The following is a 72,089-nucleotide window of genomic DNA, read 5'->3' as shown; positions in this document are numbered from 1 at the left end:
TGGAGAAGGAAATGGCAACCCACTCCAGTGTTCTTGCCTGGAGAATCCCAGGGAAAGAGGAGCCTGGTGGGCTGCCTTCTATGGGGTTGCACAGAGTTGGACACGACTGAAGCGATGCAGCAGCAGCAGCAGCAGCAGTCCCTGTGTTGATATTAATATTTATAATAAATTATTAATGGATGCAGTAGAGAACCAAAAGGACTACAGTTACAGCAGTAGTAATAAATTACCCCCAAATTATAATCCATTAATTCTCCCATTTAAAATGATTTTCTATCTATAAATTATTGAGGTCTCTTAACTCATTTTCCTTACTAGGTAGCTCAATTTTGAAATGAAATATAGAAAACAATGGTGTGGTAAACTCTGGAAATTACCTTCCTTTTGATATGCCTCATTAGTAAATGTGCAAATATTAGGATTTTTTTTTCCCCAGTGGGGCTGTTAGTACATATTACAGCTCACAGTGGGGTGATTGCTACCGACTGAAGAATGTACACATTGAACTGTAATTGTCAAACAAGTGAGTGGAGATGAAGAAAGTAACGCCAGGAAGGCACAGGCATTTATTGTTCTAGAAGGAAAACCTTGCTGTGTCTCTCATCTACAGTCTAATATTCAGATTTATTGAGACTCTTACTTTTCTTACACTCCATTAAAAATTTTGGATTATTTAGTGCTTTTTGCCCTTGAGTTGTATATCTCATGTATTTTTGGATATTAAGCCCTTATCAAATATATGATTTGGAAATATCTTCTGTCAATCTGTAAATTGCCATTTGATTTTCTTGATGTTCCTTTCTTTGGTGTTTGATTGATTTCATTTGTTTGTTTTGACAGTTGTTGCCTTTGCTTTTGGTGTGAAACCCAAAACCTCATTGCAAAGACTGATGCCAAGAAGATTACCTCAATGTCTTCTTCTAGGGGTTTAATCACTTCAAGTCTTATGTTCAACTTTTTAATCCCTTTTTAGTTGATTTTTTTGTATGGTAAAAGACAGGGGTACAGTTTCATTTTTTCATAGGACTCTCCAGTTTTCCCAGGGACATTTTGAAAAGTGTCCTTTCCTCACTGGATATTCTTGGCTCCTTTTTCATAAGCTAACCAACAATATATGGGTGTGCATTTCTTTCTGGCTTCGTTGTTGTACTCTATTGATCTATGTGTCTGTTTTCGAGCCAGAAGCAAATCATTCTGTTTTGATTACTATAGCTTTCTAATATATTGGAAATCAGCAACCATGGTCTCAAATTTTGTTCTTCTTTCTCGAGACCCCTTTGACTCTTTGGTATTTTGAGATTTAATAAAGCCGAATAGACCATGAAGAAATGGAAAAAGTACACAAAAGAACTATACCAAAAAAAAAAAAAATGTTAATGACCCAGATAATCACAATGGTGTAGTTTCTAACTCTGAGCCAGACATTCTAGAATGCGAAGTCAAGTGGGTCTTAAGAAGCACTGCTGCCCATAAAGCTATTGGAGGTGATAGAATTCCAGCAAAGCTAGTTAAAATCCTCAAAGATGATGCTATTAAGGTGCCCCACTCAATGTGTCAGAAAATTTGGAAAAGCCATCTGTGGCCAGAGGACAGGAAGAGGTCAATCCTCATCCCAATTCCCAAGAAGGGCAGTACTAAAGAATGTTCAAGCCACTGAACAGGTGCAGTCATCTCCCATGCTAATAAAGTTATGCTCAAAATCCTCCAGGTAGGGCTTCAGCATTATGTGAACCCAGAATTTCCAGATGTTCAAGCTGTGTTTAGAAAAGTCAGAGAAACCAGAGATCAAATTGGCAACATTTGTTGGAACACAGAGAAAGCAAGGCAATTCCAGAAAAATATCTGCTTCATTGACTGCTTCACCAGACTGTGTGGATCACGACAAAGTGGAAAATTCTTAAGGAGATGGGCATACCTGACCAACCTTACCCATCTTATGAGAAACCTGTATGCAGTTCAAAAAGCAGCAGTTAGAAGCAGAGAAGGAACAATAAACTGGTTCAAAAATAGTGAAGGAGTCCTTCAAGGCTAAATATGGTCACCCTGCTGATTTAACATATATGCAGAGCATGTCATGTGAATTGCTGGACTGGATGAGTCCTAAAAGCAGGAATCAAGATTTCTGGAAGAAATATCCACAACCTCAGATATGTGAGTGATACAATTCTAATGTCAGAAAGTGAAGAGGAACTGAAGAGCCTCCGATGAGGGTGACGGAGGAGAATGAAAAAGTCAGCTTAAAACTCAATATCAAAAAGCTAAAATCATGCAATTGGTCCCATCAGTTTAGTTCAGTTCAGTCCCTCAGTCATGTCCAACTCTTTCCGACGCCATGAATTGCCACATGCTAGGCCTCCCTGTCCATCACCAACTCCCAGAGTTCACTCAAACTCACGTCCATCGAGTCAGTGATGCCATCCAGCCATCTCATCCTCTGTCATCCCCTTCTCCTCCTGACCCCTCCCAGCATCAGAGTCTTCCAATGAGTCAACTCTTCGCATGAGGTGGCCAAAGTATTGGAGTTTCAGCTTTAGCATCAGTCCTTCCAAAGAACACCCAGGACTGATCTCCTTCGAATGGACTGGTTGGATCTCCTTGCAGTCCTAGGTACTCGCAAGAGTCTTCTCCAACACCAGAGTTCAAAAGCATCATTCTTCAGCACTCAGCTTTCTTCACAGGCCAACACTCACATCCATACATGACCACAGCAAGAACCACAGCCTTGACTAGATGAATCTTTGTTGGCAAAGTAATGTCTGTGCTTTTTAATATGCTGTCTAGCTTGGTCATAACTTTCCTTCCAAGGAGTAAGCATCTTTTAATTTCATGGGTGCAATCACCATCTGCAGTGATTTTGGAGCCCCCCCCCCAAAATAAAGTCTGTCACTGTTTCCACTATTTCTGCTTCTATTTGCCATGAAGTGATGGGAACAGATGCCATGATCTTAGTTTTCTGAATGTTGAGCTTTAAACCAACTTTTTCACTCTCCTCTTTTACTTTCATCAAGAGGCTCTTTAGTTCTTCACTTCCTGCCATAAGGGTGGTGTCATCTGCATACATGTGGTTATCGATATTACTCCTGGCAATCTTGATTCCAGCTTGTGTTTCATCCAGCCCAGCATTTCTCATGATGTACTCTACATATAAGTTAAATAAGTAAGGTGACAATATCAACCATGACGTACTCCTTTTCCTATTTGGAACACATATGTGCTCCATGAGAAAAGAATCTAAATAAGAGTGTTTATACGTATATGTATACCTTTTTCACTGTTCAACAAAAACGGACATCTATAGCATTGCAATTCAGTTATACTGCACTAAAAATAAAAAATGAATTAAAATAAATCAAAGATCTGGAAAAAAACATATGCATATGTATAACAGATATCAGTGAACTTGGAGTCCTAGCTTATTATGGAACAACAAAATGGTCTTGGGAGATCCCCAAACTTGTAATTGCTATCTGAAGTGAGTAAAGTCTTGAGGACTTTCCACACTGAAATTTGTATCTGTCAAAGGCCCTTTTCTTCATATGCATAGTCGTGATGTTTCCATGTTGGTCAACAGGTACTTTGTCTAAGATCTCAGTAATTAACTCATATTTCAAATAGGACATGTATTAGAGGGGCGGGGGGATTGCTCAATAACTGATATCCAAGGAAGAACCTGAAAACACTTTTATATTGTTGTGAAATCCATCCAGGAGTTTGCCATCTCAGACCCTCCACCTGGGACGGCTGGTCGTGATTCAGCTTCCTTAGTCCTTGGCTTCCTATCAGCACCACAGAGCATTCAGTATGGATGAGGCATTGGGTTACCTTAAACAAGTCAGTCTTCTCACTGGGTGCCATGGTCTAAATGCTTGTGGTCTCCCAAAATTCATATGTTGAAAACCTAATCCCCACAGTAACGATTTTAGGAAGTGGGACCATTGGAGAATGATTAGGTCATGAGGCAGAGCCCACATGAATGGGATTAGGGCTCTGGTGAAAGAGGCCTGAAACAGTTGCTCATCCCTTCTATTTAGGGATATGTCCTGAAAGGGGCCCTCACTCACGCAACCATGCTGGCACCCTGATCTTGGTCTTCTACCCTCCAGGACTGTGACAAATAACGTGGTTTATAAACCACCCAGCCTCTGGTATTCTGTAACAGCAGCCTGCGTGCACTAAAACACTGACTGTGATTAAATGGGGGAAAAATGTGTCAATCTTGTTTTCCCTTCCAAGGTCATAAATGTGGAACAGGTAGCATAGATATTCAATTTCGGAGGCACATGGTGACATATTCCATAGAATTGTACATTTTCTTTCAAATTGTACTTCTTTGACATGCTCAGCTGAGAACATATTTTCTTAGAGGTAATTGACATTTAAACCAATAGATTATGGATTTATGCGATCAGGTGAGGATGTTAAGAGCAAAGATAGAGATTTCCCAAAATAAAAGTAATTCAGCCTGAAGACAGCACGTTACTGGTACCCCAATCACCAGACCATCAGCCTAAAGATGAATCAACTGGACGCTAAGGCCCGTCACGGGGCTCTCATCAGAATCCTAACTCAAATGCTCTTTGACTTGGAAAACTTATCTTTAATTCTCTAGTGCTTGGTTTTCTCAACTGGAAAAGGAAAATTAAAGTAGGAAATCCTTTACATTTTCAAAGAGTATGCAAATCTCTGTATAAAACATGATTCCAAACTGAGGTTTTATTCCTTTTCCCTAAAAGAAAATTATTGCTTGGTTGTGCAGCTTCCCTGTTTGGATCTCTTACACTTCTCATTATCTGCTCTGTCCCACAGTGTATTTCTCTAGCTTAGCTTTCAGAAAATACCTTGATAGAAATAATTACTTGACTGTTATGGAATATTACTTTTATCTTTGATCTTCCTCTGAAAAGCTGGAGTTGTAGTTAAGCACACTAGTGAGAGAAACTATTTCTAAATGTCAGGTTGTCAATGTAGGAAGTTTACTGTGCGTAGTTGCTCAGTCATGTCAAACACTTTACAAGCCCCTGGATGGATGACCCCTTGGACTGCAGCGCGCCAGGCTCTGCTGTCCATGGGGATTCTCTAGGCAAGAATACTGGACTGACTTGACATGCCCTCTTCCAGGGATCTTCCTGACCAGGGATGGAACCCAGGTCTCTTGTATGCAGGGCACTCTCTTTACTGTCTGAGTTGCCAGCTCCTAATAAATGGGTCTTGACTATACAGAAGACGCATGATTCGTCTGCCTTTGTCTCCTGCAACAGTGGTTTTTTTCCAGCTAACATATCAGTCCCGTTTCTATTTACCTGAATGCTATCTAGAATGCAAGTTCTCTAAAAAAAAAAAATCAACACAAAAGGAACTTACATCTGGAATAGCAGTTAAGATTTTGTCCAGTTGTCATTTTGTCCAAAATACCAGAGGCTGGGTATTTGCTTTTAATTATAATATTTACCTTAAAAAGAACAAATGGCTGGCCAGTTTCTGCCATGTTTGATATGCAATAAATAGTAACTTCAGGGCAGTTGGCGTAACTCTGTAGACCCAATGGAACTGAATTAAAAGATTGGGAATTGTTGTTTTTCATACAATTAACTATAATATAGGTCAGAATGTGGTCAGTGAGACAAAAATTGTGAGGATGGTATTAGGAAGCCATAAGAAGGAAGATGGTACTTCGTCTGGGAAAAGTAGGTAACAATCATCAAGGAGGTAAATTTCTTTTGTACCTTCCAAGAGAGACTAGGTGTTTTTGTCCAATGTAAGAATATTTGATTTGTAGGCTTGCCTTAAAGTATTGTTATCTGTCATCATCAGCGAGCACAGCTAAGAAATTGAACTCCAATGGTAGCCCACTCCAGTACTCTTCCCTGGAAAATCCCATGGGTGGAGAAGCCTGGTAGGCTGCAGTCCATTGGGTTGCTAAGAGTTGGACTAGACTGACCGACTTCACTTTCACTTTTCACTTTCATGCATTGGAGAAGGAAATGGCAACCCACTCCAGTGTTCTTGCCTGGAGAGTCCCAGGGATGGGAGAGCCTGTTGGGCTGCCGTCTATGGGTTGCACAGAGTTAGACTGAAGTGACTTAGCAGTGAAGTTGAGAATCCTATGGCAAATAGTAGACACAAGCGGCAGGTTCAGAGCACTATCTCTAGTTCTGTCCTATTCAGCCTTTTAGTCCGTGACTGGATTATCACATTATCTTAGGACATGAGCTGCCAGGGCTAGTGTATATGGAATAATATACTTCAAATCTAGTGGTTTCTATCTAATAAGGTGATGATTAAAAACAAATGCATCCACAGTTTTGTGAAAGTAAAAGTCACACAGTCATGCCAAATCTTTGTGGCCCCATGGACTATACAGTCCATGGAATTCTCCAGGCCAGAAAACTAGAGTGGGTAGTCTTTCCCTTCTCCAGGGACTCTTCCTAACCCAGGGATGAAACCCAGACCTCCCACATTGCAGGCAGATATTTCACCAGCTGAGCCACAAGGGAAGCCCCCACAGTTCTAGTTCTGTAATTATGTTCAAATAATCATGATATAAGGGTTTGGGTGGGGAGAGAAGTCCTCCATGGTTTTAGTTCACTGTATGCTGTGAGAGCAGCATTAATAATTCATTAGAATTTTACTCTGCATGAATGAAAGTGTTTCATTGAATGAACACATAAGGAAAGCCTGCTGGATGCAACTATGGACAGCAGTGAAGAGCACACTTATGGACTTTGTGAATTAGGACTTAAATTTTAATAGAAAAACAGAAAGAGGTAAATTTCAAAGGGAAATATTGCACCACAATTTGGGCACGTGTCGAGAGGGAAAAGCACAGAATGCCATATGTCCACATCTGAGCTGTGTCAGAGTCACGAAAGGCTGCTTTGGGAGTGGCTTTTACTGAGATCTGAAAGATGTCAGGGAAGTCATGAGGAAAAGAGCGACAGTCTTCCAGGGAGAAGGAATGGCATTTATAAAGAGCTTTATCCATATGTGAGAATATAGAGTGAGAAGATCAGACATGCCAGGATTGAACCTTCAAGGAATTCAATTTATTTGGTAAAACTTATGCAAACTGGACAGTGAATACAACGTGGAATATGATCAGATCTGTGAAAGAGATAAGAATCAAGTTTGGCAGCGCATAGGAGATATTTCCATTTGCCGGGTAATTCGGTAAAGATTCACTTAAACCTAGGAAATCTGGTTTCTATTGCTACTTTTGCATCGATTTTTATGTTTTGATAAGTGACTTAATCATTCTTGGATTTCCTTATACATCCCTAATATGAGAGGATTTGCTAGATAATTTCTAAGGTTTCTTCCTTTTCTGAATATCCAGTGAATCCCATTGGTTATTATCTGGAATAAAAAAACCCTTTTACATACTAAGAGTAATGGCTGAAATATCTATAATATGATATAAAAAGTATTGAAATTCTTGTTTTTTTTTCTTTTTTCAGTTTTTTAAAATATGATTTCCAGATAAAATGGCAAGATATTTAAAGTATATTCTATAATTTAAATAGGTATACATGATTAATGGATTTCCTCATTGATTAAATTAACATATCTATTAATATCACCACACATATTTACCTTTCAAGATCTTTTTGGTGAGAACCTTCAAGTTTAACTCTCTTACATGTATGCTAACTGACTTCAGTCATGTCCAACTCTGTGTGACCCCATGCACTATATAGCCTGCCAGGCTCCTCTGTCCATGGGGATTCTCCAGGAAAGAATACTAGAGTGGGTGGCTATGCCCTCCTCCAGGGGATCTTCCTGACCCAAGATTCAACCCATGTCTCTTATGCATCCTGCACTGGCAGGAGGGGTCTTTACCACTAACACCACCTGGGAAAACCTACAAATGTCAGTAACACATTACAAACCATAGTCACCAGGTTACACATTAGATCCTGAGACCTTATTCATCATCTTATAGCTTAAAGTTTGTACACTTTGACCAAAGTCATTCTTAAATCACTGATTTCTCAGCACTTATTTTTACACAACCTGTGACATGTTCTTGTATTTATGATTTTGGAGTCAGGAGAAAAGATGTCCCCTCCTGTTGTAAGCAGTTTAGCATTAGATCTATGAGGGACCATCTTTATCTAGCAGCTCCATAGCCATCCCTATCATTGTCAGAAATCAAGATGATTTACACAGGTAAGGAAAATAAAGAAAAGTGGATTTCTTGGTGGCTCAGATGGTAGAGAGTCTGCCTGCAATGTGGGAGACCTGGGTTGCACCCCTGGGGCAGGAAAGATCCATGCAGAAGGGAATGGTTACCCACTCTAGCATTCTTGTCTAAAGAAACCTTTGGACAGAGAAGCCTTGTAAGCTACAGTCCCTGGGGATCACAGAATGTCAGACATGCCTGAGCGACTAACATACAAGAAAATTTAAGGATTTGGAAGCCGTATCAGAACTAAGGATAATTTAAAAGGAAAAGCAAAACTCTTTGAGACAGGCAAGAACATGGATGCACGAACAATTATTGGCCAACAGAGCAAAGGAAGAGAATGGATATTGCAGTCTCTAAAGAGTCTTGTACATAGCTGCAGCTAAAAGCAAGGGCCTCTGACCAGAGCTTTGGACTTCAGTGGAGAAACTTGGCCACTTCCCAGCAAGAAAGTAGTCAGAGGATAGAGTCAATCCACTGATCTCTTTCTCCACTGACTCACCAATCTCTTTTATCCACCCCTGGCCAAATTCAATTAGAAGTCAGATGCAAAGAGTGCTAGAGGGATAAAGTCTGGTCTTCTCAGCCTCCAAAGGTTCATAACATAACAGAAAATGATCAACAGAGTTCCCGAGGGGCATATAAAGAATATCAAATACAACCACTCTTTCTATATAGTAGCTATGTTTTCTTTCTCTTATGATTCTAGTTGCAGTTAATTTTGCTAGACATTTAGGTTGCCTGGGTAGGATTAACTTTAATGGGAGAAGTCAGCTTCTGATTTGACCTAGACTTGAGTATTTGTCACTGTATTTCTGGTATCAAAATATTATTACTGGAACCCTAACTGACTGTATCTTGATTCACTTAAACCCTTTGAAGAGATAGGTAATGTGACCAGACTTCGGAAGGGACCAGAAACTATCAAGAGATGTTTTTATGCATTGTTGACTTCCTTTTGTTGATTTGTGTGTGTGAGAGTGAAAGCTTTTAATTCCAAATTTGTGAGAGACGTTAGTCTGAAATTTATTTTTGTACTGCCTTTGTCTCATTTTGATATAGATAAATATTGGCCCCACTCATTAGTTGGGAATGGTTTCTCCCTCTTTCATTTTCTTGAAGAGATTATATCAAATTGATATTAATTTTTAAAATATTTATTAGAATTCTCTGGTCAAACTATCTTGAATTGATTATTTCTTTTCCAAAAGTTTTATGTCACAATTTCAATCTCATTAAAGTTTATAGGAGTATTCAGATGATATATCTATTTTTGGTTCAAGTATTTTGAGGTTATGTTGTTTGGTGTATACATATTTAGGATTATTATGAATTCCTGCTGAATTGATTCTTTTTCACTTATGTAAACTCCTTGTATTCCTTTGTTCTTAGATACTTTCTTTACTCTGAAGTCTACTTTATCAAATATTAACATCAGTTTGTATCCTTTCCAAATATCCATGTGATTATTGAGTTTCTTGGGCTTTCCTGATGCCTCAGACAGCAAGGAATCCACGTGCCTTGTGAAGACCCGGATCAATCCCTGAGTTGGGAAGATCCTCTGGAGGAGGACATGGGAATCTGTATGCTTGCCTGGAGAAATCCATGGACAGAGGAACCTGGTGGGTTACAGTCCATTGGGTCCTTAAGAGTCAGGCACAGCCTAGCAGCTAAACCACCACCTGATGTTCCTTCACATTTGTTCCTTGGGAGGAACAGCCCTACTCAGGCTGCCTTCTGATCTAGGTTGGAGGTCTGGAATGCTGGGCCTGGCTTGTCATCTCTTAGGTGCTGCTGTGTTGCTCTTCCATTCTTCCGGCCCTAAACTAGTTCACCTTCTTCTTGCCAAATATACAAGGTCCCTTTAGTGGTCTCTTCTTATTTCCAGAACAAACAGAGGAGTGGGCACAGAGATAAATGTCTTCTTGTCTGAAGCAGAAGCCCAAGGTGTGTTTTAGAACCTAGGGAAGAGATTTCATGGAGGGAAGTTGAGGAGGAAAGTGGAAGGGAGTTCACAGCAGGCTGGAGATGAAAGTTGTGGAGTCCCCCTCTTAGAAGTCATCAGAAGCTGAGAAAGTATATTTTCTAGATTATATATATATTCAGCTCTGAGGGAGTACACTTTCTATTTCAGCTAACTGTAAGCCTTCTGTATGTTTTCATTAATTTCCTTTACAAATGCATATATATAATGATATCCATATGATATCTTATTTATTCTTCTAGGCCATTTCATTTCAGTTCAGTTCAGTCTCTCAGTCATGTCCTACTCTTTGTGACCCCATGAACTGCAGCATGCCAGGCCTCCCTGTCTTATCGCCATCTCTCGGAGTCCACACAAACCCATGTCCATTGATTCGGTGATGTCTTTAACCATCTCATCCTCTGTCATCCCTTTCTCCTGCCCTCAATCTTTCCCAGCATCAGGGTCTTCTCAAATGAGTCAGCTCTTCACATCAGGTGGCCCAAGTATTGAAGTTTCAGCTTCAACATCAGTCCTTCCAATGAACACCTAGGACTGATCTCCTTTAGGATGGACTGGTTGGACATCCTTGCAGTCCAAGGGACTCTCAACGGTCTTGTCCAACACCGCAGTTCAAAAGCATCAATTATTTGGTGCTTAGCTTTCTTTATAGTTCAACTCTCACATCCACACGTGACTACTGAAAAAACCATAGCCTTGGCTAGACACACCTTCATTGGCAAAGTAATGTCTCTGCTTTTTAATATATTGTCTACACTGGTCATAACTTCCCTTCCAAGAGTAAGTGTCTTTTAATTCTGTGCCTGCAATCACCATCTGCAGTGATTTTGGAACCCCCCAAAATAAAGTCATCCACTGTTTCCACTGTTTCTCCATCTATTTGCCATGAAGTAATGGGACCAGATGCCATGATCTTAGTTTTCTGAATGTTGAGCTTTAAGCCAACTTTTTCACTAGGCCATTTTTTTCAAGGGTGTTGCTCTGCTTTTATTATGATTTGAGATTTAAACCCTGTAAAAAAGAAATCTATTGTACAGTTTGGATTATTTCCCAGTGGATGAATTGATGGAATATCAAAAGAACTAAAAATGATTACTGAATTGAATTCACAAAATCTTATATATGCATATGAAGAGAGTTATTCATATTTGATTGTAGTCGGCCCCTTGTGGCATTCTGAGAACTTTGATTGAAGCTATATATAAAAGACATTACTTTATTATGATAGGTAAACCACTGATATAATTATGTGTGTACATTCAGAATCCATTAGTCCAGTGGCCATAAAGATGAGTGTCCTCATCCCCTGCAGACGAAAATGTTACCATTTCCGTTTATTTTTATCTCACTGTCATTTAATTTATATTTTGTTTATATATTTTAAATGTCATAATATATTAGAATAACAATGCATATATAAGATTTATACATAATAAAATTATGTCACTGATAGTGTGTTGAAAAATGGAAAATAATGTGGAGGTTAGTTCTTCAGGAAACAAAATTATAAAAATTTCCTACATAAAACATTACTTAATTTAGGGGAGTTTACCAACAGTTTTTTATGAAACCAGTTCAACTGAAGAGAGGCAGAATGTTCAGAACATCCATGTATACATGAGTTTGCATACAGCCTCAGAGACAGAAATATATTTGAAATTGGGTAGAAGACCACGAGGCCTGACTGGACAGGGGAAAACGTGAAGCTTGAATGCAAGAGAGCACGTTTGCTCCCCTCAGTGTGGTCGAAGTTGTTTTTCTTTAAATCACGCCCCTTTCTTCACCTTTATTCCCCAATCCCTGTCCTCTCCTTTACTAGTTCTTTTCCTGAAGTAGAGGTCACCTGGTAACATACAATGCAATAAACATTCATGTTTATTGCAAAGTATCTGTCTTCCGCCAGCTAGAAGATCAGTTCCATGAGGACAAGTGTCTGCCTGCTTTGTTTAGTGATGTAAAGTAAGCACCTATAAGAGCTTCTGAGTCAAGGAGGAATTAAGCCAATGATCAGTTGGTTAAGTGACCAATAGCAGAATACTGGGCAGGCTATAGGTTTCAAAGTTTAGGGATTTTCACTAGCTATTGTAAATAAGCTGTTCTACAGTTAATGTTACAAGGTTAAGACACATTTCTGTTTCTTTTACCAGCATAAAGATAAACTACATTTGAAGAAAATGTTTAGACCCAACATGATAGCCAAAATGCACATTTGAAAAAACAAATTATACTAGTTTGTTTTCTTTAACTAAAATATAATTATATTCCTTTTTAAAAACTTTTACATACATAGGTGTGTGTACATATATGTTTATATATATAAATAAAATTCCATCTAGTCAAAGCTATGGTTTTTCCAGTAGTTATATATGGATGTGAGAGCTGGGCCATAAGGAAACTGAAGCCCAAGGAACTGTTGCTTTTGAACTGCGCTTTGGAGAAGACTTTTGAGAGTCCCTTGGACTGCAAGGAGAACAAACTGGTCAATACTAAAGGAAATCAGCCCGGAATATTCATTGAAAAGACTGATAGTGAAGCTGAAGCTCCAATACTTTGGCCACCTGATGCAAAGAACTGACTCACTGGAAAAGACCCTGATGCTGGGAAAGATTGAAGGCAGGAGGAGAAGGAGATGCCAGAGGATGAGATGGTTGCATGGCATCATTGACTCGATGGGCATGAGTTCGAGTAAGCTCAGGAGATGGTGGAGGACACAGGAGCCTGATGTGTTGTAGTCCTTGGCGTCTCAAAGAGTGGATATGACTGAGTGACTGAACTTAACTGGAGGTATGCATATATATATATATATAGGTCGTGTATATAACATAATGATTATATGATCATCATACATATGTCACATTGACAAATATGCTATTTCAGTTTCAGGTATCATTATACATAGATAATATGATGCCATGATCTTAGTTTCCTGAATGTTGAGCTTTAAGCCAACTTTTTTACCCTCCTCTTTCACGCTCATCAAGAAGCTCTTAGTTCCTCTAGAAGCAGAATCAAGAGAGATTTGAAAGGTAGACGAAATGGCTCGAGTGGTGCAGTAGAGGACTTCCACGCAGGAGTCACTAGAAACAGGGAGTACTCAAAACTGGGTGTGTTTCTTACATATTCATGAATTTTGCATCTTTTATTTTACACATGGATGTTCCCATTCATTTCCTGTTTTTGTACAGTATAATAGCTGCAATCCTGTGTCTAATGCATTGGTTGAACTAAACTTGTCTCCATGGACAATTTATAGATCTGTTATTTATGTTGCTTCAAAGATCTTTAGTCATCCCTTGATTTCACTCATACTTTATCAATGCATAATATAATTTCTCTGCATTTGCTTACAGGCCTCCACCTTTTCCTTACCTCTAATAATCTGAAGCCTGGTAAACTACATACTGTCTCATTTGATCTGGTAAAAACCCAGATAAAAGACTCACATGCATGCGTTGGATGTGTTCTTTATCTTCAGGGGTATGGAGGGAATTGATGCGGCAGTTGTTAGAGGCATTGATATGGTACAGTTTGCCCTGGCCATACTGTTCATCCTGAAAGTGATCAGACAATTAGTTATAGTTGTTTGGCATTCAGTAGATAAACCCATTACCAGAACACTAACATGTTGATAGATGTATAATTTTTTTTTTCCTGGGGGGGGGGGGTGTCACATTATTTGAAAGTCATTCCTTTCCTATCTTTTCTATACATTGTCCTATAAAATTGATTAAACATCTAACTTTTCTAAGTTTAATGTTTTCCCTTCTCTGTTATATTATTTTAGGTTTTTTATTATTCTTTAGTGTTTGAACCAAATATAGGACATATGTACCAATATTTGGTGCTTCTCAGGTGATGGTAGTGGTAAAGAACATTTCTGCCAATGCAGGGCATATACGAAGACTCAGGTTTGATCCCTAGGTGAAGAGCATCACTGGCAAGAGGGTACAGCAGCATACTCCAGTATTCTTGCCTGGCCAGTCCACAGGACACAGGAGCCTTTTGGGCTACAGTCAGTAGGGTTGCAAAGAGTTGGACACAACTGAAGTGACTTAGAATGCATGCATGAACGGACCTATATTTAACCATTTAGCCTCTTGTTTACTGTGGGTTAGAGCCAATATATTCCCTTATAAGGTGTTATACAGTTATGACTTTCACTTATCACTGAATCCACACACCAAAAAGCTTAGTGTTCGTCCCAGGTGCAGAAGGCAATGTTGTTTATGGTGGGAAGATGGTACAGCCGAAAAACTTTGCATAGAGGTATAGGAAATACTAAGCAATGGACTGAGAATAATAAGAGTAGAAAAATCTAGCTAACGCATTGATAGAGAAAAACTAGTCTTTACCAAAAGTTATAAATATTTCAAGATATTGCTTGGAAGATATGGGGAAAAAATGGGTAGTGAAAAATGGAGGATGAAACAAAAACTAGTGAGTAAAAAGAACAAAGTGAATTTAATAGAAACCTTTAGCACCACTTTTTATTAGCTGTCTGCTCTACCGTGTGCTCCTTGATTGACCTAAAAGAATTAAAATACAACTTCTAAATACCTTCATCAGAAAGAGAATAATTGTTTCCAATTGTAAACTCCCATTCTACTCCCATTCTAAACTCCCTTTCTAAAGCTATTCACTGCAAATCTTAAAACAATAACTTGTAGCATGAAAAAAAACTACCAGTATTCGTTTTTGTGACCGAGATTCAGCTTTGTTTAACATATTTCATCCACCCAGTTCACTGCAGAGCAGTCCTCATTTATTGCCTATTTATACTGAGCCAGGAGAAGAAAGCCCAGGGCAACACTGAAGGACCAGAAAATCAACATGCTTCCCTTTTCCCAGTTCAGTTCCGTTCCGTTCAGTCGCTCAGTCATGTCCTACACTTTGCAATCCCATGAATCATAGCACACCAGGCCTCCCTGTCCATCACCAACTCCCGGAGTTTACTCGAACTCACATCTGTCGAGTCGATGATGCCATCCAGCCGTCTCATCCTCCGTCGTCCCCATGTCCTCCTGCCCCCAATCCCTTGCAGCATCAGAGTCTTTTCAATGAGTCAAGTCTTCACATGAGGTGGCCAAAGTATTGGAGTTTCAGCTTTAGCATCATTCCTTCCAATGAACCCCCAGGACTGATCTCCTTTAGATGGATGGGTTGGATCTCCTTGCAGTCCAAGGGACTTTCAAGAGTCTTCTCCAACACCACAGTTCAAAACCATCAATTCTTCAGTGCTCAGTTTTCTTCACAGTCCAATCTCACATCCATACATGACCACTAAAAACACCATAGCCTTGACTAGACGGAACTTGTCGGCAAAGTAATGTCTTTGCTTTTCCATTTGCTGTCTCTGTTGGTCAAGCTTTCCTTCCAAGGAGTAAGCGTCTTTTAATTTCATGGCTGCAGTCACCATCTGCAGTGATTTGGAGCTCCAAAAATAAAGTCTGACACTGTTTGCACTGTTTCCCCATCTATTTCCCATGAAGTGATGAGACCAGATGCCATGATCTTAGTTTTGGAATGTTGAGCTTTAAGCAACTTTTTCCCTCTCCTCTTTACTTTAGGAATTTATGTCAGGTAGTATTATGGACTGAATGTGTTTTCTACAAATTCGTATGTTAAGACTTAACTGCCAAAGTACTGTGTTTTTAAAAGGGTTCAACTTTTGGGGACCCCATGTTCTTTAGCCCACCAGACTACTCTGTCCATGGGATTTCTCAGGCAAGAATACTGGAGTGGCTTGCCTTTCCCTTCTCCAGGGAACCTTCCAAACCCAGGGATTGAACCCCGGCCTCTCACATTGTGGGTAGATTCTTTACCATCTGATCCACCAGAGAAGCCCATTAAGGATAAACGAGCTCTTAGGGTGGAACACTCATCCAATAGGTTTAGTGTCTTCATGAAGGGAAACACCAGAGACTTCTCTCTTCTGTCTCTCTGCCTTTTTCTCTGTCTCTCTTCCCCAATCACCACCCTGTGTGAGGACGCATGGAGAAGCCAGCATGGGAAGAAAGAATTCTTACCAGACCCTCACCTTCCTGGCACCCTGATCTGAGACTTCTAGCCCCCAGAATTGTGAGGAAATAAATTTCTGTTGATTATTCCACTGAGTCTCTTGTATTCTTCTATGTCATTCTTGGCTGACAAATACAAAATCATTTATTTTGGAAATTTACCAAAAAAAAAAAAAATGATGAAATTGAAAAAGTTATTGCGCTTCTTAGGAATCTTTGAGATTTCACAAAATGGATCCTTTCTTTGATTTCCACGTCTTATGAGCTGACGGTTTCTTTGACCTAGAGACTGTGTTGTTTGAAGTTTGGCTGATGAAGCCTTCTTGTTGAAAGCACAGTATAGCTCAGTCACTTAGGCAAAGGTTCCATCTGGGAGCCTGGCGGGATACACAGTCCATGGGGTCGCAAGAGTCAGACACGACTTAGAAACTAAACCACCACCACCAAAGTACTTACAAACAGAAAAAGGATACTGTACCTTGGATCTGCTCACTCACCTTAATATCCCCATGCATGTCTTTGATACTTTCCCAAAACCTTCAGAACATCTTAAAATTTGTGTTTCACAAGAACCCTGTGAGATAGCCTTAGTCTTCACTATGATCATCAAGTTATGTTAATGAAGATGCTATGACTTCGAGAGGGAAGTAGCTCTCCCCCGGTCCCATTATTAGCAGATGCAGGTGACTGGGCACCAATAAACTCATCTGTCCACTTCCTGATGTCACATCACACATGCCAGTGGGCCCTCGGTCTGCATGTGTGTAACCAGGACCACAGTGGAAGCTGTGATGACTCTGCTTAAAGAGAAAATTATTTTGTCTTTAACTGCAAAAAAAAGTGACCCTACAACGTTGGTTTTATCCACTTGTTCTGCTCTGTCTATAACACTCGCTGTTGAAGTCTTTGACAGTTATCAGTGTGGGGGCCTGGTTCTGCTGACTATCCTTTCTTCTAGGCACCTTGGCAGCTCTTCTACTTTTATGCATCTTTAATCTTCTCATTACATTTGTTTCTTTGAGAAAATAGCAAATAAATCTCCAAATGATAGTATAAGAATATTATCTGGTCAGCACCAACACATCATTGGATCTGTGAACAAGGCCTGTCTTTTTCTGACTTTGACTTTTAGGGACAAAATTTACCTGTCTGGTCCAGAGTACATCGTGACAACCCATGGAGCTTAGTTTTTGAACCATCTCCAAACATCTCCTCTTTGATATTAGAACTAGACCTTCAGCTTCCATGATGTATTGTAATATTTCATAAATTATTACTGGCCCTACCTTTGGCCAACAGAAGCATAAAATCATTGACTCTTGCAAGCATGATTTTAATATTACTTTTCCTATCCATTCTTTGTAGGTAAGCAGAATTTAAGTCTGAAGTGAGCAAGAATTGTGTTTGGACAAGAAAACTTACAAATTAGATATTTCATCCTCCTGAATGAGATCAGAAAATGAGTCTTCTTCCAACTTACCAGAACAGTGGTAATTTAATTAAGGATAAGGTATTAGCATTTACTACTGATTTATTACAGCATTTACATTTTCTCTGCTCTTAGTTTAAAGGGGCATGGTATCTAAGTATAAAACAGTTATTTAAAATTAGATGATGGAAATACTATTTCTAACACCGTACACAAAAATAAACTCAAAATGGATTAAAGATCTAAACATAAGACCAGAAACGATAAAACTCCTAGAGGAGAACATACGCAATATACTCTCCGACATAAATCACAGCAGGATCCTCTATGACCCACCTCCCAGAATATTGGAAATAAAAGCAAAAATAAACAAATGGGAGCTAGTCAAAATTAAAAGCTTCTGCACAGCAAGGGAATGGGAGAAAATAATAGCAAATGAAGCAACTGACAAAGAATTAATCTCAAAAATATACAAGCATCTCCTGCAGCTCAATTCCAGAAAATAAACGACCCAATCAAAGCATTGGCCAATGAACTAAACTGACATTTCTCCAAAGAAGACATACAGATGGCTAACAAACACATGAAAAGAAGCTCAACATTACTCATTATCAGAGAAATGCAAATCAAAACCACAATGAGGTACCATCACACTCCAGTCAGAATGGCTGCGATCCAAAAGTCTACAAGCAGTAAATGCTGGAGAGCCTGTGGAGAAAAGTGAACCCCCTTATACTGCTGGTGGGAATGCAAATTAGTACAGCCACTATGGAGAACAGTGTGGAGATTCCTTAAAAAACTGGAAATAGAACTGCCATACGATCCAGCAATCCCACTGCTGGGCATACACACCAAGGAAACCAGATTTGAAAGAGACACTTTTACCCCAATGTAAAAGTCTCACAGCACTGTTTATAATAGCCAGGACATGGAAGCAACCTAGATGTCCATCAGCAGATGAATGGATAAGAAAGCCGTGGTACATATACACAATGGAGTATTACTCAGCCATTAAAAAGAATACATTTGAATCAGTTCTAATGATGTGGATGAAACTGGAGCCTACTATACAGAGTGAAGTAAGCCAGAAAGAAAAACACCAATACAGTATACTAATGCAAAAATATAGAATTTAGAAACATGGTAACTATAACCCTGTATGTGAGACTGCAAAAGAGACACAGATGTATAGAACAGCCTTTTGGACTCTGTGGGAGAGGGTGAGGGTGTGAGGATTTGGGAGAATGGCATTGAAACATATAATATCATATGCGAAACAGATCGCCAGTCCAGGTTCGATGCATGATACAGGACGCTTGGGGCTGGTGCACTGGGATGACCTAGAGGGATGGGATGGGGAGGGATGTGGGAGGGGGTTCAGGATGGGGAGCACGAGTACACTTGTGGTGGATTCATGTTGATGTATGGCAAATCAACACAGTATTGTAAAGGAATTAGCCTCCAATTTAAATAAATAAATGTATATTAAAAAAATGAAAAATAAATTGATATAGCCAAAAAAAAGGATGCAGGAAGGAAATGGTGACTCTATTAAGTGGTAAATATTAATAAATAGATACATATAAACAACAAAAAAGAAGATGTGGTACATATATACAGCAAAATATTACTCAGTCATTGAAAAGAATGAAATAATGCCATTTGTAGCAACATAGATTGTTCCATATGTAGGTCCATAGGTGGACCTAGAGAGTCATGCTGAGTAGATTAAGTCAGACAGAGAAGGAGAAATATCATACAATATTCCTTACAGGTGATATCTAAAAAGAAATGATACAAATGAAATTACTTACAAAGCAGAAGCAGGCTCACAGACTGAAAAAACGAACTTATGGTTGCTGGGGGAAGGGATAGCTAGGGAGTTTCGGATGGTCATGTGCAGAGTTCAGTTCAGTTCAGTTCAGTTCAGTCACTCAGTCATGTCCGACTGTTTGTGACCCCATGAATTGCAGCATGCCAGGCCTCCCTGTCCATCACCAACTCCAGGAGTTCACTCAAACTCATGTCCATCAAGTCGGTGATGCCATCCAGCCATTAGAAGAGAACTGTTACGTGATCCCTTATCCCACTCTAGATATATAGTCAAAGGAAATGAAATCATGTGTCAAAGAGAGATCTGTATTCCCATGTTCATTGCAGCATTATTCACAGTAGACTTGGTATAGGCACAACCTGAGTATCTTTCAACAGGTGAATGGATTAAAACAATGTCATGTGACATATATAGGTAAATATTATTTAGCCATTAGAAAAAGAAAGATATCTTCACATTTGTGGCAACATGGATGAAACTGGAAGACATTATGCTAAGTGGACTAAGTCAAAGACAAATACCATATGATCTCAATTATAAGGAATCTCCAAAAAAGAAAAAAAGATGGAACTCATACTAAAAAATGATTGCCAAAGACTGGAGGGTAGGGGAAATAGGGAGAGAATTCTAAAGGTTACACACTTTCATATATAAAAAATTAATAAGATCTGAAGATCTAAATTTGAACTTCATGATCTAATCATGAGATCTAATCACAAGTTTGAGCAAGCTCTGGGAGTTGGTTATGGATCAGGAAGCCTGTGTTGCTGCAGTCCACAGGGTCACAAAGAGTCAGATATGAATGAGCAAATGAACCTAACTGAGGATCTGATGTACAGAATGGTTACCTTAAGTAATAAGATTGTGTTGTATTTTTTAAATTGTCTGAGAGAGTGGACATCATCAAGCAGCATCACCGACTCGATGGACATGAGTTTGACTAAGCTCTGGGAGTCTGGGATGTACAGGGAATCTTGGCATGCTGCAGTCCATTGGGTCTCAAATAGTCGGCCATGAATGGATGACTGACTCAACTGAAGAGAGTGGAACTTACCTGTGTTCTCTTCAAAAAGCAAAAGTTAAACATGTGTGGTGATGGCAATGTTACTTAATAGAAAGGGAAACTCGTTTCTAATACATGCACAAAAGAGGGTGGACAAGATGACGGAGGGGTGGGTGGAAGTGGGGTTCACCTCTCTCCACAGTGCGTCAGGAACGTCTAGAGATGCAGCAGTTCTCACAGATACCTGGTGAGCACTGGAGAGACTTCCAGAGCACTGAGAAGGAATATCCGGATCCATACAGAGCTCGGTAGCACAAAGTATAGAAGGGACAATTTTCGGGGAAGAAGGAGGAGAGCAAGGGGACCAGCCTGCACCTGGGGGTGAGGAAGCTGAAGCTGGGGGAGTTTACCAAAATGTTTTTATGAAACCAGTTCAACTGAAGAGAGGCAGAATATTCAGCACATGCATATTTGCGTGAGTTTGCATAGAGCCTCAGAGACGGAAACATTTTTGAAGTTGGATAGAAGACCAAGAGACCTGACTGGACAGGCGAAAATTGAATCTTGAATGCAAGAGAGCATGTTTGCTCCCCTCAGTGTGGTCTAAGTTGTTTTTCTTTGAATCACCTCCCTTTCTTCACCTTTATTCCCTAAACCCCATCCTCTGCTTTACTAGTTCTTTTCCAATAGTACAGATCCCCTGTTAACATACCATATAATGTACTTGGATTCATGTTTATTGCAGATTGTCTGTCTTCCCCCAGCTAGAATATCAGTTCCAGAGGATAAGTGTCTGCCTGCTTTGTTTGTTGATGTAAACTAAGCACCTATAAGACTTTCTGACTCAGGGAGGAATTAAGTCAATGATCAATTGGTTAAATGACCGATAGCAGAGTACTGGGATGGCTATGGGTTTCAAAATTTTGTGATTTTCATTAGCTATTGTAAATAAGCTGTTCTGCAGTTAATGTTACAAGGTTAAGACATGTTTCTGTATCTATGATCAGCATAAGCATAAACTACATTTGAAGAAAACGTTTTAGACCCAACATGATAGCCAAATGCACATTTGAAAACAATTATACTAGTTTATGTGTTTTCCTTGTCCAAAATATAATTATATTCCTTTTCAAAAACTTTTCCTTACATATGTGTGTATTCATATATGTTTGTATATATAAATAAAATTCCATCTAGTCAAAGCTATAGTTTTCCCAGTAGTCAGTATGGATGTGAGAGCTGGAACATAAGGAAATTGAGACCCCAGGAACTGATACTTTTGAACTGCGGTGTTGGAGAAGACTCTTCAGAGTCACTTGGACTGCAATGAGATCAAACTGGTCCATACTAAAGAAAATCAGCCTTGAATATTCATTCAAAGGACTGATACTGAAGCTGAAGCTCCAATACTTTGGCCACCTGATGCAAAGAATTGACTCACTGGATAAGAACCTGATTCTGGGAAAGATTGATGGCAGGAGGAGAAGGAGAAGGCAGAGGATGAGATGGTTGGATGACATCGCCAAGTCGATGGACATGAGTTTGAGCAAGCTCCAGGAGATGGTGGAGGACAGGGGAGCCTGATGTGCTACAGTTGGTGGGGTCTCAAACAATTGGAAATGACAGAGTGACTGAAGTCAATTGAAGGTATGCATATGTGTTATGTCCATAACATAATGATTATATAATTATTATACATAAGTCACATTGACAAATATGCTATTTCAGTTTCAGGTATCATTATACGTAGATAATATTGAGATATACTGCTATTTTGATTTCAGGTGTACAACATAATTATTTGATATATATTGCAAAATGATCACCACAATAAGTCTGGTGAACATCCCTCATTAGAAAGAGTTACAATTTTCTCCTTGTGATGAATACTTTTACGATCTCTTAGCAGTGTGCAAATGGGCCATAAGTATATTCCCTTTTTGACTTAGTGCAGTTAAATGAGACAAGTGGCTCTGAGTCTTAGAATCAAAGAATCATGTTGAAAAAGTTGAGTTGAATCAAACTTCTCAGTGCCAACTCAGAGAGAGCTTTCTTGAAAAATCCATCCCTCATTAGGCCCACCTGGCTCCCATCACACATAGTATACTGTGCAGGCATAGATCGGTGTTCAAGGCTATGGTATCTTTTCCAGGTGTTCATGCATGTCTTTCTCAACATCATTCAGTGCTTCATCCGTCTCCTGTCTTCACTATCCAAACAGGTTATAATTATGGCAGAAGATGTCTAAGTAGCTAGACTCACAATTGCTGCCCACTGGGCAATTTGGAAAGAGGCTGGGAAGGAGTCCTTCCAGTGTTAGTGTTTTACTTTAAGGGGATTACAAAGCTTTGCAGTTTGAAGAGTCAATCAATGCAAATATGTCTCACAAGTGAAAACTGTTTAATTATTTATTTGATTAGTGATTAGATGACCGTCTGCTGACAGTAAGGCAAAGAAGGGTGAGTAAACAAGGGAGAATTCAGGAAAAAGGATGAGAACCTCTTGGAGAAAGTGGACACATGATTAAGGAGACCATGACCTCTATTTGGTTTAGGTTTTAGGTTTTGTCTAGGCTGGCTCTGTAAAGGTATTGGTTGTTTCCATTTGATTTCCATTCATCCTCTGTACTTTACAATGTATGTCTTACTTAAGTGTTGAAAGTGACTAGTGACTTACTGCTTGTTATCACTGGGTAGCACCACTTTGGTTCTGTTATTCCATAGCGTCTAACAGAAATACCTTAGAGTACTTATTTCTATCATTTGCTGCAGACCCTTAACATTTTTTGGTGATTTCTGCTACTAAGATGATGAAATACAGGAAACTAGAGCTCAGGTGCTTTTGGATAAAATGTTAATTAATCTCCCCCCTTCTCTCTGACTTTTCAGTCATTTCTTGACTCAGCTAGTCTCATATTGTTCCATGCCTTTTTTGACTCTTATGTCTGCCTCATTCCTTGCATGTGGTCAAGGTCTATTTCATTTCCTGTATCTCTCACATGCTTTGCTTCTTTTCACTTGGCAGAGCTCTCTTTGATTTTCAGTGTCATAATATTCCCAGCTCTTTCTCATCCCTTTCCTTTTCTCTATCAGCCCCAACAACCACAACTCCTCAATCCATATTAAAGTTTCTCTTTTCTAATTCTGGACATTCTGCTCTCTTGGACTGAATATTCTTGGCTTTCTATTGTATTGAAGAATAAAGACAAACTCTCTATTTTGCCATAAATGATTCTCCCTAATGCATAAAAATCCATACAAGTATTTCTCCATTCTAACCCTACAATAATATATGCAGTATATCATGGGAGCATAATCATGAGAGATACAAGTTGAATGGTAAAAAATGAACATATCTCATGTTTTTGTCAGACTTGATTTTCCACTGATACCTTATAATGCTATCTGTATTAATATCTCAGTTGCCTTGATCTGGGATGTCACAGATTCTTACTTCATAGGATAATCCTAAATGAATTGACAGATATACTGTCTTTCTATTTTTGCACATCAAGGTCCCATCAACGTTTCAAAACTCCATCATAAAGCTACCCCATTTGCATCACTCCTATGACACACTCAGATGGCTCCTAGCTGTACTTCAATCCACTGTGGCCCCGTGGTGGCATCACATCTTATTCTTCTTCACGCTACCATGCAATATAGCAGTTGGTGTGTTTATATCACCCACTCCTTCTTTACAACTTGCAGGCCTGCTTCTGGAAAATAGAGATTTTTTAAACCTCAGTTTAAGTCCTCATTTTACCCATGACATGTGATTTACTAATCTATAACGTCAGTGAAATTCAAAGGTTCTTCATTTGTTTGTTTTCTTTTGGGAACCATTGTTACTAGTCTCGATACAATAGGGCCATTTCTTCATATGTAATCTCACATGGAAATCTGTAAAAGAGGAGGATATCAACACTTTCTGGATGGCAAGGGAGTGATTGTTAAATGCTGAGATGTTTGCTCTTAGGATATTAAAAAAAGCATATATATTTGGGTCCTCAAAAATAAAGTGTTCTAACAGCATTTCATCCTTCACTACACACATCCTAGACTCACTTTCCCTTTGCTGTTTTTCCTTCCTTCTGTCTTTCTCTTTCTTCTCTCTTATTCATCCCCCTTTCATTTCTACCTTTTGATTTCCCATTTTCTTTGTCAGGAATTGCTACTAAAGCCCTAAGATGCTGTAAAACCAGCCCAGCCACATCACTGACTCGTTAGGAGAGCCAGTCAAGAGATTGGCCCTCATCCTAGGTTGTTTGGAGGCTGTTAAACAAGCTGAGTATCTCTAATCGAGTCATATTGCTCCAGTTTCAATAGAGGCTCAGTCTATGTGGGGGATTTTATAATTCAGTTACCTACTAGGGCATGTTTGTAAAGCCAAATAATTAATGAAAGGATAGTTAATCTAAAAGGAAGAGAGAATGGCATCTCACTTCTCATGTAATGTGGTTTTCAATCCAGCTTTCTGATCTACTCAGTGTCTATGTGACCAGCTGGACATGGGTTTCCTGTGGGTCAGCTAGTAGGCAGCTCACTGTGGGCTGCTTAATATTCTCCAGATGGTGCTTGCAGAGTGAGGGAAACAGAGAGGCTCTGGTGACTGCTGCAGGTGGGGAGTTATGTGTTCCAGAACATTCCCCCTGATGAAAAAGGAAACTATGAATTTGGGGATCCCCAACTTGTGAATGTCCTGGAAAATCACCAGGATAACCCCTCAAGAGAAACACTTGTCAGTCAGGAGGAATTTCAGATCAGTCCATCTGGACCAAGAGAAGGCTACAACAGCACCACGTAAGTCAGTGATGTCAGAACTTTCCCATCTCGTTACCATCTACCCTGTTCCAACATGGCCCAAGGAATGAAGATCCAGAGAGGGAGAGAGAAGGAACCTTGCAGAAATGGAGATGTCTGCACTTCCTGGTAGGTCCCCTGGGCCTCAGCAGGGGAGAGGGAAACACTGAATAGGCTGAATATGAGATGGAATTGACACATGACTGACCTGGACTTCGGAAACCCAGAGTGATGGAATGTATGGAATGGCTGCAAGGTGATGCAGGAGATGAGGATGCAGTGGAGTGTGGGTGACGACAGCCCCTGGAGGAGGATGAGCCAGATCACCTTTGTCTCTGGTATGGTCTCAGCCTTTGTGTTTCCCCAGAAATTTCATATGATGAAACCCTGATTCTCATGGTTATGACATCTATAGGTGGGGCCTTTGTGAGGTGATGGAGTTATAAGGATGGAAACTCTTCAATGAGATAAGTGCTTTTATATATAAGAGTCACTCAGAGCTCCTGAGTCATCCCCTTTGTGACAACACAGTAAGAAGTGTGTGACCAGAAAGGACCCTGCATGACCACACTGTGGAAATCCATTTCCATTGGTTTTAAGCCTGTTTTATAGCAACCCAGAAGGACTAAGACAGCACCCTAACAATGTTTAGACAGTTCAGTAAACTTCATGCTATTTACACAAAAGTGCAAAGCACTTATCTTGTCTGGTGTAAGACTGAGATAGTTGACTGACAGTTTGTGTCTGGCTTTCATAAAGAATCCTGAGAATTCAGTCTTCTTGGTAGCATGACCAGAACCATGAGGAACTGTCTAATTCTTTGATTCTAATAACTTGACCCAGAATAATTGGCTGTGACTTTTACATAATCTCTTAATGGTCTTCTTTGTAATGACAGGTTCTACTATTTGTGACTAATTGTAATAGGCGCTTCATTCTCTCAATTGTAGGGGTGGATTTTCTTTTGATTTACTCTTAAAGGAAGATAAGAAATGTTAAGAAATTGCCCTCTTAGGCTTTGACACTCTAAAGAGTCTGTGTTTATTTTTTAAGAGGAGACCCACGACAGAGCATGCATTAAAAAGCTGTAAATATCAAAGAAGCTTGCTATGGGATAGATCATTACGACCACCTCAGAGCTGGATGGGATGTCTGTGGATTTAGCACCTTTTGCGGGCTCGGCACGCCAGGATCTTGATGTACATGTCAACTTTACGTGAATCCCTGCGCAGGCAGTGGAACAGGTTATACAATTCAGAATGACGCCTATCTTCATCGCTGGACGTCAGGGATGGGAGTCCTGACCAGGTACTGGAAGCATTGTGCATCATATTCAGGACTGGAACAACAATCTAAATATCCAAATGATAATGACTTCTTATGCATTTTATTAGTATCTGCTTATCTTTTTCTCTTCTAATTATCAAATAAAGATTTGGAGAAGACATATGAATATAAAACTCTCTATATATGGATTTTGGGGCCAGCTTATGAGAAAATATTAGAAATCTAAAAAGTAGAGACGTAACTCCAGTTTAGTTTTAAATTTCTCTTTTCTTCCTTCCCACTCTCATCCTTTGATTTGAGGAGAACAGAGGAAGAAGAAAAGTGGGACTTCAATAGCATACGTCCTGGGTTACTTTAACGAAAAATGCTGATCTTGGAAATTCAATTCTTTAGTACTATTACTCTTGAAAATATGTCAACCACCTGTGCCCAGGAAGAGGCAAGCTTTTGGTGGAATTGTGTGCAATGCAGGGAAGGCTGCACATGTCAAAAATTGCAGTGAAATTCTGATTCCTTTACAGTAGAATCTATCACTATGAATGACTAGGCTCCTGCTTTATGTAGTAGCAGTCTAGCATATAGAAGTCATGAATCTTTTTCTTATAAAATGAGATATTTCCAAATCCTGATGCATTACAGAGGTCACCTCTTTCATTCATGAACAAAGCAAGAAAGCCCTCTGCAGGATGCTCACCTTCCTGAAATGACTTTCTATGAATGCTTGAAGTTTCTCTGACATGTCCTCAATCTCTATGGTGCTTGATAGGAAAGCCTCTGACAATTCTTTCATACTCTTCAGCTCTGTGACTAGATGATACAGAGGATTATTCCAGGAGTACAGTAACACGAGTGTCCACTTACTAAGGTCTTCATTCTAAGCCACCATAAGAAACAGTCTCATTAAAATAATCATAATTCAGTGGTTTTGGTAACATGTGATCTTTGCTCAGAGCAGTTGACCTAAAAAACTTTTGGTTATTCCTATGTGCATGGGGCTTCCCTCTTGGCTCAGAGGTTAAAGCGTCTGCCTCCAATGCGGGAGACCTGGGTTCGATCCCTGGGTCGAGAAGATCTTTGGAGAAGGAAATGGTAACCCCCTCTAGTATTCTTGCCTGGAGAATCCCATGGACAGAGAAGCCTGGTAGGCTACATACAGTCCATGGGGTCACAAAGAGTCGGACACGACTGAGCGACTTTACTATGTGCATGCAAAGATTTTTGAAGGTAGTAAAAGTTGCAAAAGTATAAAAGGTAAGCTGTTAGTTCACACTTTGCTGAATTATTAAAAATCTAGGTTATTTTAGGAACTGACTCTTCTGATGCGTTCTAACATATAACATGAAGAATTTTCCTTTTTCCTCTGAAATTCTACCACCACTCAGTGAGTTCTTTTGTGTTTGTATATTTGCGTGAGAGAATCTAAGTATTTACGGCAAGTCAGTACGTGCCTGCAGTGCCTGACCCAGGAAAGAGGGATTCCACCTGTGCCCACATCATTGTCACCCAGTGATTCATTCGTATTAAAGAATCAGATGAGTCCTTTGCATTGATTTTTGATCGGTAATTGTTTTATGATATTACAGCAAAGAGACAAGGAAGAAGACATGGCATTCCTAAACAGGCTTCTCTGCTCAACTGATCCTGACACCAGCCCCCTGCTGACTCAGAAGAGTCTGTTTTGTTGACATGTCTCCAGGCAGAAAATGGCACAGCATTGTCTTTAGTAACAGCATCAGTGGGATTCACAATGGAGGGTTTTCCCCCCTAGTTCACTACTACTAGCAGAATTGAGCCTGAAAATCCCAGAGCCTGACGGTCTCTAGTTAATATGCTTGATTTCTTTACAGCCATGAACTGTTTTAGTGGTAAAGAACAGAAAACTGAATAGGATTAAATATAGTAATGCACATAAAGTGCTTAGTAAAATGTGAGGCCATGTAGTAACTCTCAATAAACTTTAAATTTAAGCTTATTGAACAATTTCCCCCTCTTCTTCCTCTTTGTCCTTTTTCCTTTACTTGTTCACCCTCATTATTAGTGAGCTTAACAGAGGAAAAGAATGCGGGTATCATTAAGAAGGTTGTAGAAAGAGAAGATTGAATTTTAACGGGGGAATGCATGTGAAAATATTTTAAATAATGTTAGGAGGAACAATAATGCAGGAAATCAGAAAGGAGAGATTATAACTGTGAAAATTTGGAGCTGCAATAAATGATTGAGGCTTGATATGTTAACTGTGTTTTCCTCAGAACAGCAGCAAGTTTTGCGGCCATGAGAAGCAAAGCAATGTTTTATACGCCATTGTGGGGGAGACTTACAAATTAAGAATAAAAGGTGACAGAGGAGTCATTGAGAATGACGAATGAAGGAGGCGTCTGGGAAGTAGAAGCAGAATCAGGAGAGCCTTGAAAGGCAGATGCGAGGGCTTGGGTGGTGCAGTATAGGATTCCGAAGTAGGAGTCACTAGTTACAGGGAGGACTCAAAACTGGCGTGTGTTTCTTTCATATTCATGAATTTTGCAATCTTGTATTTTACACATGGAAGTTCCCATTCATTTCCTGTTTCCATACAGAATAATAGCTGCAGTCCTGTGTCTAATGCATTGGTTGAACTAAAGTTGTCTGCATGGACAATTTATAGATCTGTTATTTATCTTGCTACTACAAATCTTTAGTCATCCCTTTATTTTGCTCGTGCTTCATGAACTGCATAATATAATTTCTCTTCAATTGCTTACAGTTACCATAACCTCTAATGATCTGACGTCTGGTAACCTACATACTGTCTCATCTGAAACGGTGAAAAACCCAGGTGAAAGACTCACGTTCAGCTGGTGGGCTTTATCTCTTTCTTCGGGAGAATGGAAGGGATTGGTGTGGCAGCTGTCGGTCGCATTGATATGGTACAGTTTGCCCTGGGCATATTTTTCATCCTGAAAGTGATCGGGCAATTAGTTAGTGTTGTTGGGCATTCAGTAGATGAACCCATTAACAGAACATTAACATGTTTGATAGACATGAATTTTTTTTAACGGGGGGTCATCACAAAATTTGAAAGTCATTCTTTTTATTTTTTTCTATACATTGTTTCTATAAAAATGATTTTACATATAACTTTTCTAAGTTAAACCTTTTCCCTTCTCTGTTTTATTATTATCTTTTTTTTTTTTTTTACTATTTGAATTAAATATAGTACGTATGTACCAATATTTGGTGCTTCCCAGGGGACAGTAGTGGTAAAGAATATTCCTGCCAATGCAGGAGATATAACAAGACTCAGGTTTGATCCCTAGGTGAGGAGCACCCCTTGCAAGAGGGTACAGCAGCATACTCCAGTATTCGTGCCTGGCCAGTCCTATGGACAAAGGAGCCTGTTGGGCTACAGTCAGTAGGGTTGCAAAGAGTTGGACACAACTGAAGTAACTTAGAATGCATGCATGCACCTATATTTAACCATTTAATCTCTTGTTTACCTGGAAAAGTTGGAAAAAAAACAAAAAAGGACAGTCAAAATGGAGAATGAAAGAAAATCTAGTGAGTAAAAAGAACTGCATGAATTTAATAGAAACCTTTAGCACTGCCTTTTATTAGCTGTCTGTTCTGCTGAAGGCTCCTTGATTGACCTAAAAGAATTAAAATACAACTTTCAAATACCTTTGCAGAAAAAGAATAATTGTTTCCAATTATAAACATCCCTTCTTAAAACAATAATTTGTAGCTTTAAAAAACTACAAGTATTCATTTTTGAACGGATTCAGCTTTGTTTAACATGTTCCATCCACCTAGTTCACTGCTGAGCTGCTGCTGTTGAGTCGCTTCATTCGTGTCCGACTCTGTACAACCCCATAGACGGCAGCCCACCAGGCTCCCCCGTCCCTGCTTTCTCCGGGCAAGAACACTAGAGTGGGTTGCCATTTCCTTCTCCAATGCATGCAAGTGAAAGTGAAGTCGCTCAGTCGTGTCCGACTCTTAGCGACTCCATAAACTGCAGCCTACCAGGCTCCTCAATCCATGGGATTTTCCAGGCAAGAGTACTGGAGTGGGTTGCCATAGCCTTCACACTGCAGAGCAGTTCTCATTTACTGGCTATTTACTCTGAGCCTGGAGAAGAAAGCCCACGGAGACCTTGAAGGACCAGAAAATCAATATGCTTCCTTTCCCCAGTCCCACCTAAAAGTGCTTTGTGTCAGGTAGTATTGTGGATTGAATGAGTGTTCTTCAGATTCATGTGTTAGAGACCTAACTGCCAAAATACTGTGTTTTGAAAAGGATTCTGACCTTTTGGAATCCCATGGTTTATAGCCCACCAGATTCCTCTGTCCATGGGATTTCTCAGGCAAGAATACTGGAATGGCTTGCCATTCCCTTCTCCAGGGAATCTTCCAGACCCAGGGATAGAACCCAAGTCTCCCACTTTGCAGGCAGATTCTTTACCATCTGAGCCACCAGTGAAGCCCATTAATGGGAAATGAGCTCTTAGGGTGGAACACTCATCCAATAGGTTTAGTGTCTGCATGAAGCGAAACACCAGAGAGTTCTCTCTGTGTCTCTGTGTCTTTTCCTCTATCTCTCTTCCCCACCCCCCACCATTTGTGAGGACTCATGGAGAAGCCAGCCTGGGAAGAAAGAATCCTTACCAGAACCTCACCTTGCTGGCATCCTGATCTTGGACTTCTAGCCCCCGGACTGTGAGGAAATAAATTTCTGTTGTTTATTCCTCAGAGTCTTCTACGGCATTCCTAGCTGACAAATACAAAATCATTTGTTTTGCTTATTTAAAAAGAAAATGAATGAAAGGAAATTGAACAATTTATTGCACTTCTTAGGAAACTTTGAGATTTCACAAAACTGATCCTTTCTTCGATTTCCACATCTTATGAACTGACGGCTTCTTTGACCAAGAGAGTGTGCTTCTGCAGCCTTCTTGTTTAATGGATAGTCTAGCCCCATCACTTAGGGGAAGTTTCCTTCTGGGAACCTGGTGGGCTACAGTCCATGGGGTCGCAAGAGTCGGACACGATTTAGCAACTAAACCACCACCAACATAGTACTTACAAACTCCTTGAACATTATTGTGGAACGGTTATGGAAATCGTGAGACAGCCAGGTGGCATTGATAAACAAGTCTGTAAGGTTTTCCAGGAAGGTGTCAAACTCGTCAGGACTGCAGGACGGGCATGAGTTGCCTTGGCACAGGAGCAGATTTGACATGACCAGCAGCAGGAGCAGGCAGGACCCTGTTTAAATAAAACGTGAGCCATTCTGAGATGATCTAGTCACCTGAGGTTATAAAATCCATCCTGTGGAAGAAAGCCTTCTCTTTCCCTGTTGCTGTGAGCAGGAGTTGCTGCTGTAGAAGCTGGTGGGGAAGAAGGAGTGACTTCTGTGTAAATTTAGATGGATGATGATATTTGCACAGATAGATAGTTGGAGAAGTAGGTTACTCCCTGTGTTTTTGAATTGCTCCCAGAAGTACTTCTGTGCTCTGCAAACATTTGGAACTTAATTCTGAGCCAGAGTGTTTAGGCCATTCTTTTAAGACAGTTTAATGTTGGGACTCTGCAGACTCTGAGCAGCGAGGCCCTCTAGGAGTTTGCAATTTTTTTACTCTACATCAACTAATTGAATTTTAGACACTGAAATGACAAGAAAAGTACAATTTATCTGTGTGGTATACCATCACACTGGTTAAGAGATCACTACTATTGAGTACAGAGAGAATACTAAGAGAAAAAGGATACTGTACCTTGGATCTTCTAACTCACCTTTGTAACCCCATGCATGTCTTTAATACTTTCCCCAAAGCTTTAAAACATCTTAAAATTTGTGTTTCACAGGAACCCTGTGAGATAGCCTTAATCTTCACTATGATCATCAAGTTATGTTAATGAAGATGTGATGACTCGGAGAGGGCAAGTGATTTTCCCCAGGTCCCATTATTAGCAGATGCAGGTGACTGGGCACCAATACTACTCATCTGTTCACTTCCTGATGTCACATCACAGATGCCAGTGGCCCTCGGTCTGCATGTGTGTAACCAGGACCACAGCAGGAGCTGTGATGACTCTGCTTAAAGAGAAAAATATTTTGTCTTTGACTGCAAAACAAAGCGACCCTAGAACATTGGTTTTATCCACTTGTTCTGCTCTGTCTATAAAACACTCACTGTTACAGTCTCTGACAATTATCAGTGTGGGGGCCTGGTTCTCCTGGCTAGCCTTTCTTCTAGGCACCTTGACAGCTTTTCTACTTTTATGCATCTTTAATCCTCTCGTTACGTTTGTTTTTTTGAGAAAATAGCAAATAAATCTCCAAATGGTAATATATAATGTTACCTGGTCAACACCCAAGACAACGTCATTGGCTCAGCAAACAAGGCCTGTCTCTTCCTGACTTTGACTTTATAGGGACAAAATTTACCTGTCTGGTCAGGAGTACATCCTGACACCCATGGAGCTTAGTTTTTGAATCGTCTCCAAGCATCTCCTCTTTGACAGTAGAACTATACCTTCATGCTTCCGTGAGGTATTGTAATATTTCAGAAATTATTCCTAGCTCTACCTTTGGCCAACAGAAGCATAAAATAATAGACTCTTGCAAGCATGATTTTAATATTACTTTTCCTGTCTAACCTTGGTAAGTAAGCAGAATTTAAGACTGAAGTGAGCAAGAATTGAGTTTGGACATGAGAACTGATAAAATAGAGATTTTTATCCTCCTGAATGAGATCTGAACATCATTCTTTTCCAATTTACCAGAAGAGTGACAATTTAATTAAGGATAAGATATCAGCATTTACTAGGTTTTCTCTGCTTTTAGTTATTTAAAGGGGCATGGTGTGTAAGAATAAAATGGTTATTAAAAATTAGTTGATGAAAATAAAAGAAGTGGTTCTCAGAAAGGAGACATATCAGTTGGAGAAACTTGGGACTATCTCTCTCATCAACTAAAGAGCTTATTGTGATAGGCAAGAGGATAATAGCTTATATAACATAAACGTATTTGTGTGCCGATATTTCTGTGCATGTATACATGTGCTATGCATAAATATATGCTTAATTCCTTCATGAAACTTTGGACCTTACAAATTCTATTTTATAAGAGGCAGTATATATAGCAGAAGACGCTTACTCCTTGGAAGAAAAGTTATGACCTACCTAGATAGTATATTCAAAAGTAGAGACATTACTTTGCTGACTAAGGTCTGTCTAGTCAAGGCTATGTTTTTTCCTGTGGTCATGTATGGATGTGAAAGTTGGACTGTGAAGAAAGCTTAGCACTGAAGAATTGATGCTTTTGAACTGTGGTGTTGGAGAAGACTCTTGAGAGTCCCTTGGACTGCAAGGAGATCCAACCAGTCCATTCTGAAGGAGATCAGCCCTGGGATTTCTTTGGAAGGAATGATGCTAAAGCTGAAACTCCAGTACTTTGGCCACCTCATGCGAAGAGTTGACTCATTGGAAAAAACTTTGATGCTAAGAGGCATTGGGGGCGGGAGGAGAAGGGTACGACAAAGGATGGGACGGCTAGATGGCATCACGGATTCGATGAAAGTGAATCTGAGTGAACTCCAGGAGTTGGTGATGGACAGGGAAGCCTGGAGTGCTGTGATTCATGGGGTTGCAAAGAGTTGGACAAAACTGAGTGACTGAACGGAACTGAACTGAACCCTAATTCCTTATGTAATTGATCATTTATTGGTAGATGACTATGTTTTTTTTCTGTTAAACTCTTTTTTAAAAAATGTTTTATCTCAAATATTTATTTTTTAATTTAAATTTATTTATTTTAATTGGAGGCTAATTACTTTACAATATTGTATTGCTTCTGCCACACATCAGCATGAATCCACCACCGTGTACACATATTCCCCATCCTGAACCCCCCTCCCTTCTCCCTCCCTGTACCATCCCTCCCAGTCATCCCAGTGCACCAGCCTAAGGATCCTGTATCAAACCTGGACTGGTGACTCTTTACTTGTATGATATTATACATGTTTCTGTGACATTCCCCCAATACTTATTTATGTGTTTCCTTTAGTAGCACATATATTTAAAATTTGGAATAATACTGAGAAGATTAGCATGGCCCCTGCCCAAGGATGACACACACATTTGTGAAGCCTTCCATATTTTTCTGTAACAGCTTCAAGGGTTGGGATGGGAAGGAAGGTGGCAAGGAGGTTCAAGAGCAGGGGACATAGGTATACCTATGGCTGATTCATGCTGATGTTTGGCTGAAAGCAGTACAGTATTGTAAAGCAAGTCCCCTTCAATTAAACATCAATAAATTCAATTATAAAAACTGTTATTAGGGATCTGTTATTGTGTGACTAAAGAGTTCTAAGAAACTGATGATGTAAATTATCATTGGTTAGTGATTCATTAACTTTATAGTTGAATGAGAAAAGTAAACTAACAAACACTACTGTCTGTGATTCAGTGCCATAGCAAGCTATAATCCTTGTCTGCGTTCTCTTTTAGGTGGTATAGTGCCCAAACTTTGAAACTGAGGCTGTTCCCAGAAGCGCAGTCATGAGTCCTGCCCAGGGTGTTTGTTCCTGATGCTGCAGGCTTCTGTTCGCTGGTCACTAACGCTGAAATTCTCTCACCTGAGCATTCTCTGGTTCTATCATGTGCACAAGTCTTTATACTTTGGTTTTCTAATTTGATTCTCTTATTCTTTTGACCAGTCTACCAAGTCCCTTTACAATTTATTTTTCAAACCCTTTTGTGCTTTGATTTCTCTGATGCTCATTAGTGTATTTGCTTCCATGTCTACCTCTCTGAGTAGATTTCAGCATCTACATAAACCCTACCCTATTCTCTTACTGTCTAGATTTTGGCGTTTAGCATCAGCATATTTTTATGAACTTCATTTTCCTTCTGGTGTGGTTTCTGGTACACAGTTTAAGCTGGTTGGCTCACCTCTTGCTTGTTCGTGTCGTCTCCAAACAATTAGAGAACTCTGCTTTCTTTCTAGGCAATGCTGCCCCTTGTTTTGATACCATTGCTAATTTTTTATGTTTTCACTTCCTGCCTCATAAAATTTGTCTTTCTCAATCTACTGTAATTTGAGTACTATGTGCTCTAGGTTGGTATTACTGTTTTAAATAAATATCCACTAGTATAGCAGAGAATTAAAGGAAATAAAATTACAATAGTATTATTAGTAATACATTCCCCCAAATTATAATCAAGTAATGCTCCCAGTTTTAAATGACTTTCTATGCAGCATTCATGAAGACTCCTACTCATTTTTCCTTTCTAGGTGTTTCCATTTTGAAATAGGATGTAGAAAACAATGGAGTGGAAAATTCTGAAAATCACCTTGGATTTTAGATGCCTCAAGGTTAAGTATGTAATTATTAGTTTGTTATAGTTAATAAGGCTATTCTGAGCACATATAGCTCAGTGTAGGGTGATAGCTATTGAATGAAGGATGCATACTCTGAACTGCATCACCGAACAGGTGATTGGAGATAAAGAATGCAATGCCAGGAAAACACAGTCTTCTGTTCTGGAAGGAAAAACTTACAGTGTCTCTCATCTACAGTCTACTCTTCAGATTTTTCAAATCACTTGCTCTTCCTCTGCTTATTTAATAATTTGGGTTGTTTGATTTCTTTCAATACTGAGTTGCATGAAGCCCTTACCAAATATGTGATTTGCAATTTTTTTTTCATTCCATAGATTTTCATTTCATTTTATGGATGACTTCTTTTACTATGCAGAAGGTTTTGAGTTTGATGTGGTCCCACTAGTTTATTTTTGCAGTTCTTGCTTTTGCTTTTGATGACTGAGTTGTTTGAGATGCTTGTATTTTGGAAAGTAATCCTTTATCAATTGCTTTATTAGCTATTATCTTCTTCCATTCTTACCAAAAGACACAGACTGGCTGAATGGATACAAAAGAAGACCCATATATACGCTGACTACAAGAGACCCATTTCAGTTCTAGAGACACATACAGACTGAAAGTGAGAGGATAGAAAAAGATATTCCATGCAAATGGAAATCAAAAGAAAGCCAGATATGCAACTCTCTTATCAGAAAAAACAGACCTTAGAATCAAAACTATTATAAGAGATTAAGAAGGACAGTACCAAATGATCAAGGGATCAGTCCAAGAAAAAGACATAACAATTTTAACTATTTATGTACCCTACATAAGAGCATCTCAATACATAAGGTAAACACTAGCTGACAAAAAAGGAGAAATTGACTGTAACACAATAATAGTAGGGCATGTTAACACCACACCTATACCAATGGACAGATCAACAAAACTGAAAAATAATAAGGAAACATAAGCTTTAAAGTAAATATTAGAGCAAACAGACCTAACAATATCTTCAACACATTCCATCCAAATGCAGAAGAATACACTTTCTTCTCAAGTGCGCATGGAACATTCTCCTCATCTTGGGTCACAAATCAAACCTCAGTAAATTTAAGGAAATCGTAATTATATCAAGAATTTTCTCTGACCACAACACTATGATACTGCTACTGCTACTGCTGCTAAGTCACTTCAGTCGTGTCCAACTCCATGTGACCCCATAGGCGGCAGCTCACCAGGCTCCTCTGTCCCTGGGATTCTCCAGGCAAGAACACTGGAGTGGGTTGCCACTCCAGTGCATGAGTGGGTTCCTTCTCCAATGCATGAAAGTGAAAAGTGAAATTGAAGTCGCTCAGTCGTGTCCAACACTGTGCAACCCCATAGGCGGCAGCCTACCAGGCTCCTACATCCATGGGATTTTCCAGGCAAGAGTACTATGATCCTAGATATCAATTATAGGAAAAAAAAAAAAAAAAACTATAAAGAACAAAAACACATGGTGATTAAACAACACATTTTTAAATAATGAACAGTTTGCTAAAGAAATAAGTGAAATCAAAACATTCCTAGAAACAAAGAACAATGAAAGCATGGTGATCAAAAACCTATAGGATGCAACAAAAGCAGTTCTAAGAGAGAAGTTTATAGAAATACAAATGCTACCTCAGGAAACACATTGAATAGACAACCTAACTTTACATATCTTTAACTCTTTTTAAATTTCTCTTATCAATGTCTTTTTTTAATATAAATTTATTTATTTTAATTGGAGATTAATTACTTTACAATATTGTATTGGTTTTGCCATACATCAACATGAATCCACCACAGGTATACACGTGTTCCCCATCCTGAACCCCCCTCCCTAAAGGTTTTGCATAAAATTTTTCAACACCTTGCTCGTTTATTTCTAAGTGTTTTATCTTTTTTCTATGCAATAGTAAATGGGATTATTTTCTTTATTCCACTTTCTGAAAGCTTGTTGTTGATATGTTGGTAGACAACTGAGTTTCATATATTGGAATATAGTAAACATAATCCATACCACATCTTTAAAGAATAGACATTTTCCCACAAATAAGACACATAGATGATCAACAGGTATATGACAAGATGCTCAGCATCACTAGTAATCAAAGGAAATGCAGATCAAAAGCACAACAGGTATCACCTCATACCTGTTTGAATGGCTAGTACCAAAAGATAAGAAATGACAAATGTTATTAAGAATGAGGAGAAAAAGGAGTGCTTATGCACTGTTGGTAGGGATGTATACCAGTGCAACTCCCATGGAAACACACTGTGGAGGTTATTCAAGAAATTTAAAAGAGAACGTTTATGTGATCCATTATCCCACTTCTGGATATGTAGTCAAAGGAAATGAAATCATTGCCTCAAAGAGAGATCTGTATTCCCATGTTCATTGCAGCATTATTCACAGTAGCCTTGGTATAGAAACAACAATCTTTCAACAGGTGAATGGATTAAAACAATGTGACGTGACATATATAGGTAAATATTGTTTAGCGATTAGAAAAAGAAAGAAATCCTTCCATTTGTGGCAACATGGATGAAACTGGAGGGCATTACACTAAGTAAACTTAGTCAGAGAAAGACAAATGCCATTTGATCTCAACTATAAGGAGTTTCAAACAAAACAAAACAAAACAAAAGATGGAACTCAGAGTAGAAAAATGATTGTCAAAGACTGGAGGGTAGGACAAATAGGGAGAGATTTTTAAAGGTTACATATTTATATGTATAAAATATTAATAAGGTGAGGATTTAAGTTTGAGCTTCATGATCTAATCATGAGATTGAACAAGCTCTGGGAGTCGGGGATGTACAGGGAAGCCTGGCGTGCTGCAGTCCCTGGGGTCACACGGAGTGGGACACGACTGAATGACTGATTGAACTGAAGAGAGTGGAGCTTACCTGTGTTCTCCTCAAAAAGCAAAAGTTAAACATGTGTGGTGATGGCAATCTTACTTAATAGAAAGGGAAGTTCATTCCTAATACATGCACAAATGGGAGTGGACAAGATGACGGAGCGATAGGTGGAAGTGGGATTCACCTCTCTCCACGGTGCGTTAAGAATGTCTAGAGACGCAGCAGTTCCCACAGAAGACCAGGTGAGCACTGGAAGGAGTCCCTGAGTACTGAGAAGGAATATCCGGATCCATACAGAACTCGGTAGGACAAAGGAAAGAAGGGACAAGGAGGAAGGGGAAAGAAGGAGGAGAGCAAGTGGGACCAGCCTGCACCAGGGAGTGAGGGAGCTGAAGCACAGCGGAGAGATCCCTGCGTCCATGGCAGTCCACTGGGATGAGGGACGCATTTGAAGCAGTTGAGGATTGAACTAACTAATCTGTGACACTCTGAACGGATTGAGAACCACATGGGCAAGCCATGCTGCAGCCTTTCATACCTCGGACAGGGTTGTAAGTCCACTGGTGTCCACGGAAGCTGGGAGCTGGAGCCATGGGGATTGTGGAATGATCCCAGGGTGAGGACTCCTGTTGACCGTGGGGAGTCAGCCTGATGGGATGGGATGGAGGAAATCTGCTGAATGGGATGCTTCTTAAGGAAAGCCATGAGGCCATAAAAGTAGGGTTCTACTGCCTGTGAAGTAGTGCTATCTCTTTCTCCATGCTGGTACCTGCAAGTTGAGCAACAGCAAAAGACTTCAGTGAGGGTGGTCTTTGAGAGCCTGATGCACTAAGCAACGGAGAATTTTGAATGTCTATATACCTGACCCTACCCTATTCTCTGTCTACATTTTGGGTTTTAGCATCGTAATATTTTTATGAACTTAAATTTCTTCTGGTAGAGTTTCTGGATTACAAATTAAGCTAATTCCTCACATCTGGCTAGATCTTGGTGTTTCAAGAAACTTTGAGAACCTTCCTTCCTCTCAAGGCAATACTGCCCTTTGCTTTACTATCATTGCTGACTCCCCATACTTTCACCTCTTCTGTAACATATTCTATGTCTTTCTCTATTCACTATAACTTTAGTAGTATGGGTCCTTGTGTTGATATTAATATTTATAACAAATTATTAATGCATGCAGTAGAAATCCAAAAGGACTACAGTTACAAAAGTAGTAATAAATTACCCCCAAATTATAATCCATTAATTCTCCCATTTAAAACTGATTTTCTATCTGTACATTATTGAGGTCTCTTAACTCATTTTCCTTAGTAGGTAGCTCTATTTTGAAATGAAATATAGAGAACAATGGAGTAATAAGCTCCGGAAGTTACCTTCCCTAATATGCTTCATTAGTAAGGATGCAAATATTAGGATATTTTCTGCCCCGGTGGAGCTGTTCTTAGTACATACTATAGCTCACTGTGGGGTGATTGCTATTGACTGAAGAATGTACATGTTGAACTGTAATTGTCAAATAAGTGAGTGAAGATGAAGAAAGTAATGCCAGGAAGGCACAAGCTTTTACTGTTCTAGAAGGAAAACCTTGCTGTGTCTCTCATCTACAGTCTAATATTCACATATATTGAGACTCCTACTTTTCTTACACTCCATTAAAAATTTGGATTATTTGGGGGGTTTTGATCTTAAGTTGTATGTCTCATGTATTTTTGGATATTAAGCCTTTATCAAATATATGATTTGGAAATATCTTCTGACAATCTATAAATTGCCATTTGATTTTGTTGGTGTTCCTTTCTTTGGAGTTTGATGTGGTTCCACTTGTTGTTTTGGCAGTTGTTGCCTTTGCTTTTGGTGTGAAACCCAAAACCTTGTTGCAAAACTGATGGCAAGAAGATTACCTCAATGTCTTCTTCTAGGGGTTTAATCACTCTAGTCTTTATGTTCAACTTTTTAATCCCTTTTTAATTGATATTTTTGTATCAATTTTGAAACTGTACAGGTACAGTTTCATTTAGTTTCATTTTTTCATAGAACTCTCCAATTTTCCCAGTGCCATTTTGAAAAGTTTGTCCTTTCCCCACTGGATATTCTTGGCTCCTTTTTCATAAGCTAACCAACAATATATGGTGTGCTTTTTTTCTGGCTTTGTTGTTCTGCTCTGTTGATCTATATATCTATTTTTGAGCCAGAAGCAAATCATTCTGTTTTGATTACTATAGCTTTCTAATATATTTGAAGTCAGCAACATTGGTCTCAAACTTTGTTCTTCTTTCTCAAGATCACTTTGACTCTTTGGTATTTTGAGATTTAATAAAGCAGAACAGATCAATAGAGATAGGAAAAGTACACAGAAGAACTATACCAAAAAAAAAAAAAAAATCTTAATGACCCAGATAATCACAATGGTGTAGTTTTCTCACTCTGAGCCAGACATCTAGAATGTGAAGTCAAGTGGGTCTTAAGAAGCACTGCTGCCATAAAGCTATTGGAAGTGAAGGAATCCAGCAAAGCTATTTAAAACCTTAAAAGATGATGCTAATAGGGCTCCACTCAAAGTGTCAGAAAATTTGGAAAAGCCAGCAGTGGCCAGAGGACGGGAAGAGGTCAACCTTCTCCCAATTCCCAAGAAAGGCAGTACTAAAGAATGTTCAAGCCACTGAACGGTTGCAATCATCTCCAGTGCTAGTAAGGTTATGCTCAAAATCCTCCAGTCTAGGCTTCAGCCTTATGTAAACCTAGAACTTCCAGATGTTCAACCTGAGTTTAGAAAAAGTAGATGAACCAGAGATCAAATTGGCAACATTTGCTGGAACACAGAGAAAGCAAGGCAATTCCAGAAAAAACATCTGCTTCATTGACCTCAGCAAAATGTGTGGATCACAACAAAGTGGAAAATACTTAAGGAGATGGGCATACCAGCCTTACACATCTTATGAGACCCTGTATGCAGTTCAAAGAGCAACAGTTAGAAGCAGAGAAGGAACAATAAACTGGTTCAAAATTAGCGAAGGAGTCCTTCAAGGCTAAATATTGTCACCCTGCTGATTTAACATATATGCAGAGCATGTCATGTGAATTGCAGGATGGGAGGAGTCATTAAAGGTGCAATCAAGATTTCTGGGAGAAATATCAGCAACCTCAGATATGTGAGTGATACAACTCTAATGGTAGAAAGATAGAGGAACTGAAGAGCCTCCAATGAGGGTGGAAGAGGAGAATGAAAAAGCAGGCATAAAATTCAATATCAAAAAAGCTAAGATCATGTCATCTAGTCCCATCAGTTCAGTTAGGTTCAGTCACTCAGTTGTGTCTGACTCTTTGTGGCCCATGAATTGCCACATGCCAGGCCTCCCTGTCCATCACCAACTCCCAGAGTTCACTCAGACTAACGTCCATCAAGTCAGTGATGCCATCCAGCCATCTCATCCTCTGTTGTACCCTTCTCCTCCTGACCCTAATCCCTCCCAGTATCAGAGTCTTTTCCAATGGGTCAACTCTTTGCATGAGGTGGGCAAAGTATTGGAGTTTCAGCTTTAGCATCAGTTCTTCCAAAGAACACCTAGGGCTGATCTCCTTTAGAATGGACTGGTTGGATACTCTGGCAGTCCAAGGGACTCTCAAGAGTCTTCTCCAACACCATAGTTCAAAAGCATCAATTTTTCAGTGCTCAGCTTTCCTTATAGTCCAACTCTCACATCCACACCTGACTACTGAAAAAACCTTAGCCTTGGCTAGACACACCTTTGTTGACAAAGTAATGTCTCTGCTTTTTCATATGCTGTCTCTGTTGGTCATAACTTTCCTTCCAAGGAGTAAGCGTCTTTTAATTTCATAGCTGCAATCACCATCTGCAGTGATTTTGGAGCCCCCCAAAGTAAAGTCAAACACTGTTTCCAGTTTCACCATCTATTTGCCATGAAGTGATGGGACTGGATGCCATGATCTTAGTTTTTTGAATGTTGAGCTTTAAGCCAACTTTTCCCTCTCCTCTTTCATTTTCATCAAGACGCTCTTTAATTCTTCTTTACTTTCTGCCATATGGGTAGTGTCATCTGCATATATGTGGTTATTGATATTTCTCCCAGCTATCCTGATTCCAGCTTGTGCTTCATCCAGCCCAGTGTTTCTCATGATGTACTCTGCATATGAGTTAAATAAGCAGAGTGACAATATACAGCCTTGACGTACTCCTTTTCCTATTTGGAACCCGTATGTGCTCCATGAGAAAAGAATCTAAATAAGAGTATATATACGTATATGTATAACTTATTCACTGTTCAACAAAAACTGCCATTTATAGCATTGCAAATAAATTATACTGAACTAAAAATAAAAAATGAATTAAAAATAAATCAAAGATCTGGAATAAACCATAACCACATGTATAACAGCTTTCAGAGAGCTCTTGGAGTCCTAGCTGATTATGGAACCCCAAAATGGTCTTGGGAGATCCCCAAACTTGTAACTGCTATCTGAAGTGAATAAAGTCTTAAGGACTTTCCACACTGAAATTTGTATCTGTCAAAGGCCCTTTTCTTCATATGCATAGGCATGATGTTTCCATGTTGGTCAACAGGTACTTTGTCTAAGATCTCAGTAATAAATTCATATTTGAAATAGGAACATGTATAAGAGGGGCGGGGATTGCTCAATGACTGATAACCAAGGAAGACCTTGGAAACACTCTTATATTGTTGAAATCCATCAAGGAGTTTGCCATCTGAGACCCTCCACCTGGGGCTGCTCGTCCTGATTCAGCTTCCTTAGTCCTTGGCTTCCTATCAGCACCACAGAGCATTCCGTATGGATGAGGAATTGGGTTAGCTTAGACAAGTCAGTCTCCTCATTGGGTGCCATGGTCTAAATGCTTGTGGTCTCCCAAAAGTCATATGTTGAAAACCTAATCCCCACAGTATTGATTTTAGGAAGTGGGACCATTGGAAAATAATTAGGTCATGAGGCAGAGCCCACATGAATGGGATTAGGGCTCTTGTGAAAGAGGCCTGAAATACTTGCTCATCCCTTCTATTTAGTGATATGTCCTGAAAGAGGCCCTCACTCATGCAACCATGCTGGCACCCTGATCTTGGACTTCTAGCCTCCAGAACTTTATTAATAATATGGTTTATAAACCATCCAGCCTCTGGCACTCTGTAACAGCAGCCTGCATGCACTAAAACACTGACTGTGATTAAATGGGGGAAAGAAATAAACTCTCAATCTTGTTTTCCCTTCCAAGGTCATAAATGTGGAACAGGTAGCATAGATATTCAATTTCGGAGGCACATGGTGACATATTCCATAGAACTGTACATTTCTTTCAAATTGTACATGCTTTGACATGCTCACCTGGGTACGTATTTTCTTAGATGTAATTAACATTTAAACCAATAGACTGTGGATTTTATGTGATCAGTTGAGGGTGTTAAGAGCAAAGAAAGAGGTTTCCCAAAATAAAAGCAATTCAGCCTGAAGACAGCACCATTACTGGTACCCCAATCACCAGCCCGTCAGCCTAAAGATGTATCAACTGGACCCTAAAGCCCGTCACTGCACTCTCATCAGAAACCTAACTTAAATGCTCTTTGACTTGGAAAACTTAACTTCAATTGTCTAGGGCTTGGTTTTCTCAACTAGAAAAGGAAAATTAGAGTAGACAATCCTTTACATTTCCAAAGAGTATGCAAATCTCTGTATAAAACATGATTCCAAACTGAGGTTTTATTCTTTTTCCCAAAAAATAAATCATCACTTGGTTGTGCAGCTTCCCTGTTTGGATCTCTTACACTTCTCATTATCTGCTCTATCCCACAGTGTATTTCTCTAGCTTAGATTTCAGAAAATACCTTGATAGAAATAATTACTTGACTGTTATGGAATATTACCTTTATCTTTGATCTTCCACTGAAAAGCAGGAGTTGTAGTTAAGCACACTAGTGAGAGAAACTGTTTCTAAATGTCAGGATGTCACCGTAGGAAGTTTGCTATGCATAGTTACTCAGTCATGTCAAACACTTATGTCCGCCTTGGACTGATGGACCCCTTGGACTGCAGCACGCCAGGCTCCTCTGTCCATGGGGATTCTCTCAGCAAGAATACTGGAGTGGTTTGACATGGCCTCTTCCAGGGATCTTCCTGACCAGGGATGGAACCCAGGTCTCTTGTATGCAGGGGGACTCTCTTTACAATCTGAGCTGCCAGCTTCTAATAAAATAGGTCTTGAAGTATACAGAAGATTCGCGATTTGTCTACCTTTTTTTTCCTGCAACAGTGGGTTTTTTCCAGCTAACGTATCAGTCCAGTTTCCATTTACCTGAATGCTATCTAGAAGGCAAGTTCTCTCTAAAAGAAAATATCCACACAAAAGGAACTTTTATCTGGAATAGCAGTTAAGATTTTGCTCAGTTGTCAGTTTATGCAAAATACCAGAGGTTGGATATTTGCTTTTATTATAATATTTACTTCAGAAAGAACAAATGGCTGGCCCGTTTCAGCCATGTTTGATACTTAATAAATAGTAACTTCAGGGCAGTTGGCGTAACCGTGTGGACCCAATGGAACTAAATTAAAGGAGTGGGAATTGGTGTTGTAATATAGGTGTTATAATAAAGGTGTTGTAATTGGTGTTATAATATAGGTCAGAATGGGGTCACTGAGATAAAAATTGTGAGAATGAAATTAGGAAGCCATAGGAAGAAGATGGTACCTTCATCTGGGAAAAGTAGGTAACAATGCATCAAGGAGGTAAATTTCTTTTGTACCTTCCAAGAGAGATTAGGTGCTTGAGTACAATGTAACAATATTTGATTTGTAGGCTCACCTTAAAGTATTTTTATCTGTCATCATCAGAGAGCACAGTTAAGAAACTGAACTCCTCTAGTGAAGTTGAGAATCCTACGGTAAATAGTAGACTCAAGCGGCAGGTTCAGAGCACTGTCTCTAGTTCTGACCTGTTCAGCCTTTTAGTCCATAACTGGATTATCACATTATCTTAGGACATGAACGGCCAGGGCTAGTGTATATGGAATAACAGACTGCAAATCTAGTGGTTTCTATCTAATAAGGTGATGATTAAAACAAATGCATCAACAGTTTTGTGAAAGTAAAAGTTGCTGACATGTCCAAATCTCTGTGACCCCATGGACTATACAGTCCATGGAATTTTCCAGGCCAGAAAACTGGAGTGGGCAGCCCTTCCCTTCTCCAGGGACTCTTCCCAACCCAGGGATCAAACCCAGGCCTCCCACATTGCAGGCAGATATTTCACCAGCTGAGCCACAATGGAGGCCCTGCAGTTCTAGTTCTGTAATTATGTCCAAATAATCAGGGTATGAGGGTTTGAGTAGGGAGAGGAGTCCTCCATGGTTTTAGCTCACTGTATGCTGTTAGAGCAGCATCAATAATTCAAAGGAATTTTACTCTGCACAAATAAATGTGTTTCATTGAACAAACATAACGAAGGCCTGTTGGATACAAATAATGGACAGCGGTGAAGAGCACACATGTGGACTTTGTGTATTAGGACTTAAATTTTAATAGAAAAACAGAAAGAGGTAAATTTCAAAGTTAAATGTTGCACCACAATTGGGGCATGTGTCAAGAGGGAAAAGCACAGAATGCCATATGTCCACATAACAGGGAGCCCTGAGCTGTGTCAGAGTCAGGAATGGTTGCTTTGGGGAAGTGGTTTCTTTCTGAGGTCTGAAAATGTCAGAGAAGTCATGAGGTAAAAGATGAAGGGTCCTCCAGGGAGAAAGAATGGCATTTGTAAAGAGTTAGCCATACATGAGAATATAGAGTGAGAAGAACAGACATGCCAGGATTGAACCTTCAAGGAATTCAATTTACTTGGCAAATCTTAGGCTAACTGGACAATCAATACAAGGTGGAATATGATCCCTCCTGGCTCAGACAGTAAAGCGTCTGTCTACAATGTGGGAGAGCTGGGTTCGATCCCTGGGTCGGGAAGATCCTCTGGAGAAGGAAATGGCAATCCACTCCAGTACTATTGCCTGGAAAATCCCATGGACAGAGGAGCTTGGTAAGCTACAGTCCATGGGGTCGCAAAGAGTTGGACATGACTGAGTGACTTCACTTTCACTTTCACTTTCATGATCAGTTGTGAAAGAGATAAGAATCAAGTTTTGTAGAGCATAGGAGATATTTCCATTTGCCAGGTAATTTGGTAAAGATTCACTTAAACCTAGGAAACCTGGTTTCTATTGCTACTTTTGCATCAAGTTTTATAAGTTTTGATAAGTGACTTAATCACTCTTGGATTTCCTTATATATCCTTAATATGAGAGGATTTTCTAGATAATTTCCAAGGTTTCCTCCTTTCCTGAATATCAAGGGAATCCCATTGGTTATTATCTTGAATTAAAAAAATCCTTTTACATACCAAGAGTAATGGCTGAAATATCTATAATATGATATAAAAAGTATTGAAATTCTAGTTTTTTTTTCTTTTTTCAGTTTTTTTCATCTATGATTTCCAGGTAAAATGGGAAGATATTTAAAGTATACATTATAATATAAATAGGTATACATGATTAATGGATTTCTTCATTGGTTTAATTAACATATCTATTATATCACCACACATATTTACCTTTCAAGATCTTTTTGGTGAGAACTTTTAAGTTTAACTCTCTTACATGTATGCTAACTGACTTCAATCATGTCCAACTCTTTGAGACTCCATGGACTATATAGCCTGCCAGGCTCCTCTGTCCATGGGGATTCTCCAGGGAAGAATACTAGAGTGGGTTGCCATGCCTTCCTCCAGGGGATCTTCCTGACCCAAAGATTCAACACATGTCTCTTATGCATCCTGCACTGGTAGGAGGGGTCTTTACCACTAACACCACCTGGGAAGCCCCACAAATGTCAATAACACATTACAAACCATAGTCATCATGTTACACATTAGATCCTCAGACCTTATTCATCACCTTACAGCTTAAAGTTTGTGGACTCTGACTAAATTCATTCTTAAATCATTGATTTCTCAGCATTTATTTTATTTATGACCTCTGACATGTTCTTATATTTATGATTTTGGAGTCAGGAGAAAAGATGCCTCCCTCCAGTTGTAAGCAGTTTAGCATTAGATCTTTGAGGGACCATCTTTATCTAGCAGCTCCATAGCCATCCCTATCATTGTCAGAAATCAAGAGGATTTACACAGGTAAGGAAAATAAAGGAAACTGGCTTCCCTGGTGGCTCAGATGGTAGAGAATCTGCCTGCAATGTGGGAGACCTGGGTTGCACCCCTGGGGTAGGGAAGATTCATGCAGAAGGGAATGGTTACCCACTCTAGCAATCTTGTCTAAAGGATCCTTTGGACAGTGAAGCCTTGTAAGCTACAGTCCCTGGGGATCACAAAATGTCAGACATGCCTGAGCGACTAACATACAATGAACTTTAAAGATTTGGAAGCCATATCAGAGCTAAGGATAGCTTAAAAGGAAAAGAGAAACTCTTTAAGACAGGCAAGAACATGGATGTACGAACACTTATAGGCCAACAGGGCAAAGAAAGAGAATGGATATTGCAGCCTCTAAAGAGCCTTGTACAAGCGGCAGCTAAAAGCGAGGGCCTCTGACCAGAGCTCTGGGCTTCAGTGGAGAAACTTGGCCACTTCCCAGCAAGAAAGGAGTCAGAGGAAAGAATCAATCCACTGATATCTTTCTCCACTGACTCACCAATCTCTTTTGTCTACCCCTTGCCAAACTCAAGTAGAAGTCAGTTTCAAGGAGAGCTAGAGGGATAAAGCCTGGTCTTCTCAGCCTCCAAAGGTTCATAATATAATAGAAAATGATCAACATGGTTCCTGAGGGGCATATAAAGGATATCAAACACAACCACCATTTCTATATAGTAGCTATGTTTTCTTTCTCTTATGATTCTAGTTGTGGTTAATTTTGCTAGACATTTAGGTTGCCTGGGTAGGATTAACTTTAATGGGAGAAGTCAGTTTCTGATTTGACCTAGACTTGAGCATTTGTCACTGTATTTCTGGTATCAAAATATTATTACTGGGGTCAGTTTTCATTCCAATTCCAAAGGAAGGCAATGCCAAAGAATGCTCAAACTACCGCACAGTTGCACTCATTTCACAGGCTAGTAAAGTAATGCTCAAAATTCTCCAAGCCAGGCTTCAGCAATACGTGAACCGTGAACTCCCTGACGTTCAAGCTGGTTTTAGAAAAGGCAGAGGAAACAGAGATCAAATTGCCAACATCCGCTGGATCATGGAAAAAGCAAGAGAGTTCTAGACAAACATCTATTTCTGCTTTATTGACGATGCCAAAGCCTTTGACTGTGTGGATCACAATAAACTGTGGAAAATTCTGAAAGAGATGGGAATACCAGACCACCTGACCTGCCTCTTGAGAAATCTGTATGCAGGTCAGGAAGCAACAGTTAGAACTGCACATGGAACAACAGACTGGTTCCAAATAGGAAAAGGAGTACGTTAAGGCTGTATATTGTCACCCTGCTTATTTAACTTCTATGCAGAGTACATCATGAGAAATGCTGGACTGGAAGAAACACAAGCTGGAATCAAGATTGCCGGGAGAAATATCAATAACCTCAGATATGCAGATGACACCACCCTTATGGCAGAAAGTGAAGAGGAACTAAAAAGCCTCTTGATGAAAGTGAAAGAGGAGAGCGAAAAAGTTGGCCTAAAGCTCAACATTCAGAAAATGAAGATCATGGCATCCAGTCCCATCACTTCATGGGAAATAGATGGGAAAACAGTGGAAACAGTGTAAGACTATATTTTTGGGCTCCAGAATCACTTCAGATGGTGACTGCAGCCATGAAATTAAAAGACACTTACTCTTTGGAAGAAAAGTTATGACCAACCTAGATAGTATATTCAAAAGCAGGGACATTACTTTGCCAACAAACATCCATCTAGTCAAGGCTATGGTTTTTCCTGTGGTCATGTATGGATGTGAGAGTTGGACTGTGAAGAAGGCTGAGTGCCGAAGAATTGATGCTTTTGAACTGTGGTGTTGGAGAAGACTGTTGAGAGTCGCTTGGACTGCAAGGAGACCCAAACAGTCCATTCTGAAGAAGATCAACCCTGGGATTTCTTTGGAAGGAATGATGCTAATGCTGAAACTCCAGTACTTTGGCCACCTCATGAGAAGAGTTGACTCTGGAAAAAATCTGATGCTGGGAGGGATTGGGGACAGGAGGAGAAGGAGACAACTGAGGATGAGATGGCTGGATGACATCACGGACTTGATGGACGTGAGTCTGAGTGAACTCCAGGAGGTGGTGATAAACAGGGAGGCCTGGCGTGCTGCAATTCATGGGGTCGCAAAGAGTCGAACACGACTGAGTGACTGAATTGAACTGAATTGAACTGAACTGACTGTATCCTTGATTCACTTAAACCCTTTGAAGAGATAGGTAATGTGAACAGACTTAGGAAGGGACCAGAAACTATCAAGAGATATTTTTATGCATTTTTGAATTCATTTGCTTGATTTGTACGTGTGAGAGTGGAAACTTTTAATTCCAAATTTGTGAGAGACGTTAGTCTGAAATTTCTTTTGTACTGCCTTTGTCTGATTTTGATGTAGATCAATATTGGCCCCATCTCATTAGTTGGGAATGGTTTCTCACTCTTTCATTTTCTTAAAAAAAAGTATATCAAAATGATCTTAATTTTTTTAATATTTTTTAGAATTCTCTGGTCAAACTATCTTGAATTGATGATTTCTTTTTCAAAGTTTTATGTCACAATTTCAATCTCATTAAAGTTTATAGGAGTATTCAGATGATGTATTTATTTTTGGTTCAAGTATTTTGAAGTTATGTTGTTTGGTGTATACATATTTAGGATTATTATGGATTCCTGCTGAACTGACTCTTTTTCACTTATGTAAAGTCCTTGTATTCCTTTGTTCCTAGATATTTTCTTTGCTCTAAAGTCTACTTTATCAAATATTAACATCTGTTTTTACCCTTTTATTTTCCAAATATCCATGTGATTATTGAGTTTCTTGGGCTTTCCTGATGCCTCAGACAGTAAGGAATCCACTTGCCTTGTAAAGACTCGGATCAATCCCTGAGTTGGGAAGATCCTCTGGAGGAGGACATGGGAATCTGTATTCTTGCCTGGAGAATTCAATGGACAGAGGAACCTGGTGGGCTACAGTCCATAGGATCCTAAAGAGTCAGGCACAGCTTTGCAACTAAAGCACCACCTGGTGTTTCTTCACATTTATTCCTTGGGAAGAACGGCCCTACTCAGGCTGCCTTCTGATGCTAGGTTGGAGGTCAGGAATGCTGGGCCTGGCTTGTCTTCTCTTAGGTGCTGCTGCGTTGCTATTCCACTCTTCAGGCCCTCATCTAGTTCACCTTCTTCTTGTCAAATATACAAGGTCTCTTTTAATGGTCTCTTCTTATTTCCAGAACAAACAAAGTAGTGGACACAAAGAAATCAAGGCCATCTTGTCTGAAACAGAAGCCCAATACTAAGTAACTGGTCAATATTAAAGGAAATCAGCCCTGAATATTCATTGAAAGGACTGATACTGAAGCTGAAGCTCCAATACTTTGGCCACCTGATGCAAAGAATTGACACATTGGAAAAGACCCTGATGCTGCGAAAGATTGAAGGCAGGAGGAGAAGGAGATGGCAGAGGATGAGGTGGTGGATGACATCACTGACTTGATGGGCATGAGTTTGAGCAAGCTCTAGGAGATGGTGGAGGACACGGGAGCCTGATGTGCTGTAGTCCATGAGGTCTCAAAGAGTGGATATGACTGAGTGACTGAACTTACCTGAAGGTATGCATATATGTCATGTATATAACATAATGATTATATGACATCATACATAGGTCACATTGACAAATATGCTATTCAGTTTCAGGTATCATTATACATAGATAATATTAACATATAATATTATTTTGGTTTCAGGTGTACAAAGTAATTATCTGAAATATATTGCAAAATAATCACCACATTAAGTCTGGTGAACATCTTCACTAAAAATATTTACAATTCTCTTCTTGCAATGAGAACTTTTATGATCTCTTCAGTTCAGTTCAGCTCATTTGCTCAGTCATGTCCAACTCTTTATGACCCCATGAATCTCAGCATGCCAGGCCTCCCTAATTATCACCAATTCCCACAGTTTACACAAACTATCCATCGAGTCAGTGATGTCATCCAGCCATTTTATCCTATGTTGTCCCCTTCTCCTGCCCTCAATACCTCTCACCATCAGAGGCTTTTCCAATGAGTCAACTCTTCTCATGAGGTGGCCAAAATATTGGAATTTCAGCTTTAGCATCAGTCCTTCCAATGAACACCCAGGACTGATCTCCTTTAGAATGGACTGGTTGGATCTCCTTGCAGTCCAAGGGACTCTCAAATGTCTTCTCCAACACCACAGTTCAAAAGCATCAATTCTTCTGTGCTCAGCTTTCTTTGCAGTCCAAATCTCACATGCATACATGACCACTGGAAAAACCATAGCCTTGACTACCTGGACCTTTGTTGGCAAAGTAATGTCTCTGCTTTTGAATATGCTATCAGATTGGTCATATCTTTCCTTCCAAAGAGTAAGTGTCTTTTAATTTCATGGCTGCAGTCACCATCTGCAGTGATTTTGGAGCCCCCCAAAATAAAGTCTGACACTGTTTCTACTGTTTCCCCATCATGAAATGATGGGACCAGATGCCATGATCTTAGTTTTCTGAATGTTGAGCTTTAAGCCAACTTTTTCACTCTCCTCTTTCACTTTCATCAAGAGGCTTTTTAGCTCCTCTAGAACCAGAATCAGGCAGACAAAATGGCTCAAGTGGTACAGTAGAGGACTTCCACATAGGAGTCACTAGTAAAAGGGAGTAACAAAAACTGGGGTGTGTTTCTTACATATTCATGAATTTTGCATCTTTTATTTCACAGATGGACATCCCCATTCATTTCCTATTTTCATACAGTATAATAGCTGCAATCCTGTGTCTAACGTGTTGGTTGAACTAAACTTGTCTGCATGGACAATTTATAGATCTGTTATTTATGTTGCTTCAAAGATCTTTAGTCATCCCTTGATTTCACCAATGCTTCAGCAACTGCATAATATAATTTCTCTGCAATTGCTTATAGACTTCCATCTTTTCCTGCATGTACACTTACCATTACCTCTAATAATCTGAAGCCTGGTAACCTACATACTGTCTCATATGATCTGGTAAAAAAAAAAAAAACAGGTAAAAGACTCACGTGCATGCATTGGATGTGTTCTTTATCTTCAGGGGTATGGAGGGAATTGGTGTGGCAGTTGTTGGAGGCATTGATATAGTACAGTTTACCCTGGGCATACTGTTCATCCTGAAAGTGATCAGACAGTTACAGTTGTTGGGCATTCAGTACATGTTGATAGATGTATAATTTTTTATTGGGGGGCATCACAATATTTGAAAGTATTCCCTTCCTATTTTTTCTATACATTGTCTCTATAAAATTGACTTAACATCTAACTTTTCTAAGTTTAAACTTTTCCCTTCTCTGTTATATTATTTTATATATGTATATATATATATTTTATTTTTTTGTGTTTGAACCAAATATAGTACATATGTACCAATATTTGATGCTTCCCAGGTGATGGTAGTGGTAAAGAGCATTCCTGCCAATGCAGGACATATACGAAGACTCAGGTTTGATCCCTAAGTGAGGAGCATCACTGGCAAGAGGGTACAGCAGCATACTCCAGAATTCTTGCCTGGCCAGTCCACAGGACAGAGGAGCCTGTTGGGCTACAGTCCGTAGGATTGCAAAGAGTTGGACACAACTGAAGTGACTTAGAATGCATGCATGCACCCATATTTAACCATTTAATCTCTTGTTTACCGTGAATTTGAGCCAATATATTCCCTTATAAGGAGTTATAGAGTTATGACTTTCACTTATCTCTGAATCCATACACGAAAAAGCTTAGTGTTCATCCCAAGTGCAGAATGCAATGTTATTTATGGAGACAAAATGGTATGGCAGAAAAACTTGCATAGAGTTATAGGAAATACTAAGCAATGGACTGAGAATAATAAGAGTAGAAAAATCTAGATAACATGTTAATAGAGAAAAACTAATCTTTAGTGAAACTTATGAACATTTAAAGAGATTACATGGAAGATTTAGAAAAAAATGGGTAGTCAAAAATGGAAGATGAAACGAAAACTAGTGAGTTAAAAAAAATACATCAATTTAATAAAAACATTTATCACTGCATTTTATTAGCTGTCTGCTCTACTGTGTGCTCATTGATTGACCTAAAAGAATTAACATACAACTTCCAAATACCTTCATCAGAAAGAGAATAATTGTTTCCAATTGTAAACTCCCATTCTACTGCATCTCTAAAGCTATCACTGCAAATCTTAAAACAATAACGTAGCATTAAAAAAACCACCAGTATTCATTTTTGTGACCAGGATTCAGCTTTGTTTGACATGTTCCATCCTCTCAGTTCACTGCAGAGCAGTTCTCATTTATTGACTTTTTATTCTGAGCCTGGAAAAGAAAGCCCAGAGAGACACTGAAGGACCAGAAAATCAACATGCTTCCGTTTCCTCAGTTCAGCTCAGTTCAGTTCATCGCTCACTTGTGTCTGACTCTTTACGACCCCATGAATCGCAGCACGCCAGGCCTCCCTGTTCATCACCAGCTCCCGGAGTTCACTCACACTCACATCCATCAAGTCGGTGATGCCAACCAGCCATCTCATCCTCTGTCATCCCTATCTCCTACTGCCCCCAATCCCTCCCAGCATCAGAATCTTTTCCAATGAGTCAACCCTTCGCATGAGGTGGCCAAAGTATTGGAGTTTCAGCTTTAGCATCAGTCCTTCCAAAGGAATCCCAGGGTTGATCTAATTTAGAATGGACTCCTTGGATCTCCTTGCAATCCAAGGGACTCTCAAGAGTCTTCTCCAGCACCACAGTTCAAAAGCATCAATTCTTTGGCACTCAGCTTTCTTCACAGTCCAACTCTCATATCCATACATGACTACTAGATGGACGTTTGTTGGTAAAGTAATGTCTCTGGCTTTTCAATATGCTATCTAGGTTGGTCATAACTATCCTTCCAAGGAGTAAACGTCTTTTAATTTCATGGCTGCAATCACCATCTGCAGTGATTTTGGAGCCCCCCAAAATAAAGTCTGACACTGCTTCCACTGTTCCCCATCTATTTTCTATGAAGTGATGGGACCAAATGCCATGATCTTAGTTTTCTAAACGTTGAGCTTTAAGCAACTTCTTACCTCTCCTCTTTCACTTTAGTTCTTTATGTCAGGTAATATTATGGACTGAATGTGTTTTCTTCAAATTCATGTGTTTGAGCCCTAACTGCCAAAGTACCTTGTTTTGAAAAGGGTTCTGAGTTTTGGGACCCCATGGACTATAGCCCACCAGACTAATCTGTCAATGGGATTTCTCAGCCAAGAATACTGGAGTGGATTGCCATTCCCTTCTCCAGGGAATCTTCCAGACTAAGGGATAGAACCCAGGTCTCTCACATTGTGGGCAGATTCTTTACCATCTGAGCCACCAGTGAAGCCCATTAAGGTTAAATGAGCTCTTAGGGTGGAACACTCATCCAATAGGTTTAGTGTCTTCGTGAAGCGAAACATCAGAGAATTTTCTCTGTGTCTCTGTGTCTTTTATTCTATCTCTCTTCCCCAGCCCCTCCCTGTGTGAGGACACATGGAGAAGCCAGCCTGGGAAGAAAGAATTCTTACCAGAACCTAACATTGCTGGCACCCTGATCTGAGACTTCTAGCCCCCAGAACTGTGAGGAAATAAATTTCTGTTGTTTATTCCACTCTGTTTATTGTATTCTTTTATGGCATTCTTAGCTGACAAATACAAACTCATTTATTTTGGAAATTTACAAAGAACATGAATGAAAGGAAACTGAAAAAGTTATTGCACTTTTTAGGAATCTTTGAGATTTCACAAAACGGATCCTTTCTTTGATTTCCACATCTTATGAGCTGACGGCTTCTTTGACCTAGAGACTGTGTTATTTGAAGTTTGGCTGATGAAGCCTTCTTGTTGCAAGCACAGTATAGCTCAGTCACTTATGTGAAGGTTCCGTCTGGGAGTCTGGCAGGCTACAGTCCATGGGGTTGCAACAGCAAGACATGATTTAGCAACTAAACCACCACCACCATAGTACTTACAAACTCAGTGAACATTATCCAGGAAAGGCCAGAAATGTCATGGGACAGCATGGTGGCATTGAGAAACAGGTCTGTAAGGGATTCCAGGGGGATGTCAAACACGTCAGGAAAGCAGGACAGGCATGAGTTGCCTTGGCACAGGAGCAGATTTGACATGACCAGCAGCAGGAGCAGGCAGGACCCCGTTTAAATAAAAACATGAGCCATTATGAGATGATCTAGTCACTTGAGGTTATCAAATCCATCCAGTGGAGGGAAGCATTTCTTTCCCTGTTGCTCTGAGGAGGAGTTGGTGCTGTAGTAGCTCGTGTGGGGAAGAAAGAGCGCCTTCTATGTAAATTTAGATGAATGATGATATTGGCGCAGAATGTGGAGAAGTAAGTTACTCCCTGCATTTTTGAATTGTTCCCAGAACTACTTCTGTGCTCTGCAAACACTGGAACTTAATTCTGAGCCAGAGTGTTTAAGCCATTTTTTTTTTTTAAGACAGTTTAAGACAGTTTGGGACTCTGCAGAAGACTCTGACAGGGAGGCCCTCAAGGAGTTTGTAATTTTTTCACTCTAAATTGACTAATGCTTGAATTTTAGACACTGAAATAACAAGAAAAATCCAGTTGACCTGTGTGGTTTACCATCACGCTGGGGTAAGAGTAAATACATTACTGACTGATTGCTACTATTGCGTTCAAAACGAATACTAAGAGAAAATGGTACAGTACCTTGGATCTGCTAACTCACCTTTGTAGCCGCATGCATGTCTTTGATACTTTCCCAAAAGCTTTAAAACATTTTAAAATTTGTGCTTCATAGTAACCCTGTGAGATAGCCTTAATCTTCACTATGATCATCAAGTTATGTTAATGAAGATGCAATGACTTGGAGAGGGCAAGTAATTTTCCCCAGGTCCCATTATTAGCAGATGCTGGTGACTGGGCACCAATACACTCATCTGTCCACTTCCTGATGTCACATCACACATGCCAGTTGGCCCTCGGTCTGCATATGTGTAACCAGGACCACATCGGGAGCTGTGATGACTCTGTTTAAAGACAAAAATATTTTATCTTTGACTGCAAAACAAAGCGACCCTAGAACATTGGTTTTATCCACTTGTTCTGCTCTATCTATAAAACACTCACTGTTAAATTCTTTGACTATCAGTGTGGGGGCCTGGTTCTCCTGGCTAGCCTTTCTTCTAGGCACCATGACAGCTCTTCTACTTTTGTGCATCTTAAATCCTCTCATTACATTTGTTTCTTTTAGAAAATGACAAATAAATCTCCAAATGGTAATACAAGAATATTACCTGGTCAGCACTAACACAAAGTTATTGCTCTGCAAACAAGGCCTGCCTCTTCCTGACTTTGACATTTTAGGGAACAAATTTACCTGTCTGGTAGAGTACATCCTGACAACCCATGGAGCTTAGTTTTTGAACCATCTCCAAACATCTCCTCTTTGATAGTAGAACTAGACCTTCAGGTTTCCATGATGTATTATAATATTTCAGAAATTATTCCTGGCCCTACTTTGGCCAATAGAAGCATAAAATCATTGTCTCTTGCAAGCATGATTTTAATATTACTTTTCCTGTCCATCCTTTGTAAGCAAGCAGAATTTAAGACTGAAGAGAACAAGAATTGTATTTGGACAAAAGAACTGATAAAATAGAAATTTTATCCTCCTGAATGAGGTCTGAACATGTTCTTCTTCCTATTTACCGGAAGAGTGGTAATTTCATTAAGGATAAGATATCAGCATTTACTTGGTTTTCTCTGCTCTTAATTAGTTTAACAGGTAATGGTATTTAAGGATAAAATTGTTATTTAAAATTAGGTGATTAAAATATGATTTCTAACACCATACACAGAAATAAACTCAAAATGGATTAAAGATCTAAACATAAGACCAGAAACTATAAAACTCCTAGGGGAGAACATAGGCAAAACACTCTCCGACATACATCACAGCAGGATCCTCTATGACCCACCTCCCAGAATATTGGAAATAAAAGCAAAAACAAACTGATGGGACCTAATCAAAATTAAAAGCTTCTGTACAACAAAGGAAACTATAAGCAAAGTGAATAGACAGACTTCAGAATGGGAGAAAATAATAGCAAATGAAGCAATTGACAAAGAATTAATCTGAAAAATATACAAGCATCTCCTGAAGCTCAATTCCAGAAAAATGAATGACCCAATCAAAAAATGGGCCAAAGAACTAAACTGACATTTCTCCAAAGAAGACATACAAATGGCTAACAAACACATGAAAAGATGCTCAACATTACTCATTATCAGAGAAATGCAAATCAAAACCACAATTAAGTACCATTTCACTCCAGTCAGAATGGCTGCTATCTAAAAGTCTACAAGCAGTAAATGCTGGAGAGCAATGCTGGAGAAAAGGTAACCCTCTTACACTGCTGGTGAGAATGGAAACTAGTACAGTCACTATGGAGAACAGTGTGGAGATTCCTTAAAAACTGGAAATAGAACTGCCATACGACCCAGCAATCCCACTGCTGGGCATATACACCAAGGAAACCAGAATTGAAAGAGACACGTGTACCCCAATGTTCACTGCAGCACTGTTTATAATAGCCAGGACATGGAAGCAATCTAGATGTCCATCAGCAGATGAATGGATAAGAAAGCTGTGGTACATATACACAATGGAGTATTACTCAGCCTTTAAAAAGAGTACATGGGAATCAGTTCTAATGAGGTGAATGAAACTGGAGCCTATTATACAGAGTGAAGTAAGCCAGAAAGAAAAACTCCAACACAGTATACTAACGTATATATATGAAATTTAGAAAGATGGTAATGATAACCCTGTATGTGAGACAGCAACAGAGACACAGATGTATAGAAAGGAATTTTGGACTCTGTGGGAGAGGGAGAGGGTGGGATGATTTGGAAGAATGCCACTGAAGCATGTACAATATCATATGTGAAACGAATTGCCAGTCCAGGTTCAATGTAAGATGCTCGGGGCTGGTGCACTGGGATGACCCAGAGGGATGGTACAGGGAGGGAGGTGAGAGGAGTGTTCAAGATAGGGAACACATGTACACCTGTGGCAGATTCATGTTGATACATGGCAAAACCAATACAATATTGTAAAAGAATTAGCCTCCAATTAAAATAAATAAATTTATATTTAAAATTTTTTAAAAATAAATTGATACGGCCAAAAAAAAAAAAAAGGGTGCAGGAAGGAAATGATGACTCTATTAAGTGGTAAGTATTAATAAATAGATCATATAAACAACAAAAAAAGAAGATGTGGTACATATACACAGCAGAATATTACTCAGTCATTGAAAAGAATGAAATAATGCCGATTGCAGCAACATACATTGTTCCATATGTAGGTCCATAGATGGACCTAGAGAGTCATGCTGAGTAGATTAAGTCAGACAGAGAAGGAGAAATATCATACAATATTCCTTACAGGTGGTATCTAAAAAGAAATGATACAAAAGAACTTACTTGCAAAGCAGAAGGAGACTCACACACTGAAGAAATGAACTTATGGTTGCTGGGGGGAAGGGATAGTTAGGGAGTTTGGAATGGTCATGTGCACACTGCTACATTTAAAATGGATAACAACAAGGATGTATTGTATAGCATATGGAACTCTGTTCAATTATGTGGCAGCCTGGATGGGAGGGGAATTTGTGGGAGAATGGATACATAGATATGTATAGCTGAGTCCCTTCACCATTCACCTGAACTATTACAATATTGTTAATTAGCTGTTCCCCAATACAACATAATAAGTTCAAAGTGTGGAGAGAAAAGATTGCAAAAAACTAAAATAAAATTGAAAAAAAAAGAAAAATAAAAGAAGAGGTTCTCAAAAGGAAGACATATAATTGGAGAAATTTGGGACTATCTCTCTCATCAACTAAATAGCTTATTGTGACAGGAAAGTAGAATAATAGCTTGTATAACATAGACGTATTTGTGTGCATATATTTCTGTGCATGTATAGCTGTGTTATGCATAAATATATGCTTAATTCATTCATGGAACATGGACCTTATAAAATTCGATTTTATTAGAGGTGGTAAATATAGCAGAACACCTTAATTCCTAATGTACTTGATCATTTAGATGACTAACTATATGAATTTTTTTTTCTTAAAATGTTATTCGTGTGTTTGCTGTAGTAGCACATATATTAAAAAATGGGAATAATACTGAGAAGATTAGCATGGCCCCTGCCCAAGGATGATGCACAAATTTGTGAAGTCTTCGATATTTTTCTCTCACAACTTCAAGGGGTGGGACTGGAAGGATGGTGGGAAGGAGGTGCAAGAGCAAGGGGACATAGATATACCTATGGCTGATTCATGTTGATGAATTTACAGTGCAGCATTGTAAAGCAATTCCCCTTCAATTAAACATCAATAAATTCAATTATTAAAACTGTTATTGGGGATTATATAACAGGTTCAGATATCCATTGTAAGACTAAAGAGGGTCTGACTAGAAACTGATGGTGTCAATTATCATTGATTAGTGATTCATTAACTTTATAGTTGAATGAGAAAAGTAAACTAACAAACACTACTGTCTGTGATTCAGTGCCATAGCAAGCGATAATCCTTATCAGCATTCGCTTTTAGGTAGTATAGTGCCCATACTTTGAAACTGAGCCTGTTCCCAGAAGCGCACAGTCGTGAGTCCTGCCCAGGATGTTTGTTCCTGATGCTGGAGGCTTCTGTTCGCTGGTCACTAACGCCGAAATTTTCTCTGCTGACCATTCTCTGGTTCTATCATGTGCACAAGTTTTTATATTTTGGTTTTCTAATATGATTCTCTTATTTTTTTGATCAGACTTCAGGTCCCTTTACGATTTATTTTTCTGACCCATTTGTGCTTTGATTTCTCTGATGCTCATTAGTGTATTTGCTTCCATGTCTACCTCTCTGAGTAGTTTTCAGCATCTACATAAACCCTACCCTATTCTGTTACTGTCTGGATTTGGGCATTTAGCATCAGCATATTTTTATGAGCTTCATTTTCCTTCTGGTGCAGTTTCTGATACACAGTTTAAGCTGGTTGGCTCACATCTGGCTTGTTTGTGTTGTCTCCAAAAAATTAGAGAACTCTGCTTTCTTTCTAGGCAGTGCTTCCCCTTGTTTTGATACCATGCTAATTTTCTGTGATTTCACTTCCTGACACATAAGCTTTGTCTTTCTCAATCTACTGTAACTTGAGTACCATGTGCCTCTATGTTGGTATTACTATTTTAAATCAATATCAACCTAGTATAGCAGAGAATTAAAGGGAATAAAATTACAATAGTATTAGGAATAATACATTCCCCCAAATTATAAACCAGTAATGCTCCCAGTTTTAAATGACTTTCTATCCATGTATTGTTGAGGTCCCCTACTCTTTTCCTTACTAGAAGTTCCAATTTTGAAATAGAATCTTGAAAATGATGAAGTGAACATTCTGAAAATCACCTTGGATTTTAGATGTCTCAAGATTAGGTATGTAATTATTATTTTTTTATAATTAATGTGGCTATTCTTAGCACATATAGCTCGGTGTAGGGTGATTGCTATTGAATGAAGGATGCATCTATGAACTGCAATCACCAAAAAGGTGATTGAAAACAAAGAAAGCAATGTCAAGAAGACACAGGCTTTTGTTCTGGAAGGAAAACATTACAGTGTCTGTCATCTATAGTCCACTCTTCAGATTTTTCAAAACACTTACTCTCCTTTGCTCATTTAATAATTTTGGTTGTTTGATTTTTTTTCCTGCTGAGTTTCATGAATCTCTTATATATACTGGATATGAAGCCCTTACCAAACATGTGATTTGCAAATAATTTTTTTTCATTCCATAGGTTGTCTTTTCATTTTAACGATGGCTTCTTCTACTCTGCACAAGGTATTGAGTTTGATGCAGCCCGACTAGTTTATTCTTGCAGCTCTTGCCTTTGCTTTTGATGACTGAGTTGTTTGAGTTGCTTATATTTTGGAAAGCAATCCTTTATCAGTTGTTTTATTTGCTGTTATCTTCTCCCATTCTTACCAAAAGACTCAGACTGGCTGAATGGATACAAAAATAAGACCCACATATATGTTTTCTATAAGAGACCCACTTCAGTCCTTGAGACACATACAGACTGAAAGTGAGAGGATGAAACAGATATTCCATGCAAATAGAAATCAAAAGAAAGCCCGATTGGCAATTCTCATATCAGAAAAAATAGACCTTAAAATGAAAACTATTATAAGAGATAAAGAAGAAAACTAACAAATGATTAAGGGACCAGTCCAAGAAAAGACATAGCAATTTTAAATATTATTTACCCACAATAGAGCACCTCAACACATAATGTAAACACTAACTGACATAAAAGGAGAAATTGACAGTAACACAATAATAGTAGGGCATGTTTTCACTGCAGCTATACCAGAGGGCAGATCATCAAAACAGAAAATTAATAAGGAAACATAAGCCTAAAGGGAAATATTCGAGCAAACAGACCTAACTGATATCTCAGCACATTCCATCCAAATGCAGAAAAATATACTTTCTTCTCAAGTGCACATGGAACATTTTCCTCATCTTGGGTCACAAATCAAACCTCAGAAATTTAAGGAAATTGAAATTATATCAAGCATTTTCTCTGACCACAACACTTGAGACTAAATAGTGTTACAATTGATAGATTATATGGGAAAAAAATCTGTAAAGAACACGAACACATGGAGATTAAGCAACACATTTCTAAATCATGAGCAGGTTACTGAAGAAATAAGGGAAATCAAAACATTCCTAGAAACGAGGAACAATCAAAACGTGATGGTCTAAAACCTAGAGGATGCAACAAAGGAGTTATAAGAGGGAAGTTTATAGAAATACAAATTCTACCTCAAAAATCACGTTGAATTGACAACCTATCTCTACATATCTTTAACTCTTTTTAAATTTCTCTTATCAATGTCTTAAAGGTTTTGCATAACACCTTTCAACACCTTGCTTAAGTTTATTTCTAAGTGTTTTATCTTTTTCTAATGCATAGCAAATGGGATTGTTTTGTTTATTCCACTTTCTGATACCTCATTGTTGATATCTAGGTCGGCAATTGAGTTTTGTATATTGGAATATAGTAAACATAATGTATGCTACATCTTTAAAGAATAGACACTTTCCCACAAATAAGACATGTAGATGATCAAGAGGTTTATGACAAGATGCTCAACATCACTAATAATCAAAGGAAATGCACATCAAAAGCACAATAGATATCACCTCATACCATTTGAATGGCTAGTACCAAAATATAAGAAATGACAAATATTATTGAGGATGAGGAGAAAAAGGAGTGCTTATGCACTATTGGTAGGGGTGTATACCAGTGCAACTCCCATGGAATCACAGTGTGGAAGTTCCTCAAGAAATTTAAAAGAGAACTGTTATGTCACTTCTGAATGTATAGTCAAAGGAAATGAAATCATTGTCTCAAAGAGAGATCTGTATTCCCATGTTCATTGCAGCATTATTCATGGTAGCTTTGGTATAGAAACAAGAATCTTTCAACAGGGGAATGGAATAAAACTTACTTGTGTTCTCTTCAAATAGCAAAAGTTAAACATGTGTGGTGTGACAGTGTTACTTAACATAAAGGGAAACTTGTTTCTAATACGTGCACAAATGGGGGTGGACAAGATGACAGAGCGGTGGGTGGAAGTGGGGTTTACCTCTCTCCACGGATGCATCAAGAACGTCTAGAGACGCAGCAGTTCTCACAGAAGACCAGGTGAGCACGGGAGGGACTCCCTGAGTACTGAGAGGGAATATCCGGATCCATACAGAACTCGGTAGGACAAAGGAAAGAACGGACAAGGAGGAAGGGGAAAGAAGGAGGAGACCAAGGCGACCAGCCTGCACCAGGGGGTGAGGGAGCTGAAGCTCAGGGGAGAGATCCCCGCATCCGTGGCCATCCACTGGGACGGGGGAGGCATTTGAAGCAGTTGGGGAGTGAACTCACTAATCTGGGACAGTCTGAACAGAGTGAGAACCACATAGACAAGCCATGCTGCAGCCTTTCATACCTTGGACAGGGTTGTAAGTCCACAGGTGTCCACGGAAGCTGGGAGCTGGAGCCATGGGGATTGTGGAATGATCCCACGGAGAGGACTCCTGTTGACTGTCGGGAGTCAGACTGATGGGATGGGTTTAGGAAACCTGCTGCATGGAATGCTTCTTAAGGAAAGCCAGGAGGCCATAAAAGAGAGTTCACCTGCCTGTGTAGTAGAGCTATCTCTTTCTCCATGCTGGTACCTGTAGGGTGAGCAATAGAGACTTCAGTGAGGGTGGTCCTTGAGTGGCTGATGCACTAAGCAATGGAGAATTTTGAATGTCTATATACCCGACTCTACACTATTCTCTGTCTAAATTTTGAGTTTTAGCATCATAATACTTTATGAACTTAAATTTCTTCTGGTAGAGTTTCTGGGTTACAAATTAAGCTAATTCTTCACATCTGACTCTTTCTTGATGTTTCAAGAAACTTTCAGAACCTTCCTTCCTCTTAAGGCCTTACTGACCTTTACTTTACTGCCAATGTTGGCTTCCCGTATTTTGCCTTCTTGCCTAATATATTCTTTTTTCTTTCTCATCACTATAAATTCAGCAGTATGTGTCCCTATTTGTATTAATACTTATGATAAATTATTAACCTGATGCAGTAGAGAATCAAAAGGAATAGAATTAAAACAATAATAAGAAATTACCCCAAATTATAATCCATTAATGCTCCCATTTAAAACTGATTTTCTATCTATATATTATTGAGGTCTCTTAACTCATTTTCTTTACTAGGAGGCTTCATTTTGAAATGAAATATAGAAAACAATGGAGTGGTAAACTCTGGAAATTGCTTTCCTTTTGATATGCGTCATTAGTAAGGGTGCAAATATTCGGGTTTTTTCCCCAGTGGGGCTGTTCTCAGTACACATTATAGCTCACTGTGGGATGATTGCTAGTGATTGAAGAATGTACACATTGAACTATAATTGTCAAACAAGTGAGTGGAGATGAAGAAAGTAATGCCAGGAAGGCACAGGCTTTTGTTGTTCTAGAAGGAAAACCTTGCTGAGTGTCTCATCTACAGTCTAATCTTCAGATTCATTCAAACTCTTACTTTTATTATGCTCCATTAAATTTTTGGATTATTTGAGTTGTTGTTTTTTGTTGTTTTTTTTTTTTTTTGCCATTGAGTTGTATGTCTCATGTATATTTGGATGTTAAGCCCTGATCAAATATATGATTTGGAAATATCTTCTGTCAATCTTTAAGTTGCCATTTGGTTTTGCTGATGTTCCCATGTTTGGAGTTTGATGTAGTCCCATTAGTTTGCTTTTGCAGTTGTTGCGTTTGCTTTTAGTGTGAAACCCATAATCAATTGCAAAGACCGATGGCAAGAAGATTACCTCAATGTCTTCTTCTAAGTCTTTAATCACTTAAAGTTTTATGTTCAAAATTTTAATCCATTTGTATTTAATTTTTGTGCATGGTAAAAGACAGGGGTACAGCTCCATTTTTTCATAGGACTCTCCAGTTTTGCCAGGGCCATTTTTGACAAGCTTGTCCTTTCCCCACTGGAGAGTCTTAGCTCCTTTTTCATAAGCTAACCGACAATATATGGATGTTCGTTTCTTTCTTGGTTGCTATTCTGCTCTGTTGATCTATGTGTCTTTTTTCCATGCCAGAAGCAAATCATTGTTTTGATTACTATAGCTTTCTAATACAATTTGAAATCAGCAACCCTATTCTCGAAATTTCTTCTTCTTTCCCAATATCACTTTTATCTTTGGTGTTTTGTGATTTAATACAGCAGAATAGACCAAGAAGAGATGGGAAAAGTACACAGAAGAACTGTACAAAAAAAAATCTTAATGACCCAGATAATCACAATGGTGTAGTTTGTCACTCAGAGCCAGAAATTCTGGAATGTGAACTCCAGTGGGTCTTAAAAAGCACTGTGCCAACAAAGCTAGTGGAGGTGATAGAATTCCAACAAAGCTATTTAAAATCCTGAAAGATGATGCTATTAAAGTGCTCCACTCATTATGTCAGAAAATTTGGAAATGCCAGCAGTGAACAGAGGACTGGAAAATGTCAATCCTCATCCCAATTCTCAAGAAGGACAGTGTCAAAGAATGTTCAAGCCACTGAACAGATGCAGTCATCTCCAATGCTAATAAGGTTATGATCAAAATCTTTCAGGCTAGGCTTCAGAATTATGTGAACCTTGAACTTCCAGGTGTTCAAGCTGGGTTTAGAAAAGGCAGAGGCACCTGAGATCAAATCGGCAACATTTGCTGGAACATAGAGATAGCAAGGGAATTTCAGAAAATCATCTGCTTCATTGATTTCACCAAACTGGGTGGATCATTACAAAGTGGAAAATTCTTAAGGAGATGGGAATACCAGATGAACCTTACTTGTCTTTTGAGAAAACTTTATGCAGTTTGAAAAGCAACAGTTAGAAGCAGACAAGGAACAGTAAACTGGTTCAAAATTGGTGAAGGAGTCCATCAATGATGAATATTGTCACCTGGCTGATTTAACTTATATGCAGAGCATGTCATGCAAAATGTTGGACTGGATGAGTCTAAAGGCTGGAATCAACATTGCTGGGAGAAATATCAACAACCTCAGATATGTGAACGATACAACTCTAATGGCAGAAAGCGAAGAGTAGCTAAAGAGCCTCTGATGGTGGTGAAAGAGCTGAGTGAAAAAGACAGCTTAAAACTCAATATCAAGAAAGCTAAAATCATGGCATCTGGTCCCATCATTTACATGCAAATAGAAGGGGAAAAGGTGGAAGCAGTGACAGATTTCCGCTTCTTGGACTCTAAAATCACTGTGGATGGTGACTGCAGCCATGAAATTAGAAGATGATTGCATCTTCGCAGGAAAGCTATGACAAACCTAGACAGTGTGTTAAAAGAAAAAAACATCACTTTGCCGACAGAGGTCTGTATTGTCAGGTCAAGTACACATGTAAGAGCTGGATAGACAATAAAGAAGGCAGGGTGCTGAAGAACTGATGTTTTCGAACTGTGGTGCTGCAGAAGACTCTTGAGAGTCCCTTGGGCACCATGAAGTACAAAACCAGTCAAGCTTAAAGGAAATCAGCCCCATATAGTCTTCAGAAGGACTGATGCTGAAGCTGAAGCTCCAATACACTGGCCACCTAATATGAATAGCTGACTCATTGGAAAAGACCCTGATGCTGGGAAAGATTGAAGGCAGAAGAAAAAGAGGGTGACAGAGGATGAGATGGTTGGATGGCATCACCAATTCAAAGGGCATGAACTTGGGCAAATTCTAGGAGATGGTAAGGGACAGGAAAATCTGGTGTGCTGCAGTCTATGCAGTCAGTAAGAGTCAGACATGACCTGGCAACTGAACAACAACAACAATTTTATACAAGTTGTAGAATTTTTTTGTTTGTTTTGTGAAAAATGCCTTTGGATTTTGAAAGAGATTGCAGTGAATACATAGATAGCTGTGGATAGAATGGATGTATTAACAATGTTAATTCTTCCAGTCAATAAATATGAAATATGCTCCTTTTGTGTGTTTTAAACATTTCCTTCATGAGTATCTTGGATGTTTTCATACATAGATCTTTCAACACCTTGCTTGAATTTATTTCTAAGTATTTTATTTTTTTGATGCAATTGTAAATGGGATTATTTGTATTTCTGTAATGTGTTTTGGTATATGGATAGGTAACCGAGTTTTATACATTCAAATACAGTACACAAAATGCATGCCATTTTTTACAGAATAGAGAGTTGTCCCCCAAATAAAACAATTTTTTTTATCCTGGCAGTTTTTTATCTGTATCTTTCAAAACTCTGCAATCCCCTGGGTATATACCAGGAGAAATCTATAATTCCTTAGTCCTTGGCTTCATATCAGCACCACAGAGCGTTCAGTATGGATGACACTTTGAGTTACCCTAGACAAGTCAGTCTCCTCATTGGGTGCCATGGTCTAATGCTTGTGTTCTCTCAAAATTCATATGTTGAAAACCTAATCCCCAAACTGATGATTTTAGATGATGGGACCATTTGAAAATAATTAGGTCATGAGTTCAGAATCCACATGTAGGCAGAGCCCACATGAATGGGATTCAAGCCCTTGTGAAAGAGGCCTGAAATACTTGCTCATCCCTTCTATTTAGGGATATATCCAGGAAGAGGCTCTCACTCACTCAACCATGCTGGCATTCTGATCTTGGACTTCTAGCCTCCAGAACTGTGATAAAAAACATGGTTTATAAACCTCTCAGCCTCTGGCATTTTGTAATAGCAGCCTGCATGCACTAAAACACTGGACATGATTAAGTGGGGAAAAAAGTAAAAAATTGTCAATCTTGTTTTCCCTTCCTTTGTCACGAATGTGGAAAAGTAGCATAGATATTCAATTTCCAGTGGCACGTGATAACATACTCGATAGAATTGTAAATTTCTTTCAAATTGCAGTTCTTTGACATGCTCACCAGGGAAGATATTTTCTTAGATGTAATTAACATTTAAACCAATAGATTTTGGATTTTATGGGATCAGTTGAGGGTGTTAAGAGCAAAGATAAAGGTTTCCCAAAGTAAAAGCAATTCAGCCTGGAGACGGCACCATTACTGGTACCCCAGTCTCCAGCCCGTCAGCCTAAACATGAAGCAACTGGCCCTTAAGGCCTGTCACTGGGCTCTCGTGAAATCCTAAGGCAACTTATCTTTGACTTAGAAAACTTATCTTCACTTCCCTAGGCCTTGGTTTTCTCAACTAAACAAGGAAATTAGAGTAGAAATTTTTTTGCATTTCCAAAGAGTATGCAAATTTCTGTATAAAACATGATCCCAAACTGAGGTTTTATTCTTTCTCCTGAAAAGAAAATTGTCGATTGTTCATGAAGCTTCCTTGTTTGGATCTCTTCTACTTCGCATTTTCTTCTCTATCTCACAGTGTATTTCTCTAGCTTAGCTTTAAGAAAACTCCCTTGATAGAAATAATTACTTGATTGTTATGGAATACTACTTTTATCTTTGGTCTTTCATTGAAAAGCAGAAGTTGTAGTTAAGTACACTAGTGAGAGAAACTGTTTCTAAATGTCAGTATGTCACCTTGAGGAATTTTTCTATGTGTAGCTGTGCAGTCGAGTCCAACACTTTACAACTCCATGGTCTGATGACCCACCAGGCTCCTCAGTCCATGGGGATTCTCTAGGCAAGAATACTAGAGTGGTTTGACATGCCCTCTTCCAGGGATCTTCCTGACTAGGGATGGAATCCAGGTCTCCTGTACTGCAGAGGGACTCTACTGTCTGAGCCAACAGCTCCTGTTAAAATGAGTCTTGATGTATACACATGTGTGATTTGTCTACTTTTGTTTACTGTAACAGTGTTTTGTTTTGTTTTGTTATTTCCCCAGTTAACATGTCAGTCCAGCTTCTATTCACCTGAAAGCAATCTAGAATGCAAGTTCTTTCTGAAAGAAAAAAAAAAAAACAACAACACAAAAGGAACTTTTATCTGAAATAGCAATTAAGATTCTGTCCTATTCAACCTTTTTGTCAGTGGTCAATTATCATATATCTTAGGACATGAAACTGTGAGGGCTAGTGTAGGTGGAATAAAAGACCAAAAAGGCTTTAGTTCACTGTATGCTGTGAGAGCAGCTCAAAAATTCATTGAAATTTTATTCTGCACAAATAAAAGTGTTTCATTGAACAAACACCTAAGCAAGGCCTGCTGGATGCAAAAAATGGATAGCAGTGAAGAGCACACATGTGGACATTGTGAATTAGGACTTAAATTTAAATAGAAAAACAAAAATGAGTTGAATTTCAAAGTTAAATGTTGCACCACAATTGGGACACGTGTCATGAGGTAAAAGCACAGAATGCCATATGGCCACGTAACAAGGAGACCTGAGCTGTGTCAGAGTTAGGAAACGGTGTTTGGAGGAAGTGGTTTTTATTGAGATCAGAAAGATATCGAGGAGGTAATTATGTAAGAGAGAGAGGGTGTTCCATGGAGAAGAAGGCATTTATAAAGAGCTTTAGCCATATGTGAGAATATAGAGTGAGAACGGACATGCCAGGATTGGACCTTCAGGGAATTTAATTTACTTGGTAAAACTTAGGCTAACTGGACAATGAATACAAGGTGGAATATGATCAGTTCTGTGAAAGAGATAAGAATCAAATTTTGCAGAGCATAGGAGATATTTGCATTTGCCGGGTAATTCGGTAAAGATTTATCTAAACCTAGGAAACCTGGTTTCTATTGCTACTTTTGCATCAAGTTTTATAAGTTTAGATAAGTGACATAATCATTCTTGGATTTACTTCTATATCCTTAACATGGGAGGATTGCCTAGATAATTTCCAAGGTTTCTGACTTTTCTGAATATCCAATGAATCCCACTGGTTATTATCTGAATTTAAAAACAAAACAAAACAAAACAAAAACCTTTTACATACCAAGTGTAATGTCTGAAATAAATTATATAAAAAGCATTGAAATTCTTGCTATTTTTTCAGGTTTTTTTTTAATTTAAAATTATTTATTCCAATTGGAGGCTAATTACTTTTAAAATATATTTTCCAGATAAAATGGCAAGATATTTAAAGAATACCTTACAATTTAAATAGGTATACATTATGAATGGATTCCCTGATTGATTTAATTAACATATCTATTAATATCACCTCACATATTTACCTTTCAAGATCTTTTTGGTGAGGACTTTTAAGTTTTACTCCCTTACATGTGTGCTAAGTGATTTCAGTCATGTCCAACTCTTTGTGACCCATGGCCTATATAGTCTGCCAGGCTCCTCTGTCCATGGGGAGTCTCCAGGGAAGAATGTTAAGGTGGGTTGCCATGCCCTCCTCCAGGGGATCTCCCTGACACAAGGATTCAACGCTGTCTCAATGGACGTGAGTCTGAGTGAACTCCGAGAGTTGGTGATGGACAAGAAGGCTTGGCCTTCTGTGATTCATGGGGTCGCAAAGAGTAGGAAACGACTGAGTGACTGAACTGAACTGAACTGAATGCCCTTGTATTCCTTTGTCGTTGGAAATTTTCTTTGCTCTCAACTCTACTTTATCTAATATCAACATATGCTTTTATCCTTTTATTTTCCAAGTATTCATGCCATTATTGAGTTTCTTGGGCTTTCCAGGTGGCTCAGACAGTAAGGAATCCACTTGCCTCGTGAAGAACTGGATTCAGCTCCTGGGTTTGGAAGATCCCCTGGAGGAGGACATGGGAATCTGTATTCTTGCCTGGAGAATTCCATGGATAGAGGAATCTTGTGGGCTATAGTCCATAGGGTCCTAAAGAGTCAGGCACAGCCTGGCAACTAAACCACCACCTGGTGTTCCTTCACATTTGTTCCTTGGGAGGGACAGCCCTACTCAGGCTGCCTTCTGGTGCTACGTTGGAGGTCAGGAATGCTGGGCCTGGCTTGTCTTCTCTTAGGTGCTGCTGTGTTGCTCTTCCATTCTTCAGGCCCTAAACTAGTTCACCTTCTTCTTCCTAAATATACAAGGTCTCCTTTAGTGGTTTCTTCTTTTTCCCAGAACAACAGAGGACTGGGCACAAAGAGATTAATGTCATCTTGTGAGAATCAGAAGCCCAAGGTGTGTTTTATAACCTAGGGAAGAGATTTCATGGAGGGAAGTTGAGGAGGAAAGAGGAAAGGAGTCCACATCAGGCTGGAGATGAAAGTCATGGAGTCCCTTTCTTTAGAAGTCATCAGAAGCTGAGAAAGTATTTTTTTCTAGGTGATATGTATATTCAGCTCTGACTGAGTACACCTTCTATTTTAGCAAACTGTAAGTCTGTATTTTTTCATTAATTTTCTTTACAAATGCATATATGTGAATATATCCATATGACATTTTATTCATTCTTCTAGGCCATTGCTCCACTTTTATTATGACTTGAGATTTAAACTCTGAATAAAAAATACCTCTTGTAGAGTTTGGATTATTTTCCAGTAGATGAATTGATGGAA

At 39.1% G+C, this 72,089-nt stretch overlaps 2 protein-coding genes and 2 non-coding genes across 4 annotated transcripts; 2 read left to right on the top strand and 2 right to left on the bottom strand.

Moving 5' to 3' along the window:
* Window positions 1-26,411: 26,411 nt before the first annotated feature.
* On the bottom strand, window positions 26,412-39,474 carry LOC128056068 (chorionic somatomammotropin hormone 2-like). The gene is given in 6 exon segments (XM_052648732.1): window positions 26,412-26,603; window positions 27,233-27,412; window positions 29,364-29,471; window positions 31,594-31,775; window positions 39,308-39,387; window positions 39,389-39,474. Coding segments are annotated over 6 exon segments (828 nt in total).
* LOC128057006 (U6 spliceosomal RNA) lies at window positions 34,564-34,674 on the top strand. Its single transcript, XR_008200204.1, has one exon. It is a non-coding gene; the product is annotated as a U6 spliceosomal RNA (small nuclear RNA).
* A 6,897-nt stretch (window positions 39,475-46,371) lies between the features above and the next one.
* LOC128055513 (chorionic somatomammotropin hormone 2-like) lies at window positions 46,372-64,152 on the bottom strand. Its single transcript, XM_052648110.1, has 4 exons — window positions 64,100-64,152; window positions 56,003-56,186; window positions 53,041-53,148; window positions 46,372-46,476 (listed from the first exon to the last, which is right to left on the bottom strand). The coding sequence occupies exons 1-4, from the start codon at window positions 64,150-64,152 to the stop codon at window positions 46,372-46,374; spliced, it is 450 nt and encodes a 149-aa protein (XP_052504070.1).
* On the top strand, window positions 60,171-60,281 carry LOC128057015 (U6 spliceosomal RNA). The gene has a single exon (XR_008200213.1). It is a non-coding gene; the product is annotated as a U6 spliceosomal RNA (small nuclear RNA).
* Window positions 64,153-72,089: the final 7,937 nt, after the last annotated feature.

Source organism: Budorcas taxicolor, chromosome 11 (assembly GCF_023091745.1).
Source record: "Budorcas taxicolor isolate Tak-1 chromosome 11, Takin1.1, whole genome shotgun sequence".
Lineage (NCBI taxonomy): Eukaryota > Metazoa > Chordata > Mammalia > Artiodactyla > Bovidae > Budorcas > Budorcas taxicolor.
This window is presented reverse-complemented; position numbering and strand designations above follow the sequence as displayed.

What these genes read in the sequence shown, in the direction of transcription:
- LOC128055513 (XM_052648110.1), bottom strand. Translation starts at nt 64,152, where the DNA reads ATGGCTCCAGCTCCCAGCTTCCGTGGACACCTGTGGACTTACAACCCT. An exon ending in GGATAATGTTCACTGAGTTT is followed by an intron (nt 53,149 to 56,002) that starts GTAAGTACTATG and finishes GATCACTTTCAG; the next exon opens with GATGAACAGTATGCCCAGGG. An exon ending in AACACATCCAATGCATGCAC is followed by an intron (nt 46,477 to 53,040) that starts GTGAGTCTTTTA and finishes TGACATTTTCAG; the next exon opens with ACCTCAGAAAGAAACCACTT.